Source organism: Impatiens glandulifera, chromosome 5, assembly GCF_907164915.1.
Source record: "Impatiens glandulifera chromosome 5, dImpGla2.1, whole genome shotgun sequence".
Taxonomy (NCBI): domain Eukaryota; kingdom Viridiplantae; phylum Streptophyta; class Magnoliopsida; order Ericales; family Balsaminaceae; genus Impatiens; species Impatiens glandulifera.
Window position 1 is genome coordinate 13,219,210 of NC_061866.1, and position 72,089 is coordinate 13,291,298.

The following is a 72,089-nucleotide window of genomic DNA, read 5'->3' on the forward strand; positions in this document are numbered from 1 at the left end:
GAGCGTGCTAGAAGCATAAGATTGCATGTAGGGCTGCCTAAAACCTTCTGGAAAGAAGTTATCAATACTGCTGCCTATTTGATAAACATGGACTCTCTGTTCCACTTGAATTTAGAATTCCCGAAGAAGTCTAGAGCAATAAAAAGGTAAACATTTCTTATTTAAAAGTGTTTAGTTGTTTATCATATGTTCATATTAATGAATGTGATATGAGCAAGCTTGATCCAAGGTCTAATAAATGTTTTTTCATTGGTTATGGCGATATCGAGTTTAGTTATCGTTTCTAGGATAATCAAAATCGGAAGATCATTTGTAGCAGAAATGTTATATTTAATGAACAAATTCTCTATAGAGATTGTGTTAAGAAGACATCAGATGGTGATTACAAGTTGGAAGAGACTAGTACAGTCGATTTAAGAGAATTTTTAGATGAATATATATATCGACTATCTAAGAAGAACAATGTGTTGTTGAAGATGAAATCGTTGAGAATGTGGCCCTAGAAGTAAATCAGCAAACACCGGTTATATAGTTAAATAGATCGTCAAGGAATTGAAAACCAATCGAGATGTGGTCTCCATCTCTAAACTAAATCTTGTTGACAGATAGAGGTGAACCTGAATGCTATGAGAAAGAAATACAATCTGATGAATCTATTAAGTGGGAGTCTGCGATGAAAGATGAGATGGACTCTTTGACATTGAATTAGACTTGGGAGCTCACTGAGCTACAAAGGGAAAGAAATCACTTCACAACAAATGGACTTTCAAGATTAAAGAAGAACATGATAAAACCATGAGGTACAAGGCAAGATTGGTTGTGAAAGGATTTCAACAAAAATAAGGTATTGACTACAATGAGATATTCTCTATAATAGTTAAATTGATGACATTAAGCACTATTTTTAGTTTTGTTGTGAAAGAAGACCTTCATCTTCAATAAATGGATGTCAAAACTATCTTTCTTCATGGTGATTTAGATGAAGAGATTTACATGCGACAACCAAAAGGATTTGAAATCAAAGGAAAAGATGAGCTTGTGTGTAAGCTTTAGAAGAGTCTGTATGGTTTGAAATAGGCTTTAAGGCAATAGTACAAGAAGTTCGATAACTTCATGAAAAGTAACAATTTTCTGAGATGTGAAACTGGATCATTGTTGCTATATCAAGAGGTTTGATAAATTGTACATTATTATGCTACTCTACGTTGATGACATGTTGATTGCTGGAGCAAGCTTGTATGAGATTAACAAGCTCAAGAAAGAGTTGTCTAAAAAGTTTACAATGAAGGATTTTGGTGCTGCAAAACAAATCATTGGGATGAGAATTTTCAGGGATGAAGAATTTCTCAAGCTTTCACAAGAAGAATATGTGAAGAAAGTTCTTAGTAGGTTCAACTTGTATGATGCAAAACCAGTTACTACCCCCTTAGCTAGTCACTTCAAACTATTTAAAGATCAGTCTCCTTCAACAAAGGAGGAGAAAAATTACATGGCCACTGTTCGGTATGCCTCTTCCATTGGTTGTATTATGTATGTGATGGTTTGCACAAGACCAGACATAGCACATGCAGTGGGAGTTGTTAGCAAATTCATGAGCAACCTGGGTAGAAAACATTGGGAAGTAGTAAAGTGGATACTACGATACTTAAGAGGAAGTGCATGTCTCTCTTTATGTTTTAGAAAGTCTAATATGGGTTTGGAAGGATACGCTGATGCTGACAATGGTGGTGATATTGATAGCAAGAAGAGCACAACATGATACATTTATACTCTAAGAGGTACTGCAATCAATTGGGTTTCAAAATTGCAGAAAATTGTTGCTCTTTCCAGTTGTGAGGGAGAGTATGTTGTTGTGACATAGGCTGCTAAGGAGATGATGTGGTTACAACTCTTTTTGCGAGAATTGGGTCAAGACTACGAGGGAAGTGTGTTGTGATGCGACAGTCAGAATGTCATTCATTTGGCAAAGAATCTAGTTTATCATGAAAGGACAAAGTATATAAAGGTTCGTTATTATTTCATCCGGTCAACTTTAAAAGATGGAGTATTAGCTCTTAAGAAGATTCTCGAGAGTGTGAATTCAGTTGATATGCTGACGAAAGCTCTGACAAATGAGAAACTGAAGTTGTGTGCAATTTCAGTTGGTCTTCTTCGTTAAGACACCGGATGGAAAGCCGCTACCGATCAAGAGATGATGAAGTTAGTCTCCAAGTGGGAGATTGTTGAGTTATGGAGCCTACACTTATAATAAACTTTACAATTGTTAATTAGAGTTTATTGGGTTTGTATTTGGTTTTGGCAATAGATTCTTCTTGGATGCTAGTAAGTGACATGTCCTTCGACTTGGCGTGGGTTGCTCCTCCGAGTTAGACATAACTCTTGTGTAACGTCCGGAAACTAGGTCACGTATAAAGTAGCGACCTGTGATTAGATCACATGAGGTTGCCATAGATTAAAGATCTGAATTTAAAGGAATACAAAGAGTTTAAAACCTTTAGTAAGATAAGACAAACAAAGTGTTACTTGTATGCACATAATCCTTAACACGCAATAGACGCTCAATTAACCCATTTACAATGTATAACATGTAGAAAATGATGAGTAGAATAAGAATGAGTTATTTTATTAAAATCTTAAGTGTTATGGATAAAATCGCAAACAAAAGACATAAAATGAAAATAAGCACCCCTCATCCTCTCATTACAAGCTTTGCTCTCAAGAACGATATGGTTTAAATAGAGAGATGTATTCTTGCGTTGTTCCAAGTGGACAAGATCTCCTCATGCCTCTCTCATCTTTTATGGAATTCCTCCGAGAAATATGCGTTTCTTTTCCATGCCTCGAGATCTTTCGATGCTATTGATAATTTCTTGGCTCTCATGGCTTCGAGCCTTTGAGTGCTCAAATTCTGTCTACGCTCCTCGATGGTGTATTTCTTGACCATGCTTACGCCTAGAATCTAAGTAATAAAGACACAAAGAAAGAAAAACTAGTTAAATTAAATTCCTCTTTTAGCTTTTCTAGGTTTTCTCGATTTTCTTCCTTTAGCCTCAAAATTTCGAAATTGTACACATATTTCATGGAATTTTAAATCTTATAATGGATAAACTAAATGCCTAGAAATATCTATATGCATACATGTATTTATCATATATATAGTATTAAAGTAAAGGGCTTCGTGACGTGACTTTGTTTCTTGACAGGACGAGACGAGGCAACGACTTGGCAGAATTGGCTTTTTGGCTTTTTTCTAAAATTAGAAATGGCTTAAGAGAGAGTTGTTCCACCTACAAGGATACTATGTCAAAAGGACAAAGTATATAAAGGTTCTTTATTATTTCATTCGGTCAACTTTAAAAGATGGAGTATTAGCTCTTAAGAAGATTCTCGAGAGTGTGAATTCAGTTGATATGCTGACGAAAGCTGTGACAAATGAGAAACTGAAGTTGTGTGCAACTTCAGTTGGTCTTCTTCGTTAAGACACCGGATAGAAAACCGCTACCGATCGAGAGATGATGAAGTTAGTCTCCAAGTGGGAGATTGTTGAGTTATAATAAACTCTACAATTGTTAATTAGAGTTAATTTGGTTTGTATTCGGTTGAAGTAGAGCAATTTAAGTCGAAATTGATCTCCGACGAGCTTATCCCTAAGTTCTCATCCATTCGTGGCAACCAAGATTTAGGGCGAGCTGTCTAATTTAGGTATAGGGTTATTGTAGACGATGACGAGGGGAGGATAAGGGTGAAGAAATCAATGGATAAGGTGGAAAAATGACAAAGTTATCCTTTCTGGAAGAAACGCCAGGCGACAATAACGAATCCGGGGAACGTCTGGTCTCGGCGAAGAAGAAGATCGACACGACGTCGTTTCGTTGGACGCTTATTGTGTTCCGTCCGCGGTTAGCGGTTTTGACTAACAAAGTTATTTTGTCCTGTTAGTTGTTTCAGTGTGAGCGGACGCGCACTTGTTCCGTTACAGCGGGTGTGTGGTACGTTCCTGGGCGTTGGATGATGCTTGGGTGCTCATCTGATGACCACGGATGCTGATACAAAAATTAAACATAATTTCTTCTACACTAGATTATCAGATTTATTTATTTTTTATAAAAAAAGTTATTTAAAATTGATTTTTAATCCCTTTATTTTACATTTTTTTTTTCACCAAAAATTTCATAAAAAATATTTTTAGAATCATAATAAAATTATGGATCATATTTTAATTGTTTTTGAAAATTTTAAGATATTTATTTAATTATTTTAAGTTATAAATTAAACATAATTCATTATTAAATCACAATTAAATTTCTTAACCTCTTCTTTAGTCTAATTTGGGAAAAATAAATATGATATTTTAACTTCAAACTATTTTTAAATTTTAGAATAATTTTCCTAATTAGAGTTTAATTATCACAATAATAGATTATAAATTTGGTTTATATTCCGACTATTTTAAATTTAAAAATTCAAAATATAATTTATTTATTATTAAAATTAATAATATTTTTTTTATAAATTAGGGTGGCTAAATTTCATTCTTACTTGTACCATTTGTTTCGATTAATAGTTAAAATCTCATTTTAAAAGTTATGGTTAATATTAGATTTCAAATAGGTCCTTAGTTTAACCATTATTTTAATCAAATTTTTTATTTTTTTTATTTTTAATGAAATGAACTCTATTTAAAAAAAGTTATTCCTTTTTATTGAATAATTTATGTTTTTTAAATGGTTATATTTTATATTATTCTTAATTCCTGCAATATATATATATATATATATATATATATATATATATATATATATCAATATTTATAATAAATTATTATAGAAATCTTATATAATGCTAAGGAAAAATACAACTGAATGGATTTACAAAGAATGATCAAAACTATGTATAGAGCAGTCACTTTAAGAACACGGGTTGTTAAAAAAAGCTCCAAACAAAATCATAACTACCTCAGTGTCTTGTTAATTTGTTTCCTAAATGACATATTTTACAACCCTATTTAAGCCTCTTTTTTTTCTTTTTCGATTTACATAAAACATTAAAACAAGACATGCTATCGTCTACAAGTTGCACCGAATTATACAAGACATTATATCAAATTACCATAATCAATACAAACATACGAAACAATATTGCCTCAAATGATAATTATTATTGTTGTGGTTCAAATAGCAGAGAGAAAATTGTAACATTAAGCACACCTTTTTTTTTAAACTGCATTAAAGGAATATTCTTGATACAAACTAAGAAAAGAATAAAAAGAAGAAGAGGCAGTGGCGGACCTAAAAGCCTTGGCCTCCCCCAACGAGGGTAAAACTTTTAAGATATTTTATATATATGTTTATCAAATAGGGCTTTGTCTTGTTGGTTTTGGAGCTTAAATCTATATTAGAGGTCATGTGATCAAATCCCCTCACTCTCACATTTTTTTATAATAACCTCACACTTCTTTTTATAAAATTTTTATTTTATACCAACACTATTTTCTAATATTTATAATAAACTAACACTTTTTTTTATAAAAAAAAAACTAATTCATAATTATATTATTCTAATTTCAAATATAATTTTATTAAAGTAATTATTATTAATATTTTATTTTATACAAAAAAAAAAATATTTTCTAAGATACTATATTTATAATAATACATAAATTTTAGTTAATATATAAATAAAATTTATTTATTTAAATTAAAATATAAAGAATTATATATAAAATAATGAAAATCATATAATATTATTATTTATTTTAAAACTACATTTATATTATAATTTATTTATATATATATATATATATTATTAATTTTAATAAAATTAATAATACAAATTATTTATAAATATAAGGGTAAAATATTAATTTATATTTCTTAATTTTAAAATAGTTTTAAATTATTTCAACAAATAAATGTATTTGTTAGATTTTATTTAGGGGCCTAGGGTTGACACATATTTATTTTTAATTATTTATTTTATGTAGGATATAGAATAATGGAGATGTTCTATAAACGAATTTGTACTTCTACATCACATGACCAACATGAGTCTTCTCAATTAATTAATGAGCCTACTAATGAGCCTAATGTTACTGATCAAATATACATGGTTAGAATATAGTATATCAAAAGATGCATCATTTTTTTTTGGTGTTATCTTTTCAAGCTTTTAAATAGAGAAAACGTAGATGATACATTTATAAGAGATTGGTACAAAAATTGGAAAAGGCATTAGAAAGATTCAATCATCATATGAGAACTTCAAATAGTTGTCATAATGAAACTAGAGTTCAATTTGAATCATTTTAATATCAAAGACATAACGTGAGAAACGTTTTACGTACACATGATCGTGATATAGAAATAAATTATCGCACCCATTTAACGACAATATTGAGGCAAGGATTACCTTTTCGAGAACATATGAGTCAAGTAGTTCATCAAATAAAGTTAATTTTCTTGAATTGATTGATTGGTATAATCAACGTAATGAATATATTTTGTCTTCTTTTGTACCAACTCATGGACAAGAATAATTTAGTAATTGTGCTTGTTAGTATTTTTATGTAATTATAGAGTAAAAATTTAATTAAAAAATACATTTATTTGATAGCAAAAAAATGTTACGTTACTATGTATTTGGCCCCCCCGAGAAAATATTTCTGGGTCCGCCACTGAGAAGAGGATATTGAACTTGAGTTCATCCAATTAATCCCAACTACAATAGTACAACTCTTCCCTGTGACTAATGTGGACCACCGACCACCACCATCACTGCCGCACCTTGCTGAATTCTCCTTCATCATCTAAGGGGTCCGCCATTGACCCCTGTCATCATCTTCATCTTGATCTTCATGATCATGATAATGCCTTATTTCTCTCCGAGGATTAGAAAATAAAGGGGAGCAGAGCATGTTAAGAAAAAAACCCACCCATCTGAACTATACTAAGTGGTCCCTCCTAAGTCTTGACTAATTTTCATTTGTAAAATTAATTAAATTAAAGCAACTTACATTAATGCCCATTTGCTTTCTCCTAGATTAATTTAATAATGACTCATTCTCCCAACAACACACGATGGAAATGAAAAAAAATATGTAGTGGAAAATTCACCATAACCTCATTACTTTCTTTCTTTCTTTATGAGAATGGAGATGGTGGCAGGCAGTTAAAGGGAGAAGTCAGTACAGAAGAATCTTCTGTTTGGATGCAACTGGGCACCCTTTTCTTCTTTTTCCTATCACACAACAGGACTGGTGAGAAGAAATAAACAGGTAGCTAGCAGAAACTTTGGGACCGTTGGGGTTCTGTTGTACCTTCTAATGGAGATTGATCTCACCATGCCATTGGTACCACCAAACCTAGCAATTGTATGAAATGTAGTAAAATGTCATTAATAGATGAGATCATAGGTTATTTTTTAATAAGTAATATTAATTATTTACATTGAAATCCTTATGGTAGTTCAACTAACCAGAGTTAAGGTTTCGGGTTTAAATTGTGACTTTTTTTTAGTTGTAAAAGACGACATAGGCGGAGTCAGAATAAAAAAATTATCAGGGGCTTGACTCAAATTTTTTCGCAAACCAAATCCTCAGCACCTCAGCTACTCAGCTATATATGCTATATTTTTTTTTTTCTGAAATTTACTTTATAAAATTATGAAATAAAACAGTATATTCAAAACATTTAGCATACAATAGTTTTGCGTTTCTACTTTTCTTATAAAAATAAATTAAAAAAGTAAAACATTAAAAAATATTTAAATAAAAAATTAAAAATATATTTAATTAATCATTTTAACTTTTAAATTAGACTTATCATTCATCAAAATTAGATAATATATACCTTAAAAATAATTTGTGAATTTACATAAAATTTAAAGAGAAAACATACCAATTATTTATTGAATTAACTAAAAAAATTAAATTATTAAATTTTCTTTTATAGTTATTTTTTATTATATATTTGTACTTTTAATATTTTTTAACTCAAATCACTTCTATTTTAATAATTAAAAAAATAAATAACCTAACTAGCAATGACTTAGAACACATTTATTAATTATTTGACAAATAAAAAATATTATAATTAAGTTAGGTAAGGATAAAAAGCATTTTTTTAATCATATTAAAAAAGATTAACCAAATATTTCAAAAAAATGTTTTTCAACAAAACTACGTCTTATGACGTCTTATGAATCATTGTCACTAAATTGCTAATTCAAATAAATTTTGATGTGGAGAAAAAAAATGGTATTAAAAATGCGAAATTAACTTATACATGGACTTATTCGAACATCAGAAAAACATAAAATGTTATTTTTATTTAATTTATAAAAATAAAAAGTAAAAAAAGAATTTTGTTAATAGTAGGGAGAAAGAAAGGGGTAATTGCCTTATTTTTATTTTTTTTAATTTAACTGTAGCTGGAGTCCACCCTAGTGTCCACTCTAGCCCAAACGTGGCTCCGCCCTTGCGTAGTTAAATAAAAAGGCACAAACGGGCAAATGAGTTACATGAGTTTAAAGGAAGAAATTGAGACCATTTATGTCCAATAGAAATCCAACTTAAGCATTAAAGAAACAGGACGTAACTTTTGATGAAGCCGAGAGCGGATCCAAACCTAGCAAATTGTATGAAATGTAATAAAATGTCATTAATAGATGAGTTCATAGGTTAATTTTTAATAAGTAATAGTAATTATTTACTTTGAAATCCTTATGGTAGTTCATCGGACAAAAGTACTCCTCTCCATACGTAGGCTGGCCGGCCGGCAACACCACCAGACCCGTCGGGAGTTTCAACAATCCTTCAAAGTTCACTTCCTCGACCACGGCCTCGAACAAAGAATTCTCTAACTTGATTAACAACGGCTCAGCTTCATCTATCTTGGTGGAATATTCGATTATCCTGGTATTAAAACAAACACTCTAAGCTGTTACTTAATAGCTTGCTTGATTGTCCACGGTAGGGGTGAGCAAATGGGTAAAATCAATCCATTTTGTCCGATTCGTATTAAATCCAAACTAACTTTATCCAATCCGTAATCCAAACCATTTTACTAATTAATATGGATCGGATACGGATTGGATTGAAATGATTTGGATAATTCAAACTAAAAAATATTTATATATATCCGCTTGAAATAAGTCAACAAAATTTTTTTTCAAATTTTTTTTTAAAAAAAATTTCGAATTTTTTATTATTATTAAATTTGAATATAAAAAAAATAATAAAAAAATAAAAATAAAAATAAATATCGTTGTAAAGTGATTCACTTGATAAGTAAAATATATATTATATTGAGATGAAATTTAATTTAAAAAAAATAATTAAAAAAAATATTGTTATTTAGATAGTTTGGAAAATTTGGATAATCCTAATCTAATCCGATTTAATTCAATCCGAACTCAATCCGGTCCAATCTCAGTCCAATCCGAAATATCCAATCCGAATTAGTATTTAAGAATCGGATTGGATTGGATTTCGGATTAAACCACCCAATGCCCATCCCTAGTCCACGGTTTCAGTGAAGAACTAGTTACCTCCAGCAGGTATCTCAGGGGTGTGTCATTTCGTAATAGAGATCTACGTGTATGTATGCTAATCCAACTATGTGTTTGTTTGTTACCTCTAGCTATGTGTTTGTTTGTTACCTCTAGCTTGACGACGGTGGTTTCAGTTTAAATCAGACAGTATGTTCATCTTCTAAGTGTAAATATTTTAATTGTTCTTGATATGATCTTAACATTAGTTATATTTTGAGCCTTCATCTTGTTATGCTCTTATGAATTTGACCAATTCTGTTGGACAGCTGTGGTCAAGGACTTCAATTTTGGTAACCAGGTGTGTGTCATTTGTAAATGTTATTATTTAATAATTGTTATAAATTATTAATTTATATATATAATTACAAAAGAGAAAATTAAAAATTAATTTGGGTTGATCAGAGGAGAATGAGAGAGAATAAATAAATAGTGAGCAGGACGTAAAATTCATGAGTTATCAGTTTAATATTTCCAATAGTTTAAAATTCAAATTATTTATTTTATAAAACAATATATATACTTTTATATATATATATATTTCAAATTCTAATTTATTTTATAAAATATAATATTTGAAAAATTGAATTGTATTTTTTTTAAGTGCAAGCTAAAAAAAATATGACCAGTCAAATAATATTAGGACAATTTTAAGAGTTATGACCAGTCAAACAATATTAGAAAATTTTAGGGTCTTAATTTTTTTTTGTGCAGATTTGGTTTTAAAAGATAAAATAATTGTATATGATTTGGAATAGAAATGCCTTAGTTGGAATTAAAGTTGGGCGTATTTGACTTAGACAAGTCATATTAAACTCTCAATCGTATCGTGTTGTGTCGTGTCTTAATCTTATGCGTGTCGTATTGTGTCTTGACCCACTCAAAATATTATGATCCATGAGGTTTATCATGTCGTATTAATTCATATCCATGAATTTATTCGTGTCGAATTAAGTCGTGTTTAAATTCGTGTTTTTGGTCAATCTTATCGTGTCGATACCGTTTTCATGTGTGTCATGTCGTTCATTGACAAGTTCATATTAATTAATTAATTATTTATATATTAAATTATATTATTAGTAAAAAAATATAAAATATGTTTATTTAATTTATTTTAATTTAATTTAGAAAACTTAAATTAATTTAATAAATTAAATGTGATTAATATATTATTTAAAAAACTAATTAATATGTTAGATATGTAAGGTGTGTAAATCATAAACAGTAATTTAAATGTCAATTATTTAAAATATATTTTAAAACTTGTAAATAATTATTCAAATAAAATTAGTTAATAATTTATTAATTGAATATTAATATAAAAGTAGGTAATTTGGAGAAAGAAATAAGAAAGATGTGAGTAGTTTGAGGAAGGAAACGTGAAAGGTGGGTAAAAATTTAATGTATTTGTAATGGACTTATTTATAAATATATATTATTATATTATAATTTAATGAAAAGTTGGTAAAAATTATAAATATATATTATTATATTATCAAAATTAAATTATTATAATATATTTATTATTTAATGTATTAATAATAACTGAAATAATAAAATTATTTAAAATTTTAAAAATAAATAAATAAATAAATTAATAAAAATAATATCTGAAATAATTATTTCAAATCTCACCTTTCTATTCATATAATTTATATATTTATTTTATATTTATATTAATTTAATTAATATTATTTAAATTAACAAATTATTTTAATATTTTAATTCAGTAGGTTTAATTTTAATTATATATATTACCATTATAAAATTAAATAATTAATGAAATAAATGAGAATGTAAATAGATTTAGAGAAAATGTTAATGTTAAGTTGAGTAGCTTAGGTCTTGTAACTAATTATGTTTTTGTCGTTTCGTGTGTATACCCGTGTTCGTGTCTATACTTGTGTTGTGTCAGTGTCAACTCGTGACCGTGTTCCGATCGTATAAACTCATAATCGTGTCATCTCGTACTTGTGTCGTTCCAACCCACGATCCGAATGAGATAATATTGTATCGCGTTGTTCCGTACTAATATCGTATCAGTTCGTATTAATCAAACTTATTGTCCACCTCTAAAATTGTGAGTTAATTTACTCTTTAAAAAGATATATTGGAAAATACTAATTATTTAAAACGATAAGATATTATTAATTTTAAAAAATAAAACCGTCCAAAACCAGTAAATGTCTTGGTTAATGGAATTTTTTTTAAAATAAAATCAAACAAAAATAAATTAATTAATTAAAATAAAATAAAAGAAATATAAAATCCAAAAATAAATAATAATAAAATCAAAAAAATGTAATAATATAATGATAGTTGTAAAATAAATAAATAAATAAACAATAATGATAATAATAAGATAAACCTAAAATATAATAATAATAATTATAATAATAATAATAATAATAATAATAATAATGGCTATGATGCTATTATTGATGAAAATTAAAAACAATATTTGTTAGCTTTTAATTTAAAAAAAAACTAATAAAACAAGACTTTAAGAATATTGTTGAAATAATCCAACCAACAGGGGCTTTTTCTATTCAACTGGACCTCACAGATACCACTAGTGCTGAGCATTGTACCTAAACGGTCGTATTCGACTCGGACAAGTTGTGTTAGACTCTTAATCGTATCGTGTTGTGTCGTGTCTTAATCTTATGCGTGTCGTATCATGTTTTGACCACTCAACATATTATGATCCACAGGTTTTTTTGTGTCGTGTTAATTCATATCCACGAGTTTATTTGTGTCAAGTTAAGTCGCGTTTAAATTCGTATTTGGTGTTATTCCGACTCAATCGTATCGTGTCGACGTCTGTTTTCATTCGTGTCATGTCGTTTATTGACACACTCATATTAATTATTTATTTATTTTTATATTAAATTATATTGTTAATAAAAATTATAAAATATGTTTATTTAATTTAATTTAGAAAGCAAAAATTAATTTAATAAGTTAAATATGTTAATTATATTATTTAAAAAACTAATTAATATGTTAAATATGTAAGATGTGTAGTTATAAATTTTAACATAATAATTTGAATGTCAATTATTTAAAATATATTAAACTTGCAAATAATTATTCAAATAAAATTAGTTAATAATTTATTAATTGAATGAAAATTTAAATATATTTTGTTTAAAATGTTAATGTAAAAGTGAGTAGTTTGGGAAAAGAAATAAGAAAGATGTGGGTAGTTTGAGGAAGAAAATATGAAAGGTGGGTAAAAATTTAATGAATTTTTATTGACATATTTATAAATATATATTATTATATAATAATTTAATGGAAAACTGGGTAAAAATTATAAATATATATTATTATATTATTAAAATTAAATTATTATAATATATTTATTATTTAATGTATTAATAATAATTGAAATTATAAAATTATTTAAAATTTTAAAAATAAATAAATTAATAAATTAATAAAAATAATATCAGAGATAATTATTTGAAAACTCACATTTCTATTCATATAACATATTTATTTATTTTATATTTATTTTATATTTATATTTATTTTAATTTATATTATTTAAGATAATAAATTATTTTAATATTTTAATTTAGGAGGTTTAGTTTTAATTATATATATTACAATTATAAAATTAAATAATTAATTATTTGAATGAGGATGTAAATAGTTTTAGTGAAAATGTTAATGTTAAGTTGAGTAGCTTTGGTCTTGTAACTAATTGTGTTTATGTCGTTTCGTGTGTATACTTGTGCTTGTGTCTATACTCGTGTTGTGTCCATGTCGATTCGTGATCGTTTTATGATCGTATAAACTCATAATCGTGTTGTGATCATGTTATCTTGTGCTTGTGTCGTGTCTAACTCACGACCCGAATGCGATAATATCGTATCATGTCGTTCCGTACTAATATCGTGTTTTATTGTGTCGGTTTGTATTGATTCAACTCATTGTTCATCTCTAGAATTGTGAGTTAATTTACTCTTTAGAAAGAAATATTGAAAAGTAGTAATTATTTCAAACATTACCATATTGTTAATTTTAAAAAATAAAATCCGTTCAAAGCCGATAAATGTCTAGTTAATGGATATTTTTTTGTAATAAAAATAAAAATTTTAATTAATTAAAATAATATAAATATAAAATTCAAAAATAAATAATAATAATAAAACAAAAAATGTAATAATATATTGATAGTTGTAAAATAAATAAATATATAATAATGATGATAATAAGATAAACCTAAAATATAATAATAATAATAATAATAATGATTATGCTATTGATGAAAATTAAAAACAATATTTGTTAGCTTTTAATTTAGAAAAAAAAAAAACTAATCAAACAAGACTTTAAGAATATGGTTGAACTCAATTTGAAAGCTACTGTTCTTGCATGCATGGATGTTTTGTTTTGAAATAATCCACTCACCAAACATCGGGGCATTTTCTATTCAACTGGACGTCACAGATGCCAATAGAGTGGGATATCGTGTCTAAACGGTCGTATTCGACTCGAACAAGTCGTGTTAGACTCTCAATCGTATCGTGTTGTATCGTGTCTTAATCTTATGCGTGTCGTATCGTGTTTTGACCCACTCAATATATTATGATCCACAGACTTTTTCGTGTCGTGTTAATTTGTATCCACGAGTTTATTAGTATCGAGTTAAGTCGCGTTTAAATTCGTGTTTCGTGTTATTCCGACTCAATCGTATCGTGTCGATGTCCGTTTTCATGCGTGTCATGTCGTTTATTGACACACTCATATTAATTAATTATTTATTTATATATTAAATTATATTGTTAATAAAAATTATAAAATATGTTTATTTAATTTAATTTAGAAAACTTAATTAATTTAATAAGTTAAATATGTTAAATATATTATTTAAAAAACTAATTAATATGTTAGATATGTAAGATGTGTAGATATAAATTTTAACATAATAATTTGAGTGTCAATTATTTAAAATATATTAAATTTGTAAATTATTTAAATAAAATTAGTTAATAATTCCGTTTAAATAACCCATACCATACCATACCATACCATACCATACTAAAATAACTTAACTCATTTAGTTTGAGTAAGACACAAATCCATTGTACCAACACAATAATCAATTATATTTAATATGTTTATGCTGACACGAGTTAACACAACACAAATGAATCCGTAAATTATTATATTTTGAATAGGATAAAGCACGATAAAACACAAATGATGATAATGAACTACGTGAAAGTAACATGATCGATTATTCTGTATCATGCATGCACTTACTACTTCTCCTCTGATAAACCAAAGGTAATTTGTAATTTTCACTTTTTGTACGGTGAGAATTGAACCCTCAGCTTGTAAGTTGACCCATCCATCCTGTTAATTTAAATGTTTTAATATATATATATATATATATATATATATATATATATATATATATATATATATATATATATATATATATATATATATAAAATCACATCTTTTATATAAAAAAATATTCCATAACTTCTAATTGTTCAGTTGCCAAAAATTTAGAAGGACTGGTCCATTCTGCATTATTTTTAATGAGTGATTATTTATTGTAATTTTATTACGTGTTGCCAAAATTATTATAAAAGTGACTATTTTTTTTGTTGTTGTACATGCCATGCAAAATACCATATTTTTGTAGTGATCGTTACATCATAATGGTTTGTTATCATTTCTCTTAGACCTCGTTTGATCATTGGGTTTTTGTGATAAAACCCAAGTTTTATCCCAAAACCCAACAATTCCATCATAAATCAAATCAATCATTTTATTAATTAAAATACCTAAATTACCCTTACTTAAATATTTTATTTTATATTAATAAAAAATAATATATATGTATATATATTTTATATTATTTTATTACATTATAAAATTTATTTTCATATAAATTAAATTAATAAATTATTTTATTTAAAAAAATTATATTAAATATAAATAAAATTATAACCTACTATATTATCTAAAATACCATTTAAATTTTAAATAGTTTAAATAAATAATTATATTAGAAAATAAAGTGAAATATATTTAAATAAAAATATTAATTAATTTATAAATATATTTCATTTAAATTAAATATTTATAAATAAATTTATTTAATTTTTTTAATATAAACTAACTTTAAACTATTATTCTAAATAAATATTTTAATAAATTTGAATTTTAGTTATTATCTTATAACATTAATTTCATGTAAATTTTTTATATTAATTATATTAAATAAAAATAAATACACAATATAAATAAGATTATAATATACTATATTATTTGATGTAATATTTAAATTATAATAGTAGTTATTTATAAAATTAGTATTTATTTAAATTTTTAATTATATATTAATAAAAGTTGATATTAATATATTTATAGTCTTTTAATATTTATTTATATTTAAAAAAAAATTTAATATAAATTAAATTATTTCATTTAAAAAATATTATTAATCATAATATATATATATATATATATATATATATATATATATATATATATATATATATAAAAGGAGAGAGGAGGTGTGAGAGGGGGAGAGATAGGGTAAAATAGGAACAAAATTTAAAAACCTAAAATTTTACCTAATTTGATCAAACAAATTTTACCTACTTTGATCAAACATGGGTTTTTTTAGAAGAAACCCAGACAATATCCTAAAATCCAAAGATCAAATGAGGCCTTATTTATATATTTTTTTAAACTTTCTCATACTTACACCAGAAGTAATGTTAACCTCAAGTGTCTTTTCTAGGTAAAGTGTGTCTTTTTGGTTATTGAACAATTTGTTATTTTAAGTATTCATTGTTCAAGTACATTTATCATTTGTTTATTTGATAATTCTTTAGACCTCTCTAAGAGTTATCATGTGATTGCATGGAAACAATGTCATGCTATAAACAAATGTGGCCCTAATCATTTTGAACGGTTACTAATAATTTCGTCTCCAAAATTCTATATAAAACTTTGTCTCTCAAGCACCCGAGGATTATCCTATCATATTGATACAAATATTCACAATTTTTTTATTTAAGGACACTACACTATCATGAATTAAAAATAATATTTAAAACATAAAAAAAGATACACTATTCAATAAATTTTGTTATATTTAATAACTTAAAATATTAATAAATAAAAAATTAATAATAAAAAATAAACAAATACGATATTAAACTAATTTCACTCAGTTTGATTAATAAATTAATTGACACGATAATATTGTTCCGACACGATAACCAACTCTAATCGTCACAATACGACAGATAAGTTAACAAAAACGAATAAGCATATGTTGACACGAGTTAGTAAGACACTTATAATGATTCTGTTGAATATTATATTTTGAAAGGGTTAAGACACAATACGACATGAATCAGAATGAGTTTTAACACAGAATGACACGATTGAAAGTTTAACACGAATTACTCGAGTCGAATAAAATTTCTTAGGTATGATACCCAACTTTAGCACACGCCACAAAAATAACCCATTTTATTTGAGTTTATTTTAATTTTGCATATCTGGTTTTAAAGGATAAAATAATTGTAGAGTTGGAACGCTAACCTCTAGTTGGTCCAACTATGATTGTGGGTCATTAAATAATTAACTCTTTACCAATACTGAAAACTAGCCAGTCTTCTTCTATCAGTACCATGTTGTTCATTCTTTACAAAAACTAGTGTAGGTTCAAAACTGGTACAAGTCTCAATCTATGGGAAAATCTACCCGAATGATGAGTTACGACGGTTGACTACACACTATTTGGATTTCTTGATCATATTTATTATATATAAATATAATGTTATTAATTTAGTTCAATAATCTGTTCTAATAAGTGGAAGATTGTAACCTATTTGGATTTCTTCATTATATATTATTTTATATATAATGATATTAATTTAGTTCATAACTAGTTTTAATAAGTAAGCTCACAATTGTTAATATTAAATTAGTCCTCTCACAATTTATTTTATGCCCTAATACTGAAAACATATCTACTCTCACTCCTCAAATCCTAGTAGTATCAAACAACATTCTGAATCCTCTACATGGATTTCAGACTATTTCTTTGATGGATCGACTAGAGGACATATAAATTAATCAGAATAATACAAGTGAATGTTTATTTTGAAGATCCCATAGGACATGAAAGTTGTTGGGTAGACACGTGTTTGAACACGAGTTAACACGACATAAATATATCTATGAATTATTATATTTTAAATGAGTTAAGACACAATACAATATGAATGAGATTGTGTTTCGACACGAAACAACATGATTGAAATTTTAACATGAATTGTCGAGTAATTGAATCCGTCTGTTTAGGCACGACGCCCAACTCTAGTAATTAAAACAACAAAAAATATAATATATATATATGGTCAAACTTCACGCCGGCTCATTACAAAATATTTTTTCACACTGCTGGCGAGGATAGGATGAGGAGTACTGGTTCTTGGAGAAATTATGGATGATGATACTGTCTATACTCCCCTATTGTCATCTCGGTGTATTTCATTTCTAGTTTAATTTCGATCAAACATGTATGTATTACATTGAGTTTAATCTTTATTCATGTGGTATTATATCTACAATTGTAAATATTATAAAATTGTATATTACTAGCCAAGTATAATAATTAATAATAAATTAATAATTTAAAAAAAAAACATACCATATTAAACTAACTTAACTCATTTATTTGAATTAAAAAATGAATAGTAACATCACCATTATGCTGACACGATAACTAACAATAATCGACACAACACGACACACAAGTTTGATCATGAGTTATCACAACATAAATGAGATTATTATATTTTAAACCGGTTATACACGATAAGACACATTGAATGAATTTCAACACAACACGATTAAAATCTAACACGAATTGTCTGAGTCGAATACGATTATTTAAGCACAATGTCCAACTATAATAAATAGGACACAAATTAAATTAACACATATCTCTAATATATAGTTGATCTAATTAGAAATTATTATTTTTAATTGACATTAATTAGATTAATTTCAAAATTAAAGGGCACAAGGATAAATTAAATAAGTATAGATATTATTAATTAAAAAAATATTTAATATTAATTAAAGATCTTCATCAATAATTAATTGTTGGAACTTGTAGGCATCTATCCATATTTCCTAACTTGATTAAGTTGATCACACAAATACAAATATAAAAAGGCAAATATAAAAGGCAGTAAGTTACTTGCATGTCTTCAGGATAATGAGTGATAATATGCAAAATATTAAAATAAATCATAATATTAATAAAATAAATACACAATAATTGATATTTATCTAAAATTTATATTTAATTACTAATAAATCAATAAATTAATATATTAAATAATAATAAATTAATAATTTAAAACAACACATATTATATTAAATTAATTAATTCATTTAGTTGAATTAATAAATTAATAGACACGAAATCATTGTGCCGACACGATAACCAACTCTAGTCCACACAACACGACATACGAGTTTAAACACGTATTAACATGACACTAATAAACATGTTGGAACAAGTTAGCACGACACGAGTGAGCATGTGGATTATTATATTTTGAACGGGTTAAGGTACAATACGACATAGATTAGAATAAGTTTCGACATTAAATGATACGATTAAAAGTCTGACACGAATTGCTTTACGATGGTTTATACACGAAAAAAAATTAACACCTATGTTCCACTTCTAGTTTTATATTTAATAGTATCTTGGCGGTTTCTAGGATTGGCCCAAAGATTGTCCCAATACGATTCACTTTTGAACCTTTTTGGTACATTGTGATTTTTTTAATAATTTAGATTTGTATATATTATTTATAATGGTTAAACGTAAGATTAATTTTAAATTAAAAATGTATTTTAATAAAATTAAGAATTCAAAATTAATTAAATTAAATATATATAATAAAACATTGATATTAACAAAATTTAAGTTGGTCATGCGTTCTGGATGACAGACTATCAACCTTCATATTTTGCGACATATAATTTTTCTTTAGAAGAACTTAGATCACGTGACACCATTTTATATAAAAAGAGAGTTTATATTATATAAAGGTAAAATTGGGCACACCATTAGTAGAATTTAATGCTCAGAATAGAGTTGGGTAATGGGTTAGATTAACACGAACTAATACGATCTAACATTATATTAGTACAGAATGACACAATACGATATTATCTCACTCGGGTCGTAGGTTAGACACGATACAAGCACAAGACGACACGATTACGGCACAATAACGAGTTTATACAATCGTAACACGATCACGAGTCGATACGGACACAACACAAGTATCGACACAAAGACGAGTATACACACATAATGACATAAACAAAATTAGTCACATGACTTAAACTACTCAACTTCATATTAACATTTTATCTAAATATAACATCTTATTTATAAGAACTACTCTCATTGGATATCACTCTTATTAATGTTTCTATAATAATTGCTAAGGTTAAAGGAGCAATAAAGATCATCAAGAGTATGTCTTCTCTTAAAGTTTTGATATTCATCAAATTTAGTTGGATATTGATTATCGTCATGAAAATTTTTCAACCAATAAATGTGATGATACCGTTGCACCGAATTTTTACGACACTTAAAGTTTCTTTAGAAGACCTTAGATCACGCGAGAATATTTTACATAAAAAGTGATTTGAAGGTCTAGTGAATTTAAAACTCTCTAGAGCCTATCCGCCCAATATAGCGGGCTATATAACTTTTAGTACATAATTTAACGAACTATGAAATATTGTGTTTTAAATTAATATTTTGTTCATTATTATTTATTACAGGTTATATTATAAAAGGTGAAATTTGGCACACCACACGTTAAAATTTAATGTTCAGATTTGTGTTGGGCAATTGTTTGGATCAACATGAACCGACACAATTCAACACGATATTAGTTCGGAACGACACGATCACAACACAATTATAATTTTATACGATTGTAACACGATAACGAGTTGTTAAGATAAGGACATGACACGATTATAAACACGAGCACGAGTAAGCACACAAAACGACATAAGCACAATTAGTCATATGACCAAAACTACTCAACTTTACATTAATATTTTATCTAAATATAACATCTTATTTATAAGAATTACTCTTATATTCTTTTACTTTTTTTATAAAATAATTCTCATTAGATATCACTCTTATTAATGTTTCTATAATAATTGTTAAGGTTAAAGGAGCCATGAAGATCATCAAGATTATGTCTTCTCTTAAAATTTTGATATTCATCAAATTTAGTTGGATATTGATTATGACTTATATTGTCATGAAAATTGTCCAACCAACAAATGTGATGATACCGTTGCACCGAATCTTTACGACACATAATGTTTTATTAGAAGAACTTAGATCACGCGACAATATTTTACTTAAAAAGAGATTTGAAGGTCTCGTCAATTTAAAACTCTCTAGAGCCTATCCGCCCAATATAGCGGGGTATATAACTTTTAGTACATAGTTTAACTAACTATGAAATATTGTGTTTTAAATTAATATTTTGTTCATTTTATTTATTACCATTTATATTATACAAAGGTGAAATTGGGCACACCACACATAAAATTTAATGTTCATATTAGAGATGAATAATGATTTGGATCAACACGAACCGACATGATTCAAAACGATAATAGTACGGAACGACACGATGCAATATTATCTCACTCAGGTCGTGGGTTGGACACGAAACAAGTACGAGACAACACGATCACGACACAATTATGATATATATGATCGTAACACGGTCACAAGTTGATAAGGAAATGACACAATTATAGACACAAACACGAGTATACACATGAAGCGACATAAACACAATTTGTTACCTAACCTAAACTACTCAACTTCTCATCAACATTTATCTAAATATAACATCTTATTTATAAGAATTACTCTTAATTTTTGTTTTTTTTCCGTATTTTTTAATTAACTTATGAGATAATTTAATTAGCTTATTTTGACCAGGTATATTATTATGATATGAAGTTATGTGCTAGAGAGGATTGTAAAAATAGAGATAATATTCTGAACAACTCTGAAAATTAAAATTATTTCTCAATTTATTTAGTAAAATATTTTAAATCAAATTTTATATTTTCTAGAATTTTCAAAAATCGGCATGGACTGGACAAGAGGTTCGAGAGACTCAAACTAGGTTTGAACGAGGAGGTTTGGATAAGGGCTAAGAACTGGGAAGTAGAAGGGAGGTCGCGGGTTTTAGTCCTTGACCTCACATTAATTTTTCTTTCTTTTTGATTTCTTGACTAGGCACAATGTTTTTACAAGTTAGGTGTTCGAGACGCACTCTTTACCCTTTCTTTTTCCTCGGTCACGCGACATCATTTTCTTTAAAGGGTCTATGGGCTGTTGGTTCCTCTTCTCGGTCACCAACTTTCAATTCCTCAATCGGGACATCGGTTACAAGGTCGATTTCCTCTTCTTCGTATTGTAGCAAACCAAAATATGGCATAACGTTCGATTTCGCTATACGACTCCATTATGAAATCCAAGAACACAAGTCTCTTCTTGGAAGAATTTGTAACGTGCTCGGGTTGCACTCAACATGTCATTCCATCATTGAAGACCCTCGTCGGAGAACGACTGGAGAATTAAAAAAAAACTCATTCGAGATTTGTGAATTAGATATTTAGAGTATGAAAATAATTTGGAAATCACTCAACAGTTTCTTAGGAGTCATGGAATTCAAACTCAGAGACCTCAATCCATATCTAAGACATTTTAGAACATCGTTTTTCGAGATCTCATTTTTATACCAAATTTAGTGAATTATTGTTAGGATGACTACAGTTATTTTGAATTACCTTCAATCGACTTCAAATAAGACTTGGATGATTTTTGGATCATCCCTACGGGCAAGAGCTAGAGAACAATGATCCCACTTTTTTTAAGCAAATTTGGTTTATGTTGATTTATCGAATTGTGCCTCGATTATTAGTTGTTTTACCATATTTAGAGGATATATGCATAGTCCACTCAAATAATCAATCAAAGGATGAACATCTAAGAACTCAAATATTGTAAAAAAAAGAAAGTAACTTTGATTGATAAATCTTATTAAAATCTTAAAGTATGACTTACAAAAGATTCAAAAATGTTCATAACACTACAAAAAAGGTGTTTTTGGCGAAAGCTTACCGACGATGTCAGAATTTTCCAACGATTTTACCCCTAAAATTTGAGACGGAATTAAAAAACGTCAAAAATAATTAATAGAAGAAGGAAAAAATGTAGAAAAAAATTAAGCAAATTTAGCCTGTTCCATTTTCATAGGTAATATGCAAAGTAAACTTATGTCACAAAATATAGGAAATTTTCCTACTATAACTTTCCGACGGATTTTGATTCTATCAGAATTCTTGAGCGTGTCTTGGTTTTTTCCATTGATTAAATCTTGATAAATGTTACCTAATTTATTAGATTTAGTAAGATTCTGATCTCTTAAGAGATGATGCATTTGCTTTTCCTTGAGTAAGAATTAGTTGAACTTTTAGCTCTCCTAGTAGGTGTGTCGGAAAACTCCTATAGCTCAACCTACATCAGTTGCTGTTTTGTCCAAATAGAACAATACTATTTTATTGACCTGTTTCTTCTACTTTTCATTTTGTTGAGTATTTGTAATATTCTATCTCATATTTAAAGCTTCATGTTTCGCAGGTAAGAAGATCTTAGGATCCCATTTGAACGATTTGGTCCAATTAAGGATATTTACCTACCAAAAGATTAATATACTAGGTATGTCAATTTCCTATCGTACCCGTTGTTGAAAAAATAATCTCTCAAATGTTAGTTTTGTTTCTAGTTTTCAACTAAACATAAAACCTTTACATTTTCTTCCATCCCAATTCCATTCTCCACTTTTGGAATTACAATTCTAATATTTTTTTTTCAAACATGTGATTTGAAAGATATCCAATTATGAGAAAAATAAAATGGAGTTCGAATTTCAGTTCCTAGTAACTACTCAAAAGTAGCTTTATACTAGTTTCAGTATTGCTCACTTTTATGGGTTTCGTACGGTTCAATTTTGTATTTTCTTCCTCACTGTAATTAACAAATTATTGTAAATGTTTTATGGAACCACGTGGCTTTGGATTTGTGAAGTTCAAATATGGTAATGATGCAGTTGCAGCCAAGGAACATCTGAATTGTACAGTCATTGTAGGACGCGAGATACGAATTATTTTATCTGAAAAGAACCGAAACACTCCTCAAGAAATGCGTAGGGTCATGCGCCCAAGTTAAAACTCTGCTTGTCCTGATTATTTATTCAGATTATCTGTTATGGAAGAAATAACTTATTCTCGAGTTGCTTGAGACTCAATTGTATTCTTGTTTATAGTGGAAGAGACGGAGTCCAGAGAGGTCCTCCAGGCGTCGTAACCGTTATTAGTCCTTTTTCCTGGCTAATTTCTAAATGTATTTTATTTGGATTAGATTATTTCCTATTTCACTTATCCTCTTGCTCATGGTGTCTAGATGCCAAATAGTGAGTTGAATGCTTATCATTTCCATGAGTCTTAATTATTTGTCATTTATTGATCACGAATAAAATTTGTACCTTCATTAGATTCTTGAAGTTGGGCAACTTATTAGGATGAAGAAAATTACTTCCAAGGAACTGACATAAATTTTCTTGAGGAGATTAAAGTAGTAAACAATGAACATATTTTCATTTATGTAGTCATGTTTGTTAGCCTATGCTAAATATGATCGTAACAAATTTATAGGTAAAATTGGTGTACAAGCAAGCAAAAGAAGCTGATGAGCTACTCTCCAAAGGAGTGGATTTAGGTAAAACCTTATCTATTTTGGCACAATTAGGATTTGACTAACATAAATTTCAATATCATAAATTGAAAAAAAAAGTGATGATAAGTGTTATTTACGAGTTCTCTACTTAGTTGGAATATAAGATATTCATTTTTTTTGTAGGGTTATATAATTGACTTGCATAATTTTGTTGTTCACAAGTCCCTCTAATGAATATTGATGAAGTGAGGAGAGTTGGAGCAAATGAGTTGTAGATGACTACTAAAATGGGAGTAGAGCTTTAATGCATATGGATGAGAAGTGATGAGAGTTGAGTATTAAAATGTGAGTAGAGGTTAACTTTCAATTTTGTGTATTGATAGAAACAATTGAGTCACACATATTTAACTTATTACGGGCTCAGTCTTTTCATTGACGATCCGTGCGGCACTAGTTACGATCTTCGCAAGAACGAGTAACTAGTCAGCCTTACTCAACGCAACACTCGACGCTTAATAGAATTGACACAAGAAATTCTAAACAGAGTGTAAACTCTTACAAAGAATAATAATATTATATCACTTGAATACTTGGTGATTTATAATGTAATACCTCACATGTATTTATAGGACTAATCTTATCTATTACATTAATGACACACTAATTTAGGGCATTCCTTATAAGTGTCAATCAGTGATGCACTAATTTAGGGATTCTTCTAATTGTCAATTAGTGATGGAATAATCAAGGACATCCTTTTAAGTATAAATTAATGATGCGCTAATCAAGGACATGCCTTTCAACTCTCAATTAATGATGCGTTAATCAAGCACATGCCTTCCAGCTAGAATATTCCTTGTGTTAGCTTAAGCGAGCTTAAGCCTCATCCTCTTTTTGGGCCTGGAATATTGGGTCGTGACATTCTCCTTATGCCTCATCTTCTTGGGCCAGGAAAGATTGGGCCGTGACATTCTCCCCCACTCAATCTGGCGACATCCTCGTCGCTTCCTTCTTGTATGGTTGGATGGTGTCTCCACATAGGATAAAAGTTTTGAGCGACATGCTGGCTTTCCAACCCATTTCTTCTCTAAGAAAGGGCCTTCGTATTTCCTCACAAGCCCTTTGTGAAATTTGGAAAATCGTCTCTCTTGATGGAGGAGAAGTTTTATTATCACTCGGTTTCCTCCGAACTGCAAGTGTCTTCTCTTCTTGTCCTCCCATTTATTCATTCTTTTGTCGGTCTTGGCTATTTCGCACTTCTCTTTCTTGAAGGGAAACTCCTCCGGTTGCCTCTTGAATTCCTCAAATTTGAGAGGTTTCATGCAATAAAGAACCGCTGCCGATGGTTTAGTACATTTGACTAACTCTTCTTTGTGATCCACCTCTCTCTTATGGTGGGGTTTCTATGATTATCCAGTGGGCATTACATCGTGACCTTTCTCTAGGACAGTTGTAACTTCTGGAGGTATCTTCTCTTTAGACGCAGTTTTCTCATCTTCTTTCAAAGTGACAAAAGATGATGGGTATGTCTTTTCCACACCTTTTAAGAGTTGCATGGCAGATATGTGCCTAGTTTCTCTCTTTCCCTCTCTTGTTAAAAGTATTGTGCGAGTATTACCTTGCTCTAGAATGTACATCATATTGGCAAAAGGGAGTAGGATGGAATTTACCTTGTTTGGAAACTCTATGCCGATAACCATTTTGTAGTCGTCCATGTCAATAATGGAGAAATTCAGAAGGCCAGTCCACTCCCCCAAGTTTATCTTTACATTACGAGCAACTCCATAAGTTACACTTGGTGCCGATTTGACTTCTTTAAGCCATCCTTGCTCCTTAGTGTACCTGATCTCCAGTCTTCCCGCCTCCTTTACCCCTAGAAAATTATGGTTGGCTCCCGTATCCAGCAAAACTTTAACCATGTGGTTTCTTACTTTTGTTTCCGCAAATAGTCGTTCTTTCTTCGCGAACTTTGCCTCATCAAAATTTGTTGTAACGACACTAAGTAAGTTTAACGACCCCAATTGAGCTTCAACGTGAACGCGTTCTTGCTCCTCCATCAATGTTGATAGTTTATTCTTCATAGGGCACTCTCTTGCTTTGTGCGGCTCTTCACAAATTAAACACTTTATCCGGAGTCTCTCTACATGTTTCTCCTCCCGATATTCTCTACCATTGGATTTGGTAGACTTAATTGGGTCTTTATTGTTGTAGATATGGTTTCCACCATTTCCCTCCTTGTCATTACTCTCATAGGTCGACTTTAGTTTCTCTTGCCTTCTCATTTGAAAAGTGATTCAGCCACGGCAATAACGGTGTTTAGATCTTGGACACCACGCCGTTTCAATTTCAGCTTCGCCCACATTTGTAGACCATCAGTGAAGGCGAACAAGGCTTCGTCGTCTGAGTAGTTAAGGATTTCAAGGAGAGTAGCTATGAACTCCTTAATACTCCCTTTGTGTGAGAGCCGCCGCAACTTGGCCCTTGCTTCTCAAATGGCGTTTTCAGGATAGAACTGTGTCTTATGTTCCTCCTTAAATTCACTATAGGTATTGATAGAACATAGACCTCTTTCTATGTCACTACTACTCCTCCTCCACCACAACATTACAGTGTCTTCCAAGTATGTCGTGGCAATATCTATCTTCCTCGCCTCTTCTACTAGGCCGAGTGCTTTGAAATACTGGTTTAGACTCCATACAAAGTTGTCGATCTCCTTCGCATTCCTCTCGCTTAAATACGCTTTAGGCCTTGGAACGTCTATCCTTATCGGATTGGGGACTCATACAGGCGCACGTCTGCACTCTTGCGCAACCTCCTTCTTGAGTAACGCCACATCCTCTTCGGTGGCTTGTAATTTAGATGACATTACCTCGAGTTTCTCAGTCAAGGTATTAATTTCACCAAGGAGGGTCTACTCCACGATCTGAGTTTTCTCTTGATATTTGAACAAATCTTCGTTCAGGGCACCTTGCATTCCTTCTCGGAGTTCGTCTCTCTCCTTTTTAAGCTCGGCAATGCATTCCTCTAGGTCCCCGACATTATCTTGTCCGTATGCCACGGTGAGTTCTACCTTATCCAGCCTGGCGATAATGTCAACGATAGCGTCTCTTGATCTTTCTCTTTCTTTGGTAGCTTTGGTTCCTCCTGCCTGAACTTTGCGAGAGTTCCTACCATCTTCTACGGTCCCGTGGGGAAGATTATCTACTTCGTTCACGACCTTTGAATTTTCTTACGATCTCTTCGTCATTTCAGCTCTAATACAAATTGTCACGGGCTCAGTCTTTTCACTAACGATCCGTGTGGCACTAGTTACGATCTTCGTAAGAACGAGTAACTAGTCAGCCTTACTCGACGCAACACTCGACGTTTAATAGAATTGACACAAGAATTCTAGAGAGAGAGTAAACTCTTACAAAGAATAATATTATATCACTTGAATACTTGGTGATTTACAATGTAATACCTCACAGGTATTTATAGGACTAATTCTAGCTATTACATTAATGATACACTAATTTAGGGCATTCCTTATAAATGTCAATCAATGATGCACTAATTTAGGAATTCCTTCTAATTGTCAATTAGTGATGGACTAATCAAGGACATTCCTTTTAAGTATCAATTAGTGATGCGCTAATCAAGGACATGCCTTTCAACTCTCAATTAGTGATGCGTTAATCAAGCACTTGTCTTCCAGCTAGAAAATTATATTTGCGTTGTCTTAAGCGGGCTTAAGCCTCATCCTCTAATTGGGACTGGAATATTGGGTCGTGACATTCTCCTTAAGCCTCCTCTTCTTGGGCCAGGAAGATTGGGCCATGACAAGGTGCATAGGGAGGAAGAAAGTGTTAGATTAAGTACTGAAATATAAATTAGAGAAAAAAAAATATAATTGTTAGTTTAACCAAAATGAGGAGAGATGAGTAATATAATGAGATAGTTATGAGTAAAATATTTAGAATGAGGTCACAAAATTAACTGTGAGAAGACTATTTAAGAGAGATAATGGTGTTTAAATTTGTTAATGAGATTTTTTTGTTGACTCTAGTGAAAAATTTCAATAATATGATAAGATAGTTGAGTATAAAATGCTTGATAGAAAAATAATATTTGAAAGAAATAATGTTTCGTATTTTGTTTATATCATTATTCAAGCAATTGTACGAAAATCCTACTAGTTTAATTAATCTCAAATAAAATTATTTTTAGAATTAAAATTCATACACAATTAGAAATTAAACATACTCCAATTTAAATTTAATACAAATAAATCTATATAAATTTACAAACTCAGGCTCCAATGCAATAAATGGCAAAGATGATGTATATGCTTGGATTTAAAATTTTACTTATTACTAGTGGTAGATTCTATGAATTAGTATAAGGAATATCTACATATAACTAGATAACTAAGAATCTCAGTTGATCATCTAATATTATGCATAATATTTATATACTGATGGAAGATTTAGCAAAGCATATCTTGAGCAAATTTAACTAATCTCATATAAAATTGTATTTTGAAATAAAATCTATTCCCAATTAGCAACTAAACATACTCCAAATTAAAATTTACACAAATAAATCTCATATATTTATAAATTCGTGTATCAACGCAGTAAATGGCAAAGGGAGATAAAGCTTACACTTGAATTTAAGATTTTACTTAGCCTAATTAAAATTGTAATTAGATTGTGAAACTTTGAATGTAGTTACTCATTTCATTTCAGCTATCTTACTAAAAAGAACTATAATATTAGACGTAAATTTTGATATGAATAAACTTAAATATTAAAATCAGATTCAGATAATTATATTGATAATCTTATTTATGCTAAATATTTTATTGAGTATATATTACTTAATAAATGTAGGTTTAAGTTATATCACACTATAGATTTGATTCAAGTAATATCGCCGTAATCAACAACATAGGTGATTAGTCTCGCGATGGTTGTAATCAACAATTTGGTATATGAAATTGATTTGACTATAACATTATTATTGTAATTTTGATTGTGTTTAGTTGCGTGCATCTATTTCCGTTGTTTTTTGTTTCACTCATGGCATCTCATTTATGGATTTTATTGTTTTGATATTGAAAATTTTACCTATAATCTGTTGACTATAATCTTCACGATATCATGGATTAGAAACAAATATACAATTAATGAGGTTGACAATATTAACACAATATTATTTCAAAATTTTGAGTTTAAAAATGTTGATATTAATATATGTTGTTTAAATTTTACTTAATTTAGATATGTAATGAAAATGGATAAATTCATTAAAAATATATTATTTATATTAAATTTTTGTCAATTAATTCATTAAATAACTATTCTATTAATCATATGTTTAACATTATTTGCTAGATTTTGATTGAGTTTGTTTATAATTTATCTATACTATTATTTTTATTAAGTTAATTTAAATAGTTTATAACTCTATTAGGTAGTCTTATTAGGTAATTATTTATCTTACAATTTTTTTATTTAACTAAATTTAATTTCTCTATTAAGAAAGAAAAAATAATTAATTAAACAAAATTCATTATGGAGGTTAAAATGAAATGGTTATGACTTCGTCACTTCAAGTTCGAATACACTTAAAGAAACGTTTTAGACTACATAAAGTTTAAAATGCACCACATAATGTTAAAAGCTAAGTTCAACGGTACAATTATGCATTCAAATATAACTCAATTAACTTAAATATAGGTCAATTGATTTGTTTGAAATCGGTCGTATAAAATTTAAAAACTAAATAAAAATATTAAATTTATCAAATAAAATATAATAAGAAAAATATTAATATGAATCAGTGGGACTAATTTTATATAAAAATAGTAATATACAAGATTTGACCATTGAATGATTAATTATAATAAAAATATAAATGTAATATGTTTTAAAAAAGAAAGAATCTAAAACATTTAGTCAAATGAAAATTCATTGAAATTTTGTAACACATTTAAAAAAAATTGTATGATTTACTAAAATCTTTTCCTATATAAACAAGTAATAACTTAAGATCCAAATATTTTTAGAAGAAAAAAAAGATGAGGAGGGGAAAAGTTAGGCTCGGATTCATTGAGAATTCCATTGCAAGAAAAGTAGCCTTAACAAAGAGGACAGTTGCTATTTCCAAAAAGTCGACTGAACTTGAAATTCTTTGTGGTGTGAGTGTTATGTTTGCTTTCTTTAACATCAATGAAGTTGATCCATTTGAAGTGTTTCCATCCCTTAATGCTGTGAAGGATGTTATGTCTCATGTCATGAACATGCCACTTATTGAACGTACTCAAAAGGCAACAACTCAATACGCCTACATTTCTAAAAGGATCACTAAAGAATCTTCCGAATTGGAAATTTTGAAGAAGAAGAACATCCGATCTGAAGGTCTCGAATTCTTGTGCAAAGTTTTTGAAGGTAGTATTGAATTTAATCAAATTGAAGAACGAACAATCTATTGCATGAATCAAGTCATAGATGAAAAGTTTCAAGAGATCGAAAATATAAACCATTCCCAAAGCATGAATAATCATGCTAACGAAGGCGGCGTTCCTGATGATGATGTTAAACTCCAATTTCCTAATGGCAATGATAATATCGTTCCATATTTTAATCCTCCACAAGGTCATTTTATTGGTAATGGTAACTTTGTTCCTTTCCTTCCACCCAGCCAATTTGGTAATAGCATTGGTAACATTCTCCATTATGATCATCCATCCTATCATGGTAATGTCTATTATCCTCCTGGACCCCAACAAGGTGGAGCAATCTTCAACAAAATGGTAAGTGTACCATGGTCAATGCAGCCAACATTGCAGATTCAGTATGACCCAACAAAGGCGGAACCTAGTGATAATTGGAGTACCTACGGTGGATCTCCTAGCAACAATAATGATGATACGCATACTTCTAGACGTGATTAAAATTGGAGATATTCATGTTTTTCTGACTTTTTTTAGTTCATCAATTTTATTTATATCGTTATGATAACTATTACTTCCTTGTTTCTTATTTTGAGTGGGTTTAATTACATATGTAGTATTGGTCAAAGTAACATTTCATTTTATAATATATAAACTAAAGATTTTATGTTTATTTTTTAAATTTATGCTCTTTCTATTAAATAATTTATTTTGCGCTATTTTCATATAAAATTGCACTTAATTCATGTATAATTCATTTTTTAAAACTAAATATAATTTGGTCATCTTCCATTTCAAATTTAACCCATAATCTGTTAATTGTAATTTTCACCTTATGAAAAAATATTTCATTAAGAAGGTTTATAATCCCTACAATGTCATTTCAAAATCTTGAGTTTTAAAAATTTGATATTGGTTGAGAATCACGTGGTTTGCTAATTACTTGGGATAAGAGATAAGGGCTTCCATCTTGAGAATAAATTGATCATGGTTAATAGTATCATCGCTCTCATTGCAGGTTGTGGAGTGAAGTGAGTAACGCTGATCCATCTAATAATATTCATATTGTGATCTTTTTGTAGGGGCTTCAAAACTGACAACGAATGCAAGTAATCCTCCATTTTCTGCATTGGAAATTGTCCTCTCGACTTATTGCTTGTTTATTTCATTACTAAGCGGCATTTTCCCATTACTTAGTTCCAAATGTTAAAGTCTCTAAAATTAATTGGGTGTTGGGTTATCATAGTTCAAAATGTTAAAGTGTTTAAATTTGAGTGTTTCTTGTTGAAAGGATTGAAATATTCTCTACTTGGGTGGGGCTAGGCAGGATCTTTGTAGTAATATAAAATTTGGACCTCCATTTTGTTGTTTATTGTTTAAACCATTTGGGTTTGGCATGTGCATTCAACAAATTCAGATTTGATTTGGGTTAAGGCACCATGAGGAAAATTTATTATTATTTTTCTTAATTAAAATTTTGCCTATCACATCATATTTAGTTAAAACTATTGAAAGACTTCATTTATTAATTAAAACAATTTTATTTTATTTTAACTAACAAATAAAACTTAAATAGCTACTCATTCATAAGAAAATCAAGATTTTCAATAAAAATCTTAAATTACTCAATATCAAACAAACAAGTTCTAAATGAATAAATTAAAATACTAATCTCACTTTGAATATATGTTTAAAAGTGAATTAATGTGATTGAAAAAAAAAATTATGTTTAAAATAAAGAAAAGAAGAAAAAGTGAGAAAATAAATAAATAAGACTAGGAGGGAATTTGAATTATGAGGTGAAATTAAAACTTCAAAATAATGTATATTTTAATTTTATGTATTTATTTATTTATTATTATTCTAATTGAATTCATTATTTGATGTAGACAAACAAGTAAGGATATGAAATTGAACCTCAAATTTCAAATCCAATCTAATAATATACTAAGACAAACATAAACTTTTAGTCATGAATCATGATCAATATGTTGTTCTTCATGAACCAATAAGATAACAAGAACAAATACCATTATTCTTCAAGGCAATATTTTCCTTAAACTAACCTTCTGTTCCTAATTGAGACTTGGAAACTTAATATTGAATTGAATTCTCAAATTTCCTTTCTGGGACGGATCTTTTGCAAAACACATTCCTTCCCTTGGAACAACTTCCCCGTAGTTAGGATGAATCACCTTATTGATTGGAATCCGATGAATCACCTTATTGATTGAAATCTTCAATAAACGTCCATCCAAAGTTGTGAGAATTGTAGTATAACCTGTCATTACATATCCCAAATTCTGAGCAGATATGTCTAAGTTAAATAACAATCCTCTCTGAATACTGCCCTAATTCTGTTAGGATATTAATGAAATGGCCTAATAACATAATGGAGTGACTTAAATAATTATAGCTATATTACTTGCGCATAAAAATGAATACATATGGTTACATATATTGCCCAAGTGGGAGATTGTTATATTATTGGGCTAGTATATGTAAATAATATTATTGGACTATTATTTATTTAGAACCCAATTAATAAGGTTATGTACTAAAGTATTTTAGTTATTAGGTTAAAGTCACATTTAATTATTAGTATGGTAAGTTTTAATATGTGTGAAAATCGATCATTTATTTATTATTTATGATGGATTAAATAATATAAAAATATAATTATAAATAGGGTTATGGTCCCCGATTCATAGGTGTCAGTTTCATTTCTCATAACCTCCATCGTTAGAGAGAAGCAAAAGAGAATTGAAAGAGCCAACCGGTGGTAATTCAAAATATTTGTCAATGAATTCAGGTACGCTTCTGCTTAGTTAATTATCTCGACTTATTAACATAAAAAATCATGATCTTGCTTTGTCTAGATAAACACTAATATAATATTTAAAATTATAGATAATTACTAAAGAAAACTAATAGATAATAGATCAAAACTAAAATAAGACAAGGAAATCTAACAGAAAGATCTGTGGTTATTGGCTTCTACGGACGTGGGACGATCGTAGACGTGAGTTCTGTTAGCTTCTGCACGTTTAATCAATGTACTAACCGTTAGCTCCCGTTTCTGACTTTAACTCTTCTTCCGTCATCCGTCGTTTTGGCTTGGGTTTGTCTGTGCCTCTATGCATTCGCTCAAACCTGGGTTTATATGAGCATCCCGGACACGAACTGTCTTCTATATAGAGGAAATGAAGAAACCATAGATCACTTATTCGGGAGCTGTTGTATTGCTTCAGAGCTTTGGGACAGATTCTATAAAAGCCTGGAGCTGATCAGTTTTTCGAGCGAATGGAATGAAATCAAAGATATATCACTACTCAAAGTCAAGGGAAATAGATTTGAAGCAAGCGTGTTCAAGTGCGGTTTTGGAGCAGTGGTATATAACATTTGGCGGGAACGGAATGCAAGGGTATATGTCAGAACCCGCAGGAGCATTGAAGAGTTATGAAAAGATATTGTATCGGATTGCAGCGCCCTCGCGGTAACGTGGTCAAGAATTCCAAGCACGGGGTAGAACTGGAATATCTGTAGGAACTGGAATATACCGTTTTTTAAACTCACTAGAATTGAAAGCATTGTAATCAGATAATTCATTTACGTTTTTAGCTTTTTAACTTTTACTCAGAATGTTACGACTTCAAAATCATTCTAGGCCTATCTAGAATGATCTCTTAAACTCGTGGTTTTTTTCCCCATTTTTGGAAATATTTAATGAAATAACGCTAAGTCATTTTTCCAAAAAAAAAACCTGGGTTTGCCTAGGACTGAGCTTTTTCACCAGGGTTCGGTTCTGGCTGAGCCCAATCCCTTCTACCCGATTGCCTCTACTCGACTCCACTGTTGGTGGTTCGTGGTGGCTTTTTCGGCCAAATATTATTTATTTATATTTTCATGCAACAAAAAAACAATATTAATATTTATATTCAATAAAGGCTCGATCTATTTATTCATCTATTTAATCCATTTTAGTTTCTTAAAATGTTCATATTTTTATTTAATTTGGTCGGTAATGATGGAATAGTTGGGTACAAGTTCTGAGTGAAGTCGCGAGATTAAGTATTGAAGGTCAATTGTGTAAACTGTGTTTAATATGTGAAAAAAAATGTTCATGTAATGGAAGGTGAGGAGAGGTGAGTAATATGATGAGATAATTGGAGTGTAAAATGCTCATAATATAGTCACGAGATTAATTGTGGTTAAATAATGTAAATGAAATGATTGGTTGGACTAAGTGGATAAGATATCAGTAATATGATGAGATAGTTGAGGTACAAAATTCTCAGAATGAGGTGACGAGATTAAGTACTGAAATATAAATTAGAGAAAAAAATATAATTGTTAGTTTAACCAAAATGAGGAGATATTAGTAATATAATGAGATAGTTATGAGTAAAATATTTATAATGAGGTCACAAAATTAACTTTGAGAGGATTATAATGGTGTTAATGAGATTGTTTGTTGACAGTAGTGAAATTTTTTAATAATATGATAAGATAGTTGAGTATAAAAAGCTTGATAGAAAAATAATATTTTGAAAGACTAGTAGAAAAAGAGGTATCACTAAGGCGAAAATCGTTACTGAAAGCATCCAATGCCGTTACTGAAACATAATTGTAATGACAAATAAAACCGTTACGAATCGTTACTAAAAAATACGTTACAAAAACTTCACAGGTATCAATAACGGCTTTCGAAATTCGTTACTGATAGTCAATGGACAACAGTAACGGTTCTAGCCGACTTAAAACCGTTACTGAAAGGCATTAGTATCAGTAACGGCTTTCGAAAACCGTTACTGATAGTAAATGAATAACAGTAACGGTTCTAGCCGACTTCAGACCGTTACTGAAAGGCATTAGTATTAGTAACGGTTTTCGAAAACCGTTACTGACACCAGTGAAGTTTCTGTGACGGTTTTTTATTTGTTAAACCGTTATAGAAAATTTTATAGTAATGGCTTTTTAATTCATTAAACCGTTACTAAACCATAATCGTTTTTTTTTCTCCAAATTTTTACCTATATAAAACCACAATCATCAATAACCAAAAACCAAAAAGCACAATCATCAATCATCAATAACCAAAAATCCAAAACCACAATCATTAATTCAAAACAATAATCATCCACAAACTACAATCCATCCACAAACTACTATCCATCCAAAAACTACAATCATATCACAAACTACAATCATATCACAAATCCACAAAAACCATTAATTAACGTACTTCAAATAACATTTCAACTAACCAGAATTCAAGTGGGAAAGCGACGATCAAGTGGAAGGGGCATCATCTCTAGTGGGAGGGGCAGGTGGACGTTGAGGACGAGCACCGGGAATCATGGATGATAAGAAGTTCACCATCTCCCTCATCTATGGCATCTCATCCCGCATTCTATCACGCTCGACAAATCCTTGTTGTCTCTCCCTTCGAGCTTCTTCACATTCCATTTCACGCTGCCTTTGTAATTCTTCGCGCTCCATTTGACGCTGCCTTTGTGCTTCCTCACGCTCCATCTGACGCTCGAGTAAGGCTTCTTCGCGCTCTCTCTGTGACTGAAGTTTCTCCGCTTCACGCTCCTCTCGCATCCTCTACATCTCCTGAAGTAAAACTCGGTTTTCTTCACAGAAATGTTGCGTGTCACTACACGGTGTGCTAGAACCCCCACGAGCATCTGCTCTAAAACATGTAGGTGTGTCACCTGAGCCCATACCCACGACTCGCCCATGTCCCTGAGACCCGAACGCATACTCAGCCAACTGCAGGTCATTCCTAGTCGGGTCTTCTTCTATAGCAGTTCGCAAGACAGTCTACAAACACAAATTACATTTGATTACATACATAAAATAAATAAAACTAATAAACACGACTTACCACTTTTTCTTGAATAATAGGGGGAACCTCTGGATTTGGATCTTACAGAGTTGGTTTTTTTGTATGAGTGTGGAGAAATAATTCCGCAAAATTAGGCGAGGTACCGGTAGTCTTCTCCTATACAAATTTAATAATTGATAAAAATGTAATAACATTATAAACTTTGTTATTCAATGATAAAACGAACCTTCATACAAAGGTAGTTTCGAATCGTCCAACAATTTGTAAAACGTCTTAGCATCATCAACGAGAGGCTCTTTTTCACTCGGATGTTCATTATGATTGTTGACATATGATACAAATCAACAATAATATCTTCCATTAGATGATCCTCACAAACTTCAACAGGTTTGTCTTCCATGATATTAGTCTCGTTATTTGGTGGTTCATTGATCGGTTCGTCTTCAATTTCATCATCTGATTCATCTTCCTCCACATTCTCGGTAACAGTATTTACATTTTGACGTCCAATTGATCTCTTTTCACCATGAAAATACCAAAAAACATAATTTTGTCTTATTCCGTATACAATCATATAGGATCTAACCACACTCTTATTCTCATATACTCGATTTGCACACCTTACACAAGGACATGCAATCAATGATCTACCCGTAGACCTTTCAGCAAATTCTATGAATTTGTCAACCCCCTCGCTATATTTAGGATCGGTACGAAGTATAGTCATCCGTGTTTTGTCTGGGATTTCCATCTAACCTAACATACAAATTAATAATCAAACAACCTAACATCAATAATCAAACATACAAATAATTTATTAATATAATAATCCTATAATCTAACTTAATCAAATAAACCAACAATCCATCAATAATCTAACATACAAATAATCTAACTTAATATACCAATCCAATAATTTAACATTCAAATAATTTACCTAAATCTAACATCAAATATTATCCACTAACATAACATACAAATTATCATTGAATAACCTAACATACAAATTATCTACTAACCTAACATACAAATTATCCACTAACCTAACATACAAATTATCCACTAACCTAACATACAAATTATACACTAACCTAACATACAAATTATCCACTAACCTAACATCAATAATCTACTAACAATCTAACATTGATTGTGAATAAGAACTAAACTGGATTTTGAAGTGTAAACTACAATCCGCGGAAGCAAAGACAATGACAAATTTAAACAGTAATAATTGAAATTTATGCAACCTGATTCAATAATTCAAACGCAAAAAGTGAATCAATCTAATGAAAATCTATTAAGCATAGTTTACCAATCCATTCACAAACTAATCAATCTATTTAGTCAACTCATATTGAGCCAATCCATTCACAAACTAATTAGGTAATTAAGTATCTAAATAATGTGATAAAAACTACATTGAAGTATAACCGGATCATACATTGAAGTAACTAAATAAAAACTAATCCAATGTGATGCCCAATTCAGAAATGTCTATATGTATATCAGATTTTCAAACAAGAGAACAGTAAGTAAAAAAAGAATGGTAAAAAATCAATTCATTGCAAGTTCATACAATGTTATCATAACTGGTCAAATCACCAGACACCACAGACCTAAAAAATCTAAACATGAGGCCAAATAACCTTCAACTAACTCATACCTAAATGAGAAAACATAGATATATGTGTTGCACCATAATGACTGAGTTGTTCCTAAGTGAAGGAAATCTTGTTCTTAAACCATTCATATGTACCACATCAAGAAATTAAATAAGAATTGAGGCTTTACGAGAAAATACGAGAAAAGGGTAAAACAAAAGATAAAGAGATGTGAGAACAGAAAAACTTATTCAACATAACTGCCTCTAATACAAGTTCTCTACCTATTTATATATTTCATCTAAGAATACTAATACAACATATATTCGCTCAATTGACTGTAAGACACCAAAACAACAAAACCGCAATCTAATCACAATAAGAAAACGGTAAGCAATACATCATGCAAAACAAAAACAAGATTGTTTAAGTGACATACCTTAATTTCTGCAGGCGGAGGCAAAAGAGGCGGACGATCAACCGGAAGAGCTCTCGAGAATGGGAGGTGCTGATCTGGAAGAAGAAATATTTTATTTAAAACGCGTAAAGAATACGAAATTTTGCACAAAGATAACGAAGAAGAAATATATTACCTGATAGCGAAATTTTGTATGCAGGCGGCGGCGGCAAAAGTGTCGACCGGCGGAATGGGAGGAAGAAAAGAGAGAAGAGAAACTTACCTGTTAGCGGTGGATGATCAGCTGACGTCTTCTACTAGCGGCGACGAATGATCGGCAGTGAGAACGACAGAAGAACGGGAGCACAGAAGAAGAAAGAAAGAAAGAAAAAAGAAAGAAAGAAGGAAAAAAGAAAGAACTTGCGGGAGTTATTAGAGGCTATCTGTAACGGTTATATAGAAACCGTTACAGATACTATATATCAGTAACGACATTTGAACAAAACCGTTACTAATACTAGCAGAGAAGATGAAAAGAAGGTTAAGTATCTGTAACGGTTTTTAGATTAACCGTTACAGATACTCTATTAGTAACAGCATTTGACTAAAACCGTTATAGAAAACCCTTATCAGAAACTTTAACTGAGGTCTTATCTATAACGGTTTACTTATAAACCGTTACAAATACGAATAGAGAATAAGAAAAGACGGCTTAAATAACATCGTTACTGATATCCCTTACCAAATACTTTAACTGAGGACATATCTGTAACGGTTTTGTCGAAAACCGTTACAGATACTTGTAGAAAATAGGAAAAGGCGGTTAAGTATCTGTAACGGTTTTCGTATAAACCGTTACAGATTCTATAACAGTAACGATTTTCATCTAACGTCGTTACAGATAACTCTAACCAAAGAATGTAACTGATGTCTTATCTGTAACGGTTTATATAACCGTTACTGATTCCATAATAATTGTAACGGTTTAATATAACCGTTACTGATAAAAATTATTAGTAAGGGCGTTCGAACGCCGTTACTAGCAGTCGTTACAGAAGACCTTTTTCTTACTAGTGATAGTGTTTCGTATTTTGTTTATATCATTATTCAAGCAATTGTACGAAAATCCTACTAGTTTAATTAATCTCATATAAAATTATTTTTAGAAATAAAATTCATACACAATTAGCAATTAAACATACTCCAATTTAAATTGTATACAAATAAATCTATATAAATTTACAAACTCATGTACCAATGCAATGTACCAATGCAATAAATGGCAAAGATGATGTTTATTCTTGGATTTAAAAGTTTACTTATTACTAGTGGTAGATTCTATGAATTAGTATAAGGAATATCTACATATAACTAGATAACTAAAAATCTAAGTTGATCATCTAACTATATGCATAATATTTATATACTGATAGAAGATTTAGCAAAACATATCTTGAGCAAATTTAACTAATCTCATATAAAATTGTATTTTGAAATAAAATCTATTCCCAATTAGCAATTAAACATACTCCAAATTAAAATTTATACAAATAAATCTCATATATTTATAAATTCGTGTATCAACGCTGTAAATGGCAAAGGGAGATAATGCTTACACTTGAATTTAAGATTTCACTTAGCCTAACTAAAATTGTAATTAGATTGTGAAACTTTCAATGTAGTTACTCATTTCATTTCAACTATCTTACTAAAAAGAACTATAAAATTAGAAGTCAATTTTGATATGAATAAATTTAAATATTAAAATTAGATTCAGAAAATTATATTGATAAATATTTTATTGAGTATATATTACTTAATAAATGTAGGTTTAATTGTAGTTATATAAAACTATAGATTTGATTCAAGTAATATCGCCGCAATCAACAATATAGGTGATTAGTCTCGCGATGGTTGTAATCAACAATTTGGTATTTGAAATTGATTTGACTATAACATTATTATTGTAATTTTGATTGTGTTTAGTTGTGTGCATCTATTTCAGTTGTTTTTTTTTCACTCCTGGCATCTCATTTATGGATTTTATTGTTTTGATATTGAAAATTTTACCTATAATCTGTTGACTATAATCTTCACGATATCATGGATTAGAAACAAATATGCAATTAATGAGGTTGACATTATTAACACAATATTATTTCAAAATTTTGAATTTAAAAATGTTGATATTAATATATGTTGTTTAAATTTTACTTAATTTAGATATGTAATGAAAATGGATAAATTCTTTAAAAATATATTATTTATATTAAATTTGTGTCAATTAATTCATTAAATAACTATTCTAGTAATCATATGTTTAATATTATTTGCTAGATTTTGATTGAGTTTGTTTATAATTTATCTATACTATTATTTTCATTAAGTTAATTTAAATAGTTGATAACTATATTAAGTAGTTTTATTAGGTAATTATTATCTTATAATTTTTTTTATTTAACTAAATTTAAGTTCTCTATTGAAAAAGAAAAAATAATTAATTAAACAAAATTCATTATAGAGGTTAATATGAATTTACTATGACTTCCACATCACTTCAAATTCGAATACACTTAAAGAAACGTTTTAGACTACATAAAGTTTAAAATGCACCACATAATGATAAAATCTAAGTTCAACGGTATAATTATGCGTTGAAATATACCTCAATTTGAAATCGGTCGTATAAAATTTAAAAACTAAATAAAAAAATATTAAATTTATCAAATATAATATAATAAGAAAAATATTAATATGAATTAGTGGGACTAATTTTATATAAAAATAGTAATATATAAGATTTGACCATTGAATGATTAATTATAATAAAAATATAAATGTAAAATGTTTTAAAAAAGAAAGAATCTAAAACATTTAGTCAAATGAAAATTCATTGAAATTTTGTAACACATTTTTAAAAAAGTTGTATGATTTACTAAAATTTTCTCCTATATAAACAAGTAATAACTTAAGATCCAAATATTTTTAGAAGAAGAAAAGATGAGAAGGGGAAAAGTTAAGCTCGGATTTATTGAGAATTCCATTGCAAGAAAAGTAGCCTTAACAAAGAGGACAGTTGCTATTTCCAAAAAGTCAACTGAACTTGAAATTCTTTGTGGTGTGAGTGTTGTGTTTGCTTTCTTTAACATCAATGAAGTTGATCCATTTGAAGTGTTTCCATCCCTTAATGCTGTGAAGGATGTTATGTCTCATGTCATGAACATGCCACTTATTGAACGTACTCAAAAGGCAACAACTCAATACGCCTACATTTCTGAAAGGATCACTAAAGAATCTTCCGAATTGGAAATTTTGAAGAAGAAGAACATCCGATCTGAAGGTCTCGAATTCTTGTGCAAAGTTTTTGAAGGTAGTATTGAATTTAATCAAATTGAAGAACGAACAATCTATTGCATGAATCAGGTCATAGATGAAAAGTTTCAAGAGATCGAAAATATAAACCATTCCCAAAGCATGAATAATCATGCTAACGAAGAAGGCGGCGTTCCTGATGATGATGTTAAACTCCAATTTCCTAATGGCGATGATAATATCGTTCCATATTGTAATCCTCCACAAGGTCATTTTATTGGTAATGGTAACTTTGTTCCTTCCCTTCCACCCGGCCAATTTGGTAATAGCATTGGTAACATTGTCCATTATGATCATTCATCCTATCATGGTAATGTCTATTATCCTCCTGGACCCCAACAAGGTGGAGCAATCTTCAACAAAATGGTAAGTGTACCATGGTCAATGCAGCCAACATTGCAGATTCAGTATGACCCAACAAAGGCGGAACCTAGTGATAATTGGAGTACCTACGGTGGATCTCCAAGCAACAATAATGATGATACGCATCCTTCTAGACGTGATTAAAATTGGAGATATTCATGTTTTTCTGACTTTTTTTAGTTCATCAATTTTATTTATATCGTTAGGATAACTATTGTTTCCTTGTTTCTTATTTTGGGTGGGTTTAATTACCGATGTAGTATTGGTCAAATTAACATTTCATTTTATAATATATAAACTAAAGATTTTATGTTTATTTTTTAAATTTATGCTCTTTCTAACTAGTTCTAATATTAAATAATTTATTGTGCGCTATTTTCATATAAAATTGCACTAAATTCATATATAATTCATTTTTTAAAACTAAATATAATTTGGTCATCTTCCATTTCAAATTTAACCCATAATCTGTTAATTGTAATTTTCACCTTATGAAAAAATATTTCATTTAGAAGGTTGATAATCCCTACAATGTCATTTCAAAATCTTGAGTTTTAAAAATATGATATTGGTTGAGAATCACGTGGTTTACTAATTACTTGAGATGAGAGATTAGGGCTTCCATCTTGAGAATAAATTGATCATGGTTAATAGTATCATCGCTTTCATTGCAGGTTGTGGAGTGAAGTGAGTAACGCGGATCCATCTAATAATATTCTTATTGTGATCTTCTTGTAGGGGCTTCAAAACTGGCAACGAATGCAAGTAATCCTACGTTTTCTGCGTTGGAAATTGTCCTTTCGACCTATTGATCGTTTATTTCATTGCTAAGTGGCATTTTCCCATCACTTATTTCCAAATGTTAAAGTCTTTAAAATTAATTCGGTGTTGGGTTATCACATAGTTCAAAATGTTAAAGTGTTTAAATTTGAGTGTTGCTTATTGAAAAATTGAAATATTCTCTACTTGGGTGGGGCTAGGCAGGATCTTTGGAGTAATATAAAATTTGGACCTCCATTTTGTTGTTTATTGTTTAAACCATTTGGGTTTGGCATGTGCATTCAACACATTCAGATTTGATTTGGGTTAAGGCACCATGAGGAAAATTTATTATTATTTTTCTTATTTAAAATTTTGCCTATCACATCATATTTAGTTAAAACTATTGAAAGATTTCATTTATTAATTAAAATATTTTTATTTTATTTTAACTAACAAATAAAACTTAAATAGTTACTCATTCATAAAAAAAATCAAAATTTTCAATAAAAATATTAAATTACTCAATATCAAAGCTCTAAATGAATAAATAAAAAAACTAATCTCACTTTGAATATATGTTTAAAAATGAATTATTGTGAGTGGAAAAAAAAATTAAGTTTAAAATAAAGAAAAGAAGAAAAAGTGAGAAAATAAATAAATAAGACTAAGAGGGATTTTGAATTATGAGGTGAAATTAAAACTTCAAAATAATGTATAATTTTATTTTATGTATTTATTAATTATTATTCTAATTGAATTCATTGTTTGATGTAGACAAACAAGTAAGGATATGAATTTGAACTTCTAATTTCAAATCCAATCTAATAATATACTAAGACAAACATAAACTTTTAGTCATGAATCATGATCAATATGTTGTGCTTCATGAACCAATAAGATAACAAGAAAAAATACCATTATTCTTCAAGGAAATATTTTCCTTAAACTTACCTTCTGTTCCGAATTGAATTCTCAAATTTCCTTTATGGGACGGATCTTTTGCAAACCGCATTCCTTCCCTGGGAACAACTTTCCCGTAATTAGGATGAATCACCTTATTGATTGGAATCCTCAATAAACGTCCCTCCAAAGTTGTTAGAATTGTAGTATAACCTGTCATTACATATCCTAAATCCTGACCAGATATGCCTAAGTTAAATAACAATCCTCTCATAATACTGCTCTAATTCTGTTAGGATATTGATGAAATGGCCTAATAACCTAATGGCCAAAATAACAAAATAAAAAGTTTAAGGACTAAACAAAATTAAGATAAACAATTAAAATAGAATAGATGTAATCGCCTTATACTTCCACGTGGTTGCTCGTGAGCCTTTCGATCAAGATTTAATCAACTATGATCATAACAACTTCAAACTCGGTCTTCAATGTCAATTAGTCCGTGTTCTCTTTGATTCTTTCTATACATTCTATCCACTTAGTCTCTAACCTCTTCTAGACTAACTCCCTAGTCTAATTTTAAATATGAATTTCGAATTTTGAAGTTCCCAAAAAAAATTATGTTTATTCTTGCTCAAAATCTGACTTGCTCGAGATTTAATCGAGCTCCTAGAGGATTCATAGACACTCCCCTTAACTCCCGAGCATTTGTTTTTTTACGGGGAGTGTTTGAATAAAGAATAAAGAGATGAGTTGTATTAAAATTTGAATGATATTGAGTTACATAGGTTATGACTATTATATAGACATTACATTAGACTTATAAAAAAACTAATATAATATAATAATGATATTATCACAATTTATCTTTTAACATCCCTTCTCAAACTCAAGATGGAAAACGTTTGAACAACTTAAGGTTGAAGATGAGATGTTGAAATGTTGATGATATATTTTTTAAGTTTCAGAAACTCGTGAGTTCCATCCAATTACAGGATGACAGTGTGTTAACTGATAATCTAGCGAAGATATAAAATCCCATGAGCATTGAATACTTGGGTGAAACAACAACCGAATGAACTCCGAAATTACTCATTAATCTCGAGATCCAACGACGAGATGACAGTTTGTTGCATAAAAGAAACCGATGAAAAAGGTAGAATCCCATGAGCATAGACAGATGGGTGAAATAATATATTAAGAAAAAATTCATCATAACAAAAATAATGACAGTGTGTTGACTAAATAACTAGTAAAGAAGTACATATAATTGGATTAAAACCAATAAAAATATGGATATTTACTACTTGGATAAAACAAAAACCGAAAATAAAACTTAAAGAATATGATTATCGAAAAAAATAAGGTCATCAACATTATTAATTGAAAGAAAAATATTATTAAAACATATAATAATAATTATTATTTAAGCATTATTAGAGCCCTCCATCAATGACTAAAGTAACCATTGATGGAGACACCAAAAAACTAAAATTTATAGCTCAAGAACAAAATTTGTCTTTGATACAATGTTAGAATAGAGGAAACATTATATTGAATTATTATTTAGAGTTACAACAGATTAGACTTTTACAAAATTAATATTATATAATAATATAATATTGATATTATCAAAATTTATTATATTGTGATACTATCTTACCTATATATTATATCTTTGGTGAAATCTTTATCGAATTTTGAAATTCTTATGTGTGTCCACTGGTTGCTTGTAGGTGCATCGGGGAAGAAGAAGGATCTTTGGTCGTTGGCCACTTTGAACGTGGGACAGTCGTAGGCGTGAGTTCTGTTGGCTTATACGCGTTTAATCAATGTACTAATGATCCGTTAGCTCGCATTTCGGCCTCCACGCTTCTTCCGTCAGCCATCGTTTAGGATTGGATTTGTCTGTGCCTAGATGCATTTTCCCAAACATGAGTTTTCCTATGACTGGGCCTTTTCACTAGGGTTCAGCTCTGGCCGAGTCTAGTCCCTTCCGCCCGTTTGCCTCTACTCGGCTCCGCGGTTGGTGGTTCGTGGAGTCTTTTCGACCAAATAATATTTATTTATTTATATTTCCATGCAACACCAAAATAACACAATATTAATATTTATATACAATAAAGGCGTTATCTATTTATTCATTTATTTATTAAATCCATTTTAGTTTTACTTACAATGTTAGGATTTTTATTTAATTGGGTCGGTAATGATGAGATAGTTAAGTAAAGTTCGGATTGAAGTCACAAGATTGAGTATCGAAAGGTCGATTGAGTAAAAAGAGATAATTATGTTTAATATGTGAACGAGATTGTTCATTTAACCGAAGTGAGGAGAGGTAAGTAATATGATGAGATAATTGAGTTGTAAAATGTTCGGAATGAAGTCGCGAGATTAATTGAATGAGGTCGATTTAGAAACAAGAGATAATTGTAGTTAAATAATCTGAATGAGATGGTTGGTTGGACGAAGTGATGGTAAGATGTCGCGACTTCATGAGACTAAGTACTGAAATGAAGATTGGAAAAAAAGATATAATTGTTAGTTTAACCAAAATAAGTGGAAGTGATTAATATGATGAAATAATTGAGCTTAAAATACTTGGAGAGATCACAAGATTAATTGTGAGAGAAGTAGATTAATTGAGCTTAAAATACTTGGAGAGATCACAAGATTAATTGTGAGAGAAGTAGATTGAGGAGAGATAATGATGGTTAAATTTGTTAATGAGATTGTTGGCTAACCGTTGTAAAATATGTTAGTAATATAATAAGACAGTTGAGTGTAAAATACTCATTAAAAAAAGGATATTTGAAAGATATAATGTTTCATATTTTGTTTGTATCATTATCCGTGAAAATGTACGAAATCTTATTATTAGAAATAAAATTCATACCCAATTAGAAATTAAACTTACTCCAATTTAAATTATATAGAAATAAATCTATATAATTTTACAAAATCATGTTCCAACCCAAATAAATTGCAAAAGCGAGATGATGCTTATGCTTGGATTTAAAATTTTACTTATTACTAGTGATAGATTCTATGAATTAGTCCAAGGAATATCTATACATCTAGGTAACTAAGAATCTCAATTGATCATCTAATTATATGCATAATATTTCTACACTGAGAGAGAATTTAACTAATCTTATATAAAAGTGTTTTTTAATTAAAATTTATACCCAATTAGCAATTAAACCTTCTCCAATTTAAAATGAATACAAATAAATCTTATAAATTAAACAAATAAGAAGTAGTAGACTTTCTATTATCCTTATTATTAGCATAATTGGAATCCACATAACCAACTAACTTAGTACCTACAGAACATTTAGAGAAAGTCAAGCCAACATCAACCGTGATTTTTAGATATCTCAAAAGTCATTTCAAAGCATTCCAATGAGGCATACTAGGGTTAGACATAAATCTACTCAAGCAACTAACTGTATATGCAATATCAGGCCTAGTACTAATCATGAGATACATAACAGACCCTACAACATTGGAATAAGGCACATTCTTTATTTCAGTTATTTTAGTTTTAGTCTTAGGAGACTAATCCTTACTTAACACAAAGTGGAAAGCAAGAGGCACATTCACAGATTTAGCATCAGACATAGAAAATTTACTCAAAATTTTAGCAACATATGTACTTTGATTCAACAGAAGAGAAAATTTTGTTCTATCTCTAATGATATTCATGCCCAAAATCTTCTTAGCATCACCTAAGTCTTTCATGTCAAAATTTTCACAAAACGATTTTTGCACATGCATAACAGACTTCAGACATGGGCTAATAATCAACATGTCATCCACATACAATAAAAGAAATATAGACATAGAGTCTATATTCTTGAAGTAAAGGCAATGATTAGAAGGAGTTCTTTAAAACATCAAAGATTGTATGCACTTATTGAACTTAATATTCCATTGCCTAGGAGATTGTTTGAAACCATACAAGGCTTTGTTTAACAAATAAACATGATCCGACAATTGGGGTCAACAAACCCCTCAAGTTGATGCATATAAATATTCTTATCAAGTTCACCATTTAAAAAAGCAGTAGTAACACCCATTTGCTTCAATTCCCAATCAAAGTGAGAAACTAAAGCAATCATAATTATAACAGTAGTGAATTTGACAAGATGAGCAAAAAATTTAGCATACTCTATTCCCTCCTTTTGAGTAAATCCCTTGGCTACTAACCTAGCCTTGAATCTAACTTTTTCAAACTCTTGTTTCACCTTATACAACCACTTGCAATCCACTAAGAGGCAATTATGAGGTTTAGGAACAAGTTTCCAAGTACAATTGATTCTCAGAGAATTAATCTCATTATTTATAGCAACAATCTATTTAGTAGAAAACTTAGACCTCAAAGCTTCTTTGTAAGAGCTAGGCTCATTACAGTCTAGGGATTCAAACATGTTAAAAACAAATTCAGACATATTACAATTATTCAAATTATCATCCCTAATAGCAGGCATTCTAACAGTTCTTCTACTTTTATCCCTAGCAAGTTGATAGTCATGGAAATCATTAGACAAATCATATGAATCAGACAACACATTTGAATCATTCAAATCATCAAGAAAATCATGTGAATCAGACAAAACATTTGAATTATGTAAATCATCAATATCATGCACATTATCATGCTCCACCTCATTGAGAACATTCACATCATGTTCAGCAGGTTGATAAAAAACTACAAGCACATACTCCACCTTATTAGGAGCATCATTAACAGGATTGAGGGACATATGTAAGCAAGAAAAATCATTCTCATTAAAGAAAACATCTCTACTTATCACAATCCTAAGTCCATGTTCACTCCTATCCCAAAGCCTATAACCTTTTACCCCTTCAGGATAGCCTAAGAACACACATTTCTTGGACCTAGGCTCCAACTTGTCAACCTTCAGATGCGCATAGCCAAAAACATTCAATTTGCTCAAATCAAGAGGTTTACCTAATAACACAGATTCATGACATTTTCCTCCTAAGGGAACACTAAGGGACCTATTTATTAAATAAGAAGTAGTATGCAAAGCATCCCCCAAAACTTCTTAGACAAATGATGCTAACATAATTCTCACCCTCTTCAGAAGTTTCCTATTCATTCTCTCAGCAACACCATTCTGTTATGGTGTGTACGACACAAACCTATGTCTTTTAATACCCCAGGTAATACATAAATCATTCATCTATTTATTACAGAATTCAAGACCATTATCTGTCCTAAGAGTTTAGATTCTCTTACTTGTTTGATTCTCAATCAAAATATTCCACTCCTTAAACTTTTTAAAAATATCAGACTTATGTTTCAAAAGTAACACCCATACTTTCCTAGAATAATCATTAATGATGCACATAAAATATTGGTTCCCCCATGTGTAGTAACACTAGAGGGACCCCACACATCAACATACAAATATTCAAGGATATCAGTACACTTAGACACGTTTGTGTAAGAGGAGATGGGAAAACTCACCTTATGCCGTTTTCCTAGAACACATGATCATTCATAGAAGGGGATGTGGGACAATTTATTACTACCAAAGTGACCATCTTTATGCTAAATTTCTAGACTTTGTTACTCATGTGACCTAAACTATTATGTTAAAGAACAAATTTATCACCAATCACAGAGTTCATAGAGTCATAAATAGTCTCAACATGACACACATATAAATTGTTCATCTTTTTAGCAGTAAAGATAACAAGAGACCACCAAATTTTTTTATAACACATTTCCCCCACTTTCTCTCCAAACCATCATTCTCAAGAGATGCACAAGACAACAAATTATAACGCAAATCAGGAACATGCCTCACATTCTTCAAAGTGAACACAGAACCACAAGAGAACCTTAGGAATACAACACCTATTCCTAACACATTGCAAATTTTCAAATTTGCTATAGACACAAAACCATGTTCAATCTCTTTATAGTTAGAAAACAAATTTATAAATGGAGTCACATGGAAAGTGAAACCAGAGTCAACTAGCCAATCAGATTTGCACAAAGAATCAGATAACACAGAGTTCAAGCTAGCATAATCACATAGATTATTAATCATAAAAATATCACCCATATTTCCCTCACAAACAGCCACATTAACATTTTCGTCATGCTGATTTCTCTTAGGCTTAGGACAGTCCTTGATAAGATGACCAGACTCATGACAATTATAACACTTTCTAGCACTAAACCTAGACTTAGATCTGCTTTTACTAACAGGATGAGATTTCTTTCTAAAACTCTCACTACTAACATTCTTTTGGGCACTCACATGCATGACTTCCCCCACCAGACTATTTACCCCTCTCAGAGTGTCTCAAATCTAACTTATTACTCTTAAAACCATTGACAATAATATCAAGAGTGACACTGTCTCTACCATACTTAATGGCGTACTTCACATCATTAAAAGAATCAGGAATAACATTCAATAGGACAATGAGGACATACTCATCAATGTTCTTATCAGCACACAACTTAATATCATAAATAAGTTTAGTGAAAATATCTAGATTATCTTCAATTTCCTTGGACATATCCAATTAGGAAGAGAAGTTTCAGTATAAAGTTTAGACAATTTATCCCACAGGGATTTTGTACACTCTAAATTACTAATTTTTCTCATCACAGAATCAAATAAGTTCAAGCATATAGAGGCACATGCATTTTCATTCATTTCACTATTTTTCTCAACGGTATTAGCAACAACATAAACTTGACTAACAACTTTAAAACATTTTTTATGAATCAAAACACATTTCATTTTTTGTTTCCAATTGCTAAAATCTATTTTTCCGTCAAAAGGAACCATACCATATTGATTAACACCAGACATGCTATCAAACAAATTAAAAGCAATCAACAATCAATTGGCATGAATTAATAAGAGGGTTCAAGTTATGATACCTTGCGAAATCAATTGGCGACGACTTTGACTCTCAGCGGTCGCGACAAATGCGACACTGACAACGGTTGAACAGGACATCAACGTCTTCTTCTCCAGAGGCGGCGACTTTCTTCTTCCTCCAGTAGCAGTAGAAGTACAAAATAAAAGTAGCATGATGAAAGAAGAAAAAATCTGCGCTTATTGGTGAAGATAATTCATATCATCCAACCCAATATTATACTCCAACTACAAACCCTAAACCTAAGCTTTGATATCAATGTTGGGTGTGAATACGATTGAAGTTTGGATCAGTTCCTCTTGTTTATCGATTCCGTTGCACCACTACTTAACCAAAGACAGCAACCCTTTCTCTAGTCTCCAAACACCGCAAAAGAGCTTGATTTTTTCCTCTCACCAAGAGAGTAGTATCTATTTATATTATTAGGTCAAGTCTAGTAAGTGAGTTACTAGAGATTGGGCCACAATGTTTGGCCAACCAATATCTAATACTCACCTTTTCTGGTGGATGAAGAATAAAGCAAAAGGAAGATCCTTCTATGTAAGTATGTTGAAATGTTACTTTGGAGCTGTAATCTATAATATTTAGAAAGAAAGAAATTCAAGAACATACAGTGGAAGAAATAGAACCGCTGAAGATATATTTGGAGAGATATAACTTCAAATGGAACTGCACTCATTCAACCTTGGAAAGAATCGAAAGAAATTAAGAGAATAGAAAGCTCTGCCAGATATGGGATATTTCATTTGAGAAAGTCACAAGTAGAATAAAAGTAAAAACTCTATAGGCGTTAATTTATTGTTGTTATTGTCTTTAATTCAATTATTGTTTCATTATAAAATCTAGAAATTGTCGAGATCTGATCTTTTACTTTTGTATTTTTTTCCCTCTTTTGGGTTTTTTAATGAAATGAAACTAAGCTATTTTTCAAAAAAAATAAGAAAAAGAAATTGGACTCCAAAACAGTTAATTATTACTTTATTGGATATTTTGAGAAATCAAAGGGTTATAAGTTTTATGTAATCACGAACATAACCTTTTTTTAAAAGGAAAATGCGGTGTTCTTTGAGGATTTTGAGTTTGAGGGGAGAGATACTAAGGAATTTGGATTTGTTCAAATTCTTACTATTGATACTAATGATAGTCATGAATTTATTAATGATATTAATCAAGAAATAATTCCAGAACTTCAAGACATTAATATAAATCTTCCCATTAAAAATGAGGTAAACATTTCTAAATAACAAACTCAACAATCTCATGAAGAAATGTTATTGCGAAGATCCACAAGAGAAAGAAGAAATGTTATTTCAGATGACTATGTTATATTTCTCCAAGAACATGAGGATGGTATTGAAATAATAGAAGATGATCCAATCAACTTAAATCAAGGAATGCATAATTCTAATTCTAATAAATGGATTATTGAAATGAATGAAAAAAATAATTCCATGAAATACAAAATATTTGGAATCTAGTATCATTACCTAAAAATGCGAAACCTATTGGTTGTAAGTGGATATTCAAAACCAAAAGAGATTCAAAGTGTGATATAAAAATATATAAGGCACATCTTATTGCAAAGGGTTTCACTTAAAGAGAAGGTATTGAATTTACAAGAACTTTTTGCCCTGTTTCAATTAAGCACTCATTTATGACGATCATGGCATTAGTGCCGCATTTTGATTTTGAGCTACATCAAATGGATGTAAAGACTGCGTTTCTAAATGATAACATTGATGAAAAAAATTATGAACGAACCAGAAAATTTTGTGGTGGAAAACCCAAACAAAATTATTTGTAAACTAAAGAAATCCATATATGGTCTCAAAAAGTTTTTGTCAAAAATATAATTTTTTTATGAAATCATTATCTTATTTGGTTTTGAGAGTAATGCAACTAATGATTGTGTATACCACAAGCTTAGTGGGAGCAAACATATTTTTTAGATTTTATTTGTTGATGATATATTGTTTTCTAGCAATGATATTGGTTTACTACGTGAAGCTAAGAAATTTCTTTCAACTTAGTTTGAGATGTAAGATCTTGGTGATGCCTCTTTAGTATTAGGAATACAGATACCATCAAGATCGTTCTCGAGATATACTTGGATTGTCACAAAAGAGCTACATTGAAATGTACTAAAAATATATGTCATGTAGGAATGTAAATCAGGAATTACCACGTTGTTAATGAGATAAATTTTGTCTCTAACAATGCCCTAAGAATGATCTTAAAGTTAAACATATATAGAAAATTCCTTACGCATTTACAATAGGGAGTTTGATGTAAGCACAAGTTTGTACTCAACCAAATTTGACATACATTGTAAGAATTTTAAGCAGATATCTGAGTAACCCTGATATGGATCATTGGGTATCAAACAAGAGTGTTATGCGTTATTTGAATAGAACTAAAGTGTCAGGTCCTAAAATCCTAATTTCCTACACCTAAATCAATGTAAATTTTGTCATATATGCGGAAACGATATGGTGCCTTTTTAACATTTCTATTAAAATGGTTCTATAAAATTTGGTCGTATGATCTCGGTCCCTCCTTCCACACGCATCTCCTACACTATGCTCCACTCCAAGTCTCCCTTCACCTGTCATCTAAAAACCTGTACCTAGGTTCTACACCCCACAAACATAGTGAGTCTAGAGACATAGAAAACATTTAAAAGAATACATAAAAGACATTTTAACTTCATTGCATCCATGAGGGGTTTTAAGGATATATCATCATTAGTGAAGGTACAGTTACATCTTGAGCATATATTTTGACCCTAGACTTTGAGAATTGATCATCAAGGTGAGGAACCCATATCCATCAATTCGTCAGCCATATTTTGGAATCGGACTACTAGAGCTCATGTTGATAGTCATCCTCCCATATCCTTCAATTCCTTCATCATTATCACTTTGATTCCATATCCCTTCTATAAAATCATCATTCTTTATAAATCATGGACATATAATGAAAACATGCTTTGAAAATATTATGCATCATTTATATAAAATACATGAATAAATAGCATTGTGTGAGTTTAGAAAATAGTATAGAAAGATTGATTGCCTTATAATTCCTAATATGCAAGATCATCGGTCGGACCACTCGGTCCTGGGTTCCAGTATCCTCGGTCAGAAGTCTCAGCTAGGACCGAAGATTTTCGGTAGTGAAAAGTGTAATTTTAGGATGTGACAAACTACCCACCTAATAAGGAATTTCGACCCGAATTTCAAAACTATGGGTCGTGCTACTTTTGTGATTTATTAAAATAGTTTCATGAATAACCTTATTTAAAATCATAATGAAAACAGTTTCATGTCATGCAAAACATTATTTAAAACAATTTTCAAACCTGAAGGTAAGCTCTAGGAGGTGCATCCACAGGAGCATGTGTGTGAAAGTGCTAAGGTTCTGAACCATTGCTCTAATACTAAATTGTAAGGCCATAAAATCCTAATTTCGTACGCCTAAATCAACATAAATTTGGTCATATATACAAAAGAGATAAGGTGCCTTTTTAACATTTCTATTAAAATTGTGCTATAAAAGTCGGTCGTACGGTCTCGATCCCTCCTTCCACACGCATATCCTATACCATACTCCACTCCAAGTCTCCCTTCACCTGTCATCTAAAAACCTGTGGTTGGGTTCCTGCACCACACAAGCATAGTGAGTCTAGAGATCCATCAAACATTTAAAAGAATACATAAAATACATTTTAATTCCACTGCATCCATGAGGTTTTTTAAAGATATATCATCATTAGCGAAGGTACAGTTACATCTTGAGCAGATATTTTGACCTTAGACCTTGAGAGCTGATCCTCAAGGTGAGGAATCCATATCCGTCAATTCGTCAGTCATATTTTGGAATCGGACTACCAGAGCTCATGTTGGTAGTCATCCTCCCATATCCGTTAATTCCTTCATCATTATCACTTTGATTCCATATTCTTTCTATAAAATCATCATTCTTAGAAATCATGTACATGCAATGAATACATGCTTTGAAAACGTTATGCATCGTTTATATAAAATACATGAATAAATAACATTGTGTGGGTTTAGAAAACATTATAGAAAGAGTGTTGATCTGATAATTCCTAATCTATAAGATCATCGGTCGGACCACTCGGTCATGGGTTCTAGTATCCTCGTTCCTAAGTCTCAGCCATGACCGAAGATTCTCGGTCGTGAAAAGTGTAATTTTAGGATGTGACATAAAGACTTCATGCTCACATATATGAAATAAGACTAGTTGGAGATCGTTGGATATTCGAATTCAGATTTGTTGAGTGGCAGGACAGTCACAGATCTACTTCAGGTTATATCTTCATACTTACGGAAAGAGCAATCTCATGGAAGCGTGTTAAACAAACACTCATAGCTTCTTCTTATATGGTCACTGAATTTATAATATGTCATGATGTATTTAATCATGGAATGTGGCTGCGAAATTTTTTCACTAGGCTAAAAATTATGAAAAGAATTGAAAGACCATTCAAATTATTTTGTGACAATAAATCAATAGTCATGTATTCGAACAACAATAGGAGGTCAACTAAGTCAATGCATATTGACATAAAATTCCTAGCTGTTAATGAAAGAGTTTAGAGTGGTCATTTATATATAGAACATATTGGTACAAACTGTATGATTGTGATTCCGTTAACTAAGGCACTACCACCTAAGGTCTTTTCGGAGCATACTACTCAAATGGGTGTTATGTCATTTAAAGATATTTAGTTTTAGTGGAAGTTTGTTACTATATGTATAAATGTAATACACATGTATTATTACTACAGTTTATGAATAATAAAGAATTTTGTAACACTCTGTTTTCTTGAAAACTTTGATATCATAAAGGACCAGCTAGAAGTTGACATGATTGATGACATTAGATGTCATTTCTATACTACACATATATAATAGATCTATGTCAGTTGATTACGTTGATATTCGTGATAAATAATAATTAAATAGAGTTGTGGTCCCCGATTCAAAGGTGTAGGTTTCATTTTTCATAACCTTCATCGTTAGATAGAAGTAAGAGAGACGGTCTAATGAATTGAAAGAGCCAACCGGTGGTAACTCAAAATATGTGTCAATGACATAGAGAATCATGATCTTGTTTTATCTAAATAAATATTAATATAATGTTTAAAATTATAGATCATGACTAAAGAAAACTTACCGTTAATAGATCAAGATTAAAATAAGACAAGAAAATCTAAGAGAAATATCTTTGGTCATTGGTCGCGATGGACGTGGAGCGGTCGTAAACGTGAATACTGTTAGCTTCTACGCGTTTAATCAATGTACTGATGATCTGTTAACTCATGTTTCGTCCATCAACCATCATTTTGGCTTGGAATTGTCCGTGCCTCGATGCATTCGCCCAAACCGGGGTTTGCCTAGGATTGAGCCTTTTCACTAGGGTTCGGTTATGGCCGAGCCCAATCCCTTTTACTTTATTGCCTCTACTCGGCCCCATAGTGGTTCGTAGTGGCTTTATGGGCCAAATGTTATTTATTTATATTTTCATGCAACAAAAAATCACAAGATTAATATTTATATACAATAAAGTCTTGGTCTTTTTTTCATTTATTTATTTATTTAATCCATTTTAGTTTCTTAAAATGTTCGAATTTTTATTTAATTTGGTCGGTAATGATGAGATACTTAGGTACAAATTCATAGTGATTAAGTATTGAATGGTCAATTGAGTAAAAAAAGATATTTGTGTTTTTTTTGGAAAAACGAATTAGCATCATTTCATTAAAAATTTCAAAAATGGGAAAAAAATCACGAGTTTAAGAGATGATTCTAGACAGGCCTAAAATGATTTTGAAGTCATAACATTATGAATAAAAGCAAAAAAGCTAAAAACGTAAATGAATTATCTGATTACAATGCTTTCAATTCTAGTGAGTTTAAAAAACGGTAAATTCTAGTTCCTACAGATATTTCAGTTCTGCTTCGTGCTTGGAATTCTTGTCCACGTTCCCGCGAGAGCGCTGCAATCCGATACAATATCTTTCCAGAACACTTAAACGCTCCTACGGGTTCTTCCATATACCCTTGCATTCCATTCTTGACAAATGTTATACACCACTACTCCAAAGCTGCACTTGAACACGCTTGTTGTAAATCTATTTCCTTTGGCTTAGAGTAGTGTTGCATCTTTGATTTCATTCCATTCGCTCGGGAAACTAATAAGCTCCAGACTTTTATAGAATCTGTTCCAAAGCTCTAAAGCAATACACCAAGTCCCGAATAGGTGATCTATGGTTTCTTTATTTCTTCTACATAGAAGACAGTTCATGTTCAGGATGCTCATATACTTGCTGATACGATCACGAGTGCTGAGTCTTTCACAGAAGTTGAGCCATAAGATGAACTGGTGTCTAGGGATAATCTTCGTTGACCATACAAGAGGAGCCCATTCTAGTTTCTGTGCTTTTTCCCGTGTTACCTCCCATGTTTTCTTCAATACCTGCTTCCCATTGTCCTCGGCTTTCCATTCATAAATATCCGGTCTGTCGTATAGTTTTATGTTACTTATATGATCAAATATCCTCTGTCCTTCTGGATTTCTTCTTAGGAGTGAGTCCTAAATCCCGTCTTTAATGTTTCTGATTTTCGCTTCTGTGCAGTCCCTTCTGATGCGAGTATTTTGAAACTCCTCATTGTGGATAATAGGCTGGTATTCGAACTAGGTGTCGTGCTAGAATAGAGTGTCTTTCCCGTCCCCTAGCCGGATGTCATAAAGAAATTGTGTTTAATATGTGAAGGAAATTGTTCATTTAACTAAAGTGTGGAGAGGTAAGTAATATGATGAGATAATTGGGGTGTAAAATGCTTGGAATGATGTCACGAGATTAATTGTGAGAGGTCAATGGAGAAACAAGAGATACTTGTGGTTAAATAATGTAAATTTGATGGTTGGATGGATGAACTGATGGTAAAATATCAGTAATATGATGAGATAGTTGATGTACAAAATCCTCAGAGGGAGGGGACGAGACTAAGTACTAAAATGTTAATTAGAGAAAAATATATAACTGTTAGTTCAACCAAAATGAGTAGATAATGGTGGTTAATTTTGTTAATGAGATTTTTTTGTTTAAATTTGTAAATGAGTAGATAATGGTGGTTAAATTTATTAATGGTGATTAAATTTGTAAATGAGTAATATGATGAGATAGTTAGGCGTTATTTGGAATGAGGTCACAAAATTAATTGTTAAAGGACTATTGAGGAGAGATAATGGTGGTTAAATTTGTTAATGAGATTATTTGTAGACCGTAGTAAAAATGTGAATAATATGATAAGATAGTTGAATGTAAAATGTTCGTTAGAAAAATTATATTTGAAAGATATAATGTTTCGTATTTTGTTTATATCATTATACATGCAAATGTACGAAAATCCTAATAGTTTAAATAATCTCATATAAAATTATTTTTAGAAATAAAATTCATACACAATTAGCAATTGAACATAATCAGATTTAAACTTAATACAAATAAATCTATATAAATTTTCAAATTCATGTTCCAATGCAATAAATGGGAAAGGTGATGTTTATGATTGGATTTAAAATTTTACTTATTACTAGTGATAGATTCTATTAATTAGTATAAGGAATATCTATCTACATATAGCTAGATAACTAAGAATCTTAGTTGATCATCTAGTTATATGCATAATATTTCTATATTGCACGATAGGCACGGGAAGAAAGGCACGATTGACACAGACAACACGATCGACACAGCGGCACGATAGGCACGGGAAGAAAGGCACGACCGGTACAAGAGACACGATATTGTCCAACACCACCGTATGTCATCAAATCGTCATCGAAATCACCATTAATCAAAAGAAGCACAATCGGCACAAACGACACGGCACGGGCGACACAGTTTTGTCTTATGTCGTTCAATAAGTTTCTCTAGTCTAGGGTTTCTTGTGCATTTGTAAGCGCCACTGAAAATTTTCCCTCGATTGTGGTTTATCTGTGACCATCTCTTAGGGTTTCTTCAATTACTTTATTTCTGTCATTATGGGGAAGGAAAGAATAAAAGTAATAAATCTAAAGAAGTTAGGGATTTTGTGCTAGAAATAATTAAGGAATTATCTTTCAAATAAATTGAAAAAATTGCTGAAGAAATTATCAAAGAACAATAGGATACCAACACAAGTAAGAAATCTGCTCCAACTGCTGTTTGGAAAATTTCTGTTGAAAATAATACAGAAAAACAGGGGGATAATGAAAGAGCTTGGAAGATACGCTATAATGAAACAGTTAATCTGTTTGAGCTCAAGAATTAGATTACAAAGTTCCTTATGTATGTCAAAAGGGAGAAATTGTCATCAATAAGGAGAAAGCACAACAAATTACAATTAACTCAAAATTCATTATCTTCAAGACTGAAATCTGCTGAAAAAAGAAGAATATGAAGAAATTGTTCATTGGTCAGTTGCTACAATGAAAGAGCTGATGAAGGCTCACAAATTTAAGTCATATACTATAAGGAGAAACTCGACATGGAAAACTAATGAAGTCTGAAAAAACAACAATGCAAAAAAGTCAAAAGATCATGCCTATAAAAGGAAATCTACTTGGGTAATACACAGACAAAAGTGGAGGTACTGAATTCTCCATTTAAATTTAAATTGTCTACTGAAGTAGAGGAAAATTGTATAAAGAAATGAGAAAATGTAGTTTTGGGAAACTACATAGTGAAAAACAAAGTATCCTTCCCAATTACTAAAGATGCCTTATTGAAGCAATGGGAAGAGAAAGGGCTCGAGAAGATTTCAATAAATGTCCATTATTTATATTTCCTTAAACTCAAGAAGGATCTAATTTGGAGAAAATTCTAGAAAATGGGCATACATATATAGGATCCAACTAGGGGTGGGTCGATACGGTATACCTTAATGTTTTATCCATACCTTATACCTTACCTAAAATTTTGGTATGCAAAAAATACATACCTTTACCTTACCTTGATTTCGATATACCTTATTTCAATATACCTTAATTTCTGTATACAAAAAATTCATATCTTTACCTTACCTTAATTTCGGTATACCTTAATTTCGGTATAGTATCGATATTATACCTTTAATACCTAAAAACCATATTAACTTAAACAAAATCAATCTCATCGATAAGGTAGAGATTGCATATATTGAATAATATTTCAAAAATTATATTTCTATAATTAACTTAATATAAAATCTATTTAATTCTTTCCTTATAAGTATTATATATATATGATATATTTTAACTTATAAGTACTATTTGGGATTTCGGTATATCTCGATATACCAAAATTATAAAAAATCTCATACCTTTACCGTATTAAATTTCGGTATATGTATCATACCTTACTTTTTTTAAGTATACCTTAAAAATCGATATTTTCGATATATTGCGGTACGATATTTTCGATATACCTTTAATATCAGTAATTTTCCCACCCCTAGATCCAACTGTATAAAGTTGGAAAAATGGTCTGAAGACTTGAACCTATTGAGTAATCCAAAAGAAACTGCACATATATGGTTCAAGCTCTGGAATATACCTACACATATGTACAATTCTGAAGGCCTTAGTCATTTTGCAGGTTTATTGGGTAGACCATTATACATTGACCTAATTACTGTAGGAGGAGAGCACCTATCATTTGCTTGAATTAGGATTGAGGTGCATCTTAAAATCACATTGCCGAAAAGTATGACAGTAGTAGATAGAAAAAGAAAATCTACTTTCATGGAAATCACTAATGAGTGGAGGCTAGACAGATGCTCTTTCTGCAATGCCTTCCAGCATTCAAGCCCAAAATGTGATTTGGCTAAGGTAGAAGATCAGACAATTCATAAAGGCCAGAAAGTAAATATGCAGGAAAACAAAACAGAGGTGCCTATTTTCAAAAAAAAATGTGGTTAAAGAACAGGAAAAAGAAGATGAAGAAAATTTTGTACAAGAAGAAAGTAGTACGAAGAAGGAGGTGGAACCTCAACCTAATAATGTTGAAGAGATAATTGAGGATTATCAATAAAATCAAGTTGAAGTTATTGTTGGTGTAAATAGAGAGGAAGATACTCAGCTAATCAAGATGAAGAAGAGAATTTTAAGGTTGATACAGAGGAAGCCAAAGTTGCTGAGGATTCCAAAGTTGAAGCTGAAGGAAATAAAAATAGTGATCTCGAAATTCAAGTTGAGAACAACAAAGTGAAGAGCCAAAAAATCCTGAACAATATTTCTTTATATTAAATCAGAACGGGTTCATATAAGGAAAAAATCAAAATAAAAATAGGCAGTATTCATCAACCTCTTCAGTTCATCCACTTCATTACAAGAGGAAGGGAAAGGGATAGTGGAAGAATAAGGGGAAGAGAAAGACAACCTGTTAAAACATCAAGATGGTATGGAAATAGAAATCCCAATTGGGATAATTAGGATTTGATACAGTTTGTAATCTTTATTTATTGTATGTTTTTTTTTGGGAAAACGACTTAGCGTCATTTCATTAAAAATTCCTAAAAATGGGAAAAAAAAACCCACGAGTTTAAGAGATCATTTTAGACAGGCCTAGAATGATTTTGAAGTCGTAACATTCTAAAAAAAAGCTAAAAATCTAAAAACGTATATAAATTATCTGATTACAATGCTTTTAATTCTAATAAGTTTAAAAAACGGTAAATTCCAGTTCCTATAGATATTTCAGCTCTGCTCCGTGCTTGGAATTCTTGTCCACGTTCCCGCGAGGGCGCTGCAATCCGATACAATAACTTTCCATAACACTTCAACGCTCCTACGGGTTCTGCCATATATCCTTGCATTCTGTTCTTGCCAAATGTTATACACCACTACACTTGAACACGTTTGTTGCAAATCTATTTCCCTTGGTTTTGAGTAGTGCTACATCTTTGATTTCATTCCATTTGCTCGGGAAACTGATCAGCTCCAGGATTTTATAGAATCTGTCCCAAAGCTCTGAAGTAATACATCAGCTCCCAAATAGGTGATTTATGATTTCTTCATTTCCTCTACATAGAAGACAGTTCGTGTCCGGGATGCTCATACATTTGTTGATACGATCACGAGTGCCGAGTCTTTCCCATAAGGCGAGACATAGGATGAACTGGTGTCCAAGGATAATCTTCGTTGACCATACAAGAGGAGCCCATTCTAGTTTCTGTGCTTTTCCCCGTGTTACCTCCCATATTTTCTTCAATACCAGCTTCCCATTGTCCTCAGCTTTTCATTCATGAATATCCGATATGTCGTGTAGTTGTATGTTACTTATATGATCAAGTATCCTCTGTCCTTCTGGATTTCTTCTCAGGAGTGAGTCCCAATTCCCGTCTTTAATGTCTCTGATTTTCGCTTTTGTGCAGTCCCTTCTGATGCGGGTATTTTGAAACTCCTCCTTGTGGATGATAGACTAGTTTTCGAACTAGAGGTCGTTCCAGAATAGAATGCATTTCCCGTCCCCTAGCCGGATGTCATAAAGATCTACAATATCGCTTCTTAGTTTAAGAATCTTTTTTAAGGACCAGCTCATACCTTCATGAATTTTGCAGGTCCAAATGCTAGTTTCGTATTTTATAAACCTCGTATGCACCCATTTGATCCATAGTGACTCCTGATTGCGCTCCAAAGCCCATAAATACTTGAAAAGTGAGAGCCTTGTTCCACTCGATACAGTTCTTCAAGTCGATGCCTCCCTCGTCCTTCGGTTTTAGAGAGTGGTCCATTTGTCTTTTTTTCCTCCTCTTCCGGTACTGCCTCAGATAAAGTTCCTCATCAGTTTATCGAGCCCCTTCATTACCTTCTTTGGAATGACCATTTGCTACGCCCAATAGCCAACTATGCCCATGACCACGATTTTGATAAGTTCGATCCTCCCTGCATAAGAAAGTTTTTTCACTGCCCAGCCAGATATCGTATTTTTTACCTTCATTTGTTTTGTTGTATGTTTGATTGCTACTAATCAGGTTCTTTAGGGTCGTTTGATTGTCATCTTTTAATCATAACTAAGAGTCTAAGATTTTCTAGCTTTGATTCTTGATCTCCCACTTTTGAGATTTTAATGAAATAATTTTAACCATTTTTTCAAAAAATATATTTCTATACTGATGGAAGATTTAGCAAAGTATAACTGGAGCAAATTTAACCAATCTCATATAAAATTGTAATTTGAAATAAAATCTATTCCAAATTAGCAATTGAACATACTCCAAATTAAAATTTATACAAATAATTATTATAAATTTAAAAATTCGTGTACCAACACAATAAATGGCAAAGGGAGATAATGCTTACACTTGAATTTGAAATTTTACTTAGCCTAATTAAAATTTTAATTAGATTGAGAAACTTGCAATGTAGTTATTCATTTCATTTCACATATCTTACTAAAAAGAAAAAGAATATAATAGAAGTAAATTTTGATATGAATAAGTTTAAATATTAAATCAGATTCAGAAGTAAATTTTGATATGAATAAGTTTAAATATTTTATTGAGTGTATATTACTTAATAAATGTAGGTTTAATTATAGTTATATCGCACTATAGATTTGATTCAAGTAATATCGCCGCAATCAACAATATAGGTGATTAATCTCGTGGTCGTAGTCAACAATTTGGTATTTGAAATTGATTTGACTATAACATTATTATTGTAATTTTGATTATGTTTAGTTGCGTGCATCTATTTAAATTTAGTTCAGTTGTTTTTTTTTCATTCATGGCATCTTATTTATGGATTTTATTGTTTTGATTTTAAAATTTTTACCTATAATATGTTGAATATAATCTTCACGATATCATGGATTAGAAACAAATATACAATTAATGAAGTTGACAATATTAACACAATATTATTTCAAAATTTTGAGTTTAAAAAGTTGATATTAATATATGTTGTTTAAATTTTACTTAATTTAGATATGTAATGAAAATGGATAAATTCTTTAAAAATATATTATTTATATTAAATTTGTGTCAATTAATTCATTAAATAACTATTCTATTAATCATACGTTCAATATTATTGGCTAGATTTTAATTGAGTTTGTTTATAATTTATATTATTTTCATTAAGTTAATTTAAATAGTTTATAACTATATTAAGTAGTCTTATTAGGTAATTATCTATCTTACAATTTTTTTTATTTAACTAAATTTAAGCTCTCTATTAAGAAAGAAAAATAATTAATTAAACAAAATTCATTATAGAGGTTAAAATGAATTTACTATGACTTTACAATTATGCGTTCAAATATACCTCAATTAACTTAAATATAGGTCAATTGATTTGTTTGAAATCGGTTGTATAAAATTTTAAAATTAATGAAAATATAAATTTATCAAATAAAATTTAATAAGAAAAATATAAATATTAATCAGTGGGACTAATTATATATAAAAATAGTAATATATAAGATTTGACCATTGAATGATTAATTATAATAAAATTGTAAATGTAAAATGTTTTAAGAAAGAAAGAATTTAAAACATTTAGTCAAATGAAAATTCATTGACATTTTGAAACACATTTAAAAAATAGTTGTATGATTTACTATAATTTTCTCCCATATAAACAAGTAATAACTTAAGATCCAAATATTTTTAGAAGAAAAAAAAATGAGGAAGGGAAAAGTTAAGCTCGGATTCATTGAGAATTCCATTGCAAGAAAAATAGCCTTAACAAAGAGGACAGTTGTTATTTCCAAAAAGTCAACTGAACTTGAAATTCTTTTTGGTGTGAGTGTTGTGTTTGCTTTCTTTAACATCAATGAAGTTGATCCATTCGAAATGTTTCCATCCCTTAATGCTGTGAAGGATGTTATGTCTCATGTCATGAACATGCCACTTATTGAACGTACTCAAAAGGCAACAACTCAATACACCTACATTTCTGAAAGGATCACTAAAGAATCTTCCGAATTGAAAATTTTGAAGGAGAAGAACATCCGATCTGAAGGTCTCGAATTCTTGTGCAAAGTTTTTGAAGGTAGTATTGAATTTAATCAAATTGAAGAACGAACACTCTATTGCATGAATCAAGTCGTAGTTGAAAAGTTTCAAGAGATCAAAAATATAAATCAATCCCAAAGCATGAATAATCATGCTAACGAAGACGGCGGCGTCCCTGATGATGATGTTAAACTCCAATTTCCTAATGGATCTCCTATCAACAATAATGATGATACGCATCCTTCTAGACATGATTAAAATTGGAGATATTCATGTTTTTCTGAGTTTTTTTTAGTTCATCAATTTTATTTATATGTTATGATAACTATTGTTTCCTTGTTTCTTATTTTGAGTGGGTTTAATTACCGATGTAGTATTGATGAAAGTAACATTTCATTTTATAATATATAAACTAAAGATTTTATGATTATTTTTTAAATTTATGCTCTTTCTAACCAGCTCTAATATTAAATAATTTATTGTGTGCTATTTTCATAAAAAATTGCATTGAATTCATGTATAATTCATTTTTTAAAACTAAATATAATTTGGTCATCTTCCATTTCAAATTTAACCCATAATCTGTTAATTGTAATTTTCACCTAATGAAAAAATATTTCATTAAGAAGGTTGGTAATCCCTACAATGTCATTTCAAAATCTTTAGTTTTAAAATTTTGATATTGGTTGAGAATCACGTGTTTTGCTAATTACTTGGGATAAGAGATTAGGGTTTCCGTCTTGAGAATAAATTGATCATGGTTAATAGTATTGTCGCTCTCATTGCAGGGTTGTGGAGTGAAGTGAGTATCACAGATCCATCTAATAATATTCTTATTGTGATTTTTGTGTAGAGGCTTCAAAACTGAAAACGAATGCAAGTAATCCTCTATTTTACGCGTTGGAAATTTTTCTCTCGTTTATTTCAATGCTAAGCGGCATCTTTCCATCACTTAGTTCCAAATATTAGAGTCTTTAAAATTAATTGGGTGTTGGGTTATCACATAGTTCAAAATATTAAAGTGTTTAAATGTGAGTGTTGCTTATTGAAAGAATTGAAATATTCTCTGTTTGTGGCTAGCCCCATCCAACACTTGGGTGGGGCTAGGCAAGATCTTTGGAGTAACATAAAATTTGGACCTCCATTTGGTTGTTCATTTTTTAAATGATTTGGGTTTCGCGTGTGCATTGAACTAATTCGAGTTGATTTGGGTTAAGGCACCATGAGGAAAATTTATTGTTTATTTTTTTGGTTTTTTATTTAAAATTTTGCTATCACATCTTATTTAGTTTCAACTATTGAAAGATTTTATTTATTAATTAAAATATTTTTATTTTGTTTAATAAATACAAAATTTTATTTTAACTAACAAATAAAACTTAAATAGCTACGTATTCATTCAAACAAAAAAACAAAATTTTCAATAAAAATCTTAAATTATTCAATATCAAACAAACAAGCTCTAAATGAATAAATAAAAAATTAATCTCACTTTGAATATATGTTTAAAAGTGAATTATTGTGAGTGGAAAAAAAATAAAGTTGAAAATAAAGAAAAGTGGAAAAAGTGAGAATAAATAAATAAGACAAAGATGGAATTTGAATTATGAGGTGAAATTAAAACTTCAAAATAATGTGTATTTTAATTTTATGTATTTATTTATTATTATTCTAATTGAATTCATTATTTGATGTAGACAAACAAGTAAGTATTTGAAATTGAACCTCAAATTTCAAATCCAATCTAATAATATACTAAGACAAACATAAACTTTTAGTCATGAATCATGATCAATATGTTGTGCTTCATGAACCAATAAGATAATAAGAACAAATACCATTATTCTTCAAGGCAATATTTTCCTTAAACTAACCTTCTGTTCCGAATTGAGACTTGGAAACTTAATATTGAATTGAATTCTCAAATTTCCTTTCTGGGACGGATCTTTTGCAAACCGCATTCCTTCCCTTGGAACAACTTCCTCGTAGTTAGGATGAATCACCTTATTGATTGGAATCCTCAATAATCGTCCATCCAAAGTTGTGAGAATTGTCGTATAACCTGTCAATGCCTCTTTCAAAGATATATTGATCGTAACCACAAGATCATTTCCTTCACGTTTGAATATAGGATGAGGTTTTTCTTCTAAAAGAACTACCATATCCGATGGAAACATGTTTCGTCGCTCGTTTCCTTTCCCGGGGAAGAAAACCTTCGTTCCATTCTTCCAAAACGGCTTTAGTTTAATAGCTAGGAGTTCCTCCACTTGTATCAATGTCCTGCTATATTGAGGCCAAATTAGACCAAATCTTAAAAGTTTTATGTGTAAAAATAAATTATATGGTCATTTATAAACATATTTTTGATGTTAGTTTAAAAATATTTCTAAATGAGATAATACATATGTTTCAAATAATCCAATATATACTTACCCATTGGAATCAAGGACTTCTCTTGAAATTCTCATCTTCTTAGTTGATCCATTATACAGATCCTCAAGAGAATAATGTAGAGTCTTCTCAATGGGAGCTTCCTCTTTAACTCTTGCACTAAACCAATTAGCATTGCCGAAATTGTTTTCAGAAAATGATGACCCGAAGAAATCTGTAAATATGTCTTCAGCGCTCTTAGAATTCTCAGAGGAATTGTCTGACGCCTTAGGCGGCGGACTAGGTGTCGGATTACTCCTCCCTTGACCCCGATTATAGTCCGATGCCTTAGGCGCCGAACTAGACGTCCGATTATTCCTTCCTTCACCATGCCGATCATAAATTACTCTTTTTTCAGAGTTACTTAAAACCTAATTAAGAAGGAACAATTTAGATTAGTATCAAGAAAAAATAAAAAAATAAAAAATATTTTGAATGTAGAAAACTAATATTCCCGTGGGCTAAAACTTCAGCTTAAGATATGTTTTAAATGAAATTGTAAAAAATATATATATATTACTGCATAGGCTTCAGAGATCTGTTTGAACTTAGCTTCAGCTTCCTTCTTGTTATTAGGGTTTTTATCTGGATGCCATTTCATAGCAAGCTTATGGTAAGCCTTTTTAATTTCATCATCTTTAGCTGTATTGTTAACTTGCAGAAGCTTATAATAATTGAAAGCCATATTGGTTTTCTCTCTTTTTTCCCTTCAATTCTGGTGCTTTAACCTTTTATGATTAGGGTTTATTGTTGAAAGAAGACTGCGGTATAATGATTAACTTTTGACCGAGTATTATGCTTTTTTTAAGGAACTTAAGAAGAGGTATAAATGAACTAATATATGATTATAAAATGTGGATGATTGAAATATTTATGTTTTAAACTGTTATTTTTAATAATTGTTTTAACATTTTTAACCGAAAATGGATATAAATATAGACTAAGTATAAATCCTAAGAATAAGTAAAAATAGAAAAACGAAAAAACGCTATAATAATGAATAAATCTCAATTACCAGTACAAAAACAAGTATTAATATAAAATAAGGGTCAATTATTATTTGAGATTAGAAGTCATTTTTATAAATGTAGCTTGAATTTTGAATTATATAAGATGAGACTCAATTATCACCATTTTTATAATTATTTGAGTCTTTTTATAAATTGACAAAATGTTCATAGTGTTATTCTAACCTATTATTTTTTTTAAAAATTATTTATTGTTTCGAGATGTACAAATTATTTGAGAAAAATAGAAAAATGATAGATTTTTAGTATTATTATTTAATAAATTTTTGAAACAACATAATTTTTGTATATATTCTATCAATTTAAACATTTTTTTTATATTTTAAATTTAGTTTTTTTTATGAGATGTATGAGTTCTAAATTGTCAAATACAATTTAAATGCTTTAGAAAATATTTAATACGTGGAAATAGTTACAAACAATAGAAGAGAGAATAGATTTTATTTTTTTACAAGTATTATAAATTAATTAAGAAATGAAAATACTTTACTAAAATAATAAAATATTTGGTCAATTTTGATAAAAAAGTTTTTACCTAAATTGGAGCCTCAAATAACATTACATTTGGCCATATAATAAGAGGAATGAGATTGCAAGTGGGTATAATGAGTTAATATTTTACAATTTATCTTAAAAATATGATACATTTATTTTTTATATTAAATTATTTAATATTTTAATTCAATAATATTTTTTTATCTCATTAGTTTTTTTCTCTATTATCTATTTTTTTATTAATTTTAAAATGGGATAATATCTCCTCTAACAAAGCTGGCTTTGGTTGGGTGATAAAAATACATCTTTCTTCTGCAGGAAAATGCAATTTAGAAGAATGAGAAACAACGTGTACAGACTGAAGAATAATGATGACGAATATGTTCAGGGTCAAAAGGGTGTACAAAATCTGGCTATCGAGTTCTATAAGAAGCAAATGGGTACAAGAAAGTAGCATCATAGTCACCTGAATACCTTGTATCAGATTATCGATAGAAAAATTTCTGTTGAGGATAGTTGCGAGTTAATAAGGGTTGTCACGAGGGTTGAGGTTAAAGAAGCTCTATTCTGTATTGATGGGAATAAAAACCCGGGTCGGATGATTTTAATGTGAAGTTCTTCAAAGACAATTGTTCGATTGTGGGTAAAGATATTACTGATGGGGTTCTGGAGTTTTTCAAGAACAGAAAGATGTTAAAGTAATGGAATACATCGGTCCTTACCTTGATCCCAAAACTACGGTGCCCGAAAAAGTACAAGATTTCAGACCATTTCTTGTTGCAATGTGGTTTAGAAAATAATTTCAAAAATAATTTCTAATCGTTTTAAAAATGTCATAGGAAAAATAATAAATCTTAATAAATCTGTATTTATCCATGGTAGGACAATCTCTCATAATATTCTTTTCATATAGAGCTTTTTAAAAGGATACGGGAAAAGAAAATATCCCCGAGAGTGACTTTTAAAATAGATATCAAGAAAGTTTTCGACTCTGTTAGATAGGAAGTCATTCAGGATTTTTTGGTTGTATCTGCTTTTCCTATGATTTTTATTGATTGGATATGCAATGTGTTTCTTCATAATGTTTTGTTGTTAGCATCAATGGAGTCAGCAGAGGCTACTTTAAAGGTGAAAACGAGGTAAGGCAAGGGGAACCCCTCTCTTCTTACCTTTTCGTAGCTATCATGACAATCTTTGAGACATCTTCACGATGTTCTAAAAGAATCGTCCATACATTTTTCATCCTTTCTGTGAGATAGATGAGGTAACCAATTTATGCTTTGCTGACGATTAGTTCATTCTAGCGCACGCAGATGTCGATTCCATTAATACTATTAGGGTTGCACTAACGTTTTTTGAGGTTACTAGTCTTAGTATTAATGAAATCAAAAGTATGACATGTTATGGAGGAGTGTAAATTTCTTGATTAAAGATCAGGACATATAATTAGGGCAGAATGAGATTAAAAACGTGAAAATCCAGATGTGCCTATTTGACTTTTATTTTTGTATTTATATTATATTAAAATATTACAATAATCCTTGTATTATATTAGTACATTCAAAATGAATTCATAAACTAATTGTTTTTATTACATTATTTTACATCCCTTTCTCAAGATGGACATCTCTCAAGTTCATCTTGTCTCAGAGGCTAAAAAATAAACCACAATCTAAAGTTTTTGTGAATATGTCATCTTCCTGCATCTTTGAATAGACATGTAAAGGTTGAATAAAACCTTGTTTAAAGTTATCTCTAACAAGGTGACAATCTATATCTAAATGCTTGTTCTCTCGTTGAAGACCGGATTTTTAGCAATCTGAATTGCAGCTTTATTATCACATCGAAGTGGAATCGACAAACTCACTTTTGTGTTAAAATCGTTCAACAAATAAGATATCCACTTTAGCTCAAAAAAAGTAGCGGCCATACTCTGGTATTCTTCTTCAGCGGTCGACCGTGATATCATAGTTTGTTTTTTTGTCTTCCATGATACCAAAGCTCCTCCAAGTTTGATGCAATAACCTATGAGAGATCTTCGACTATCTGTACATGTTGCCCAATCGACATCTGAAAAATCCTCAATCATATTAGTTAGAATTACAATGGTAAAAAAGTCCTAGTTAAGGCGTGCCCTTTAAGTATTTAACTACATATAAAGTTGCCTCCCAATAAACTTCTAATGGTTTATGCATATATTGACTCAGCTAACACTAAAAAAAATATCTGGTCGAGAGAAGTTTAAGTAAATAAGTCGTTCAAGTAGTCTTCTAAATTTTTCTGGTTCAACTAATTTTGGATTGTCCGATTCATTGAACATTATCCCCCTTTTTATGGGAATTTCAACTGGTTTGCACCCAGATAATCCTATGTGAGCTAGTATGTCAAGTATATACTTGCGTTGATTTACAAACAAACCAGCACAAGTGCGTTGTAATTCTAGTCTAAGGAAATACTTAGCATTACCTAAATATTTGATTGTGAATTTTGAATCTAGATATTGTTTAACATTATTAGTAGTCTATAAACAATTTTCAGCAACGAGTATATCATCTACATATACTAATAAGTCGGTGAATGTTTTTTCAGTTTTTAAAATAAACAAACAGTTACCATTTATTGACTGAACAAAGCCAAATTCAATCAATTTTTTTGAAAACTCTCTGTTCCACTGCCTTGAGGATTGTTTTAAGCCATAAAGGCTTTTATTAAGATGACATACCTGATTTTTTTTGCTCCAATTATCCCTTCTGGAATGTGCATGTATACATCTTCATCTAGGTCACTGTGGATAAAGGAATTGTTAATGTCAAACTGCTACAAAAACCAATTGTTAGAGGTTGTCAAAGCGAGTAAAATTCTTACCATGACTGCTTTTGCAACTGGAGAGAAGCTATCGTGGAAGTCAATCCCATCTCTTTGGTTGTATCCCTTTACTACTAGCCTCGCTTTGTACTTTTCCACTGTTCAATTTTGTCTTGTAAATCCATCTGAATCCAATTGGTTTCTTTCCATTTGGAAGTTTAACTAGATTCCAGGTATTATTGTGTTTTAAGGCAGTTAGTTCCTCATTCATGGTAAT

The 72,089-nt window shown here is 30.2% G+C and overlaps 3 protein-coding genes across 3 annotated transcripts; 2 read left to right on the forward strand and 1 right to left on the reverse strand.

Moving 5' to 3' along the window:
* The first annotated feature begins 30,479 nt into the window (after positions 1-30,479).
* LOC124939031 (MADS-box transcription factor 26-like) lies at positions 30,480-31,355 on the forward strand. The gene has a single exon (XM_047479548.1). It carries the CDS (start codon positions 30,480-30,482, stop codon positions 31,353-31,355), a length of 876 nt encoding a protein of 291 aa, XP_047335504.1.
* A 10,354-nt stretch (positions 31,356-41,709) lies between these two features.
* On the forward strand, positions 41,710-42,588 carry LOC124939032 (MADS-box transcription factor PHERES 1-like). The gene has a single exon (XM_047479549.1). The coding sequence runs from the start codon at positions 41,710-41,712 to the stop codon at positions 42,586-42,588; it is 879 nt and encodes a 292-aa protein (XP_047335505.1).
* A 24,313-nt stretch (positions 42,589-66,901) lies between these two features.
* Positions 66,902-68,169, reverse strand: LOC124940377 (protein psi1-like). Its single transcript, XM_047480891.1, has 4 exons — positions 68,005-68,169; positions 67,791-67,855; positions 67,488-67,724; positions 66,902-67,334 (listed from the first exon to the last, which is right to left on the reverse strand). The coding sequence occupies exons 1-4, from the start codon at positions 68,167-68,169 to the stop codon at positions 66,902-66,904; spliced, it is 900 nt and encodes a 299-aa protein (XP_047336847.1).
* Between the last annotated feature and the right edge of the window lie 3,920 nt (positions 68,170-72,089).

What these genes read in the sequence shown, in the direction of transcription:
- LOC124939031 (XM_047479548.1), top strand. Translation starts at nt 30,480, where the DNA reads ATGAGGAGGGGAAAAGTTAGGCTCGGATTCATTGAGAATTCCATTGCA.
- LOC124939032 (XM_047479549.1), top strand. Translation starts at nt 41,710, where the DNA reads ATGAGAAGGGGAAAAGTTAAGCTCGGATTTATTGAGAATTCCATTGCA.
- LOC124940377 (XM_047480891.1), bottom strand. Translation starts at nt 68,169, where the DNA reads ATGGCTTTCAATTATTATAAGCTTCTGCAAGTTAACAATACAGCTAAA. An exon ending in AGATCTCTGAAGCCTATGCA is followed by an intron (nt 67,856 to 68,004) that starts GTAATATATATA and finishes CTTCTTAATTAG; the next exon opens with GTTTTAAGTAACTCTGAAAA. An exon ending in GAAGGAAGGAATAATCGGAC is followed by an intron (nt 67,725 to 67,790) that starts GTCTAGTTCGGC and finishes TCCGACACCTAG; the next exon opens with TCCGCCGCCTAAGGCGTCAG.